Below are 72,089 nucleotides of genomic sequence, written 5' to 3'. Positions count from 1 at the left end.
ACAGTTTTTAATGCAGAACGGTGCAAATGCACATTTGGAGGTTGAGTCCAATAGGTACTGTTTCTTCTTTTTTACAATGTTAGTGCTGTTCTTGAGAGTGACAATCACTTAAGTAAAGAATACTAAAATAATAGGAGGAATATTGGCTTCAACTCAGAGGCACAGAATGAGTGTGAGCTGGAAGAGGGACTATTCCAACCAAAACAAAAGACAACAGTGTGCCTCAGGACTCAATTTCCCATTTAAAAACAACAGTTCTTCAATCATAATCTGATTTGATTGGGGATTTTCGACTAGTTAAGGAAACCATTTTAATGTTTTTACTTTGAAAAGTTTAAACTTTAATTGTTTTTAACAGTAAAATTTGTAATCATTTCAGTATTTTCATTGTTTCTTATATATTTTCCTTTAAAATGCTGTGTTCAACATAGTTTTTGAAAATCATGTTGTCTCTTTGATCACTCATTCTACTTTAATTGCTTTTGAGCAATCATGACAATGAAATGTCATTACCAGATAGTATACTCATGGAGTAGCTAATATCAACATGAATGTACCCAACACACTTGTATGTTTTGAATTGACTTATTTGAGGTGTTTAAATGTTTTGCATTCATTCTTTCTGTTACCTTGTGTTTGGGCTGGCCACAGACATCCAAGAGGGCTTTGAGTCCCCTGGAATTGCAGTTCCAGATGGTTGTCAGCCAAGATGTGGGTCCTGTGAATCAAACCCAGGTCCTCTACCAGAGCAAAAAGTGGTATACACTGCTGAGTCATCTTTCTAGACCCCAGAATGAAATATGTTTGTTATGCACATGATCATAAGCATAGGCCAAGTAGTCATTAGTAGAAATTATTAGCCAGCCTCACTGTGTTTGCTGATATCCTGGAGCCTAGGCCTCATCTGCCTGCCAGTTTGACACTTTGAAATACAGAGAACTTATAGGCTGGAAGAACATGAATAGGAGGCTGGACATGTTGGTACACTCCTCTAATCCCTGCACTCATGAAGCAGAGGCCGGCTGGTCTCTGTGAGTTCAAGGACATCCTGGTCTCAATTTATTTCGTGCGTGGGGGAAGGCAAGAAACATGGGTGCCACAGCAGAAGTGTAGAGGTCCAAGGACAATTTATAGGAGTCGGTTCTCTCCTCTCACCATTTCAGTCTCAGGGTTCAAATTGTTTCAGTTATGCTGGCAAGAGCCTTTATCAGATTAGTCCTCTCAGTGGTCCTCTGATGTATGCTTTGACTGAAAATATATTAGCATTAATATACACACACATAAACACACACACTTGCCCACACACCAATAAAAGAAAAACAAACAAATGAAAATAAAAGCACACACAAACACTCCAGTGCCAGCAGATCACTCTGCTTGCAGGCATGATGACCTGGGATCCATCCCAGAAAACACAATTGCCAGCAAACTGCTTGACTACAACCCACATGCTTAAGCAAAACCCAGGGAAAGATCATTGAACATCATCCCCAATCTTCTTCCAGCAATGAGACTCTGATCCACCTATCATATGCCAAAGCTCAAGCAGTCTCAATGAAAGTGTTCAGAGTAAAACACTTTTCTCCAAGTCTGTTTTTATTCTTGGTATAAACAGTTTAAAGGGACACAGCACAGCCTATTTTGTTTGAGAAGACAGCTTCATTTGAAAATCAAACAAATAATGGTTTTGGGCTCACACACACTTCACATACACACCAAACCTAAGAATTAATTTCCAAAACCAAGAAAGTTCATCCTCTAACTTTCCATTGCAGGAAAGTGAAACACAGCTTTTCTCCTGGTACTGAGATCTCCACTTAAAGAAGATCAAAAGTGCAATGGACCTGTCTTCTTATGACGAGGTAATAACTGATAGCTGCAAAGGAAAAGAAATATATTTACTAGTAATTCCCACTAATTTGACGTGTAACATATTTGCTTGTGAGAGGAACTATGCCTCTGTGTTCCTATGTCTGCAGTATTGCAAATAGTGTCAGAGAAGAGGAACCCAGCCTGGCCCATGCCTCTACCTCCTTCATACCCTCCCTTCTGGGAAAACACAAGCTAATCACCTTCTAAGGCACTAGTTCTCAACCTGCCTCAGGCTGTGACGATCTGATGAACTGCCTCATGTTGTGGTGACTGCACAGAAAATTATTTTCCTTGCTACTTCATAACTGTCATTTTGGGCGTGTTATGAATTATAAGGTCAATATCTATGTTTTCAGAAGGTGTTAGGTGACCTCTGTGAAAGACAGTCCTAGGATTCCCAAATGAGTCACTACCCACAGGGTGACAACCACTGTTTTCATGGGTGTGTGAGAGTAAATTAGACTATGGAGACAAAAATCAGAAAGTGAGCTACTTGCATCAGAGAGACAAGAACACAACAAATGAAGAGAATAAATATTAGAGAATCATGCAGTAGCTAATGTCAACAGAAATGTACCCAACTTACTTTATGTCTTCAATTGATTATTTTAGGTATTTAAATGTTTTGCATGCATTCTTTCTGTGTACCTTGTGTGTGGGCTGGCCACAGACATCCAAGAGGGCTTTGGATCCCCAGGATTTGCAGTTCCAGATGGTCGTCAGCCAAGATGTGGGTGTAAGTAAACTGCAAAAACTGTGGGTTTGGTGTCCCAGGTTTCAGCACTAAACTGTTAGTAAATTGATGGCTGAAACTGCAAGGAGACAGTTCAACCCTAGAGGGGGAGGTATCCCTGACACCTGGAGTTACTTAGAACAAGAGCTCTGCTCCGAAGGTGTCCTGGACACCTGAGGCTGTTTAGCACAACTGTGATGGCTGAACTGGAGACAGTTCAGCAGTAGAGGTTGAGGTATCCCAGACACCTTGAGCTACTTAGAACAAGAATACTGTGGGATGGTCTGTATGTCAAATGTGTTGCTGATTGTTCAATAAATAAATCACTGATTGGCCCGTGGCCAGGCAGGAAGTATAGGCGGGACAAGGAGGAGAATAGAGCTGGGAAGTGGAAGGCTGAGTGAGGAGACACTGCCAGCCGCCATCAGGATAAGGAAGATGTAAAGTACCGGTAAGCCACAAGCCACGTGGCAAGGTATAGATTAATAGAAATGGATTAATTTAAGCTGTAAGAACAGTTAGCAAGAAGCCTGCCACGGCCATACAGTTTGTAACTAATATAAGTCTCTGTGTTTATTTGATCGGGTTTAAGCAGCTTGGGACTGGCGGGTGAGAGAGATTTGTCCTGACTGTGGGCCAGGCAGGAATACTCTAGCAACACAAGAACTCTGTCCTGAATGTGTCCTGGACACTTGAAGGGGTTTAGCACAGCTGTGATGGCTGAACTGGAAACAGTTCAGCCCTAGAGGATGAGGTATCCTGGACACCTCGAGCTACTTAGAACAAGAGCTCTGTCCTGAAGGTGTCCTGGATACCTGAAGCTGTTTAGCACAGCTCTGATGGCTGATACTGCAAAGAAAAAGCCCACCCTTGGAAAGGAAGTATTTCTGACCTCACTGGAGAGTCAGGCCTGGAACTGCTTCAGCAAGGAAGGGTGTCCTGACTCTTAGGGAAAGTCAGGATATACCTGGTGTGATGGGGGATGGTCTCCCCGCAGGACACAGTAATCCTGCTCCTATCCTGGAGAGCTACAGTCTCAGGCTAAGTGTTAACAGCTCTCTCTTGCTCAGTCCACTATGGGACGTCCCAGCAAGGTTCTTCTGCTCAGCTCCCCCTTGCTCAGTCCACTATGGGACGTCTTAGCAAGGTTCCTCTATTCAGCTCCCCCTTGCTCAGTCCACTATAAGACATCCCAGGAAGGTTCTTCTGTTCACCAGTCAATGAAGGTCTTCACCCAATACTCTTTTGAGAAAGAGGTTTGTTTGGGAAGGAGGAGTCTAGGAGAGTAACCGCCTCCCGCAGGATGGAGAGAACAGCTCTCAACTCACCGGGAAGGGTGGTTTATATAGGATGTCTAGGGGGCAGAGTCAACTGTGATTGGTTAGTTTATTTTCTGCCCAGGGATTGGCCAGTATTGTGAGCAAGGGGCAGAGATGACCCTGATTTCAGGGCCAAACTGTGTTTCTTTCACTATCCTTTCTTTTTTGACACTACCTCTAAGGCCAGGGCACATTTCTTTCACTGACTCTGATTCTAGGGGCCAAGAGTGTTATTTTGGTACTGGTCTCAGAGTCAGGGCATATTTCCTGGGTTCTGGGTTTGGAGATAAAGTGTTCATTTCTCTGACTCAGGCCCCAAACACAGGCTGTGTTTCTTTCCCTGGTCCTGGGCCCTAGGGCCAGGATTCTGCTGTCCTGTTCTGTGATTGGTTGACTTCACAAGTCAGGTGGACAGGAGCAGAGATGGCTCTGATCTGAGATGAACTGTGTTTCTCTCACTGGCTTTATCTGACCCATCCTTCCCTAATTCTGGGCTCCGGGGTCAGGGTGGGTTTCTCTAGCCAGACCGTTTTTCCTACGATGGTTGCTCTGAATCAAACCCAGGTTCTCTGCCAGAGCAAAAAGTGGTATACCCTGCTGAATCATCTTTGTAGACCCCAGAATGAATATGTTTGTTATACACATGACCATAAGCATAGGCCAAGATATCATTAGTAGAAATTATTAGCCAGCCTCAGGCTGTTTGCTAACTTCCTGGACACTAGGCCTCATCAGGCTCCCAGTTTGACACATTGAAAAGCAAAGAACTTATAGGCAGGAAGAACATGAATAGGATTCTGGGCATGTTGGTACACTCTTCTAATCCCTGCACTCATGATGCAGAGGAAGCTGGACTCTTGAGTTCAAGGACACTATGGTCTCAATTTATTTGGTGCAAGGGGGAAGGCAAGAAAATGAATGCCACAGGAGACCTGTGGAGGTCCAAGGATAATTTATAGGAGTCGGTTCTGTCATCTCACCATTTAAGTCTGAGGGATCAAATTGGAGTTGTCAGACATGCTGGCAAGTGCATTTATCAGATTAGCCCTCTCAGTGGCCCTCTCATGTATGCTTTCACTGAAAATATATTAGCATTAATATACACACACATACACACACACACATGCTCACATACCAAAAAAAAAAAAGTAACAAACGAAAATGAAACCACACACAAACACTCCAGTGCCAGCAGATCACTCTACTTGCAGGCATGATGACCTGGGATCCATCCCAGAAAACACAATTGCCAGCAAACTGCTTGACTACAACCCATATGTGGAAGCAAAACTCAGGGAAAGATCATTGAAAATCATCCTCGTTGTACTTCCAGCAATGAAACTCAGATCCACCTATCACATGCCAGAACTCAAGAGGACTCAATGAAACTGAGTAAAACACTTTTCTGCTGGTCTGCTTTAATCTTGGTATGCATAATTTAAAGGAACACAGCGCCGCCCATTTTGTTTCAGAAGATGGCTTCATTTGAAAATCAAGCAAATAAAGGTTTGGGGGCTCACACACACTTCACATACACACCAAACAAAAGAATTCATTTCCTTAACTGAGAAAGTTCCTCCTCTACCTTTCTTTTGCAGAAGAGTGATGAAGAGATTGTCCCCGGAAGTGAGGTCTCCACTGTTAATACCATCCAGTGTGAGATTGACCTGTCTTCCCTAGATGAGGTAATAATTGATAGCTGCAAAGAAAAAGAAATATATTTACTGGTAATTCCCACTAATTTGACGTGTAACATATTTGCTTGTGAGAGGAACGATGCCTCTGTGTTCCTATGTCTGCAGTATTGCAAATAGTGTCAGAGAAGAGGAACCCAGCCTGGCCCATGCCTTCACCTTCTTCTTACCCTCCCTTCTGGGAACACACAAGCTAATCACCTTCTAAGGCACTAGTTCTCAACCTTCCTCAGGCTGTGACCATCTGATGCACTTCCTCATGTTGTGATGACTCTGCACAGAAAATTATTTTCCTTGCTACTTCATAACTGTCATTTTGGGAGTGTTATGATTATAATGTCAATATCTATGTTTTCAGAAGGTGTTAGGTGACCTCTGTGAAAGACAGTCCTAGGATTCCCAATGAGTCACTACCCACCTGTTGAGAACCACTGTTTTCATGGGTGTGTGAGAGTAAATTAGACTATGGAGACAAAAATCAGAAAGTGAGCGACTTGCATCTGAGAGACAAGAACACAACAAATGAAGAGAATAAATATTAGAGAATCATGCAGTAGCTGATGTCAACAGGAACTTACCCAACATACTTGTATGTCTTCAGTGGATTTATTTTAGGGGTCGAAATGTTTTGCATGCATTCTTTCTGTGCACTCTGTGTGTGGCCTGCCCACGGACATCCAGGAGTGCTTTGGATTCCCTGAAACTGGATGTTTGTCAGCCAAGATGTGGGTGCTCTGAGTCAAACCCAGGGCCTCTGCTAGTTCAAGGGCCTCTGTCAGAGCAAGAAGTGCTATACACTGCTGAGTTTTCTTTCCAGACCCCAAAATGAATATGTTTGTTATGCACCTGATCATAAGCATAGGCCAAGATATCATTAGTAGAAATAATGAGTCAGCCTCAGCGTGTTTCCTAAGATTTTGGACCCTAGGCCTCATCACCCTCTCAGTTTGACCCATTGAAATGCAGAGAACTTATAGGCAGGAAAAACATAAATAGGAGGCTCTGCTTGTTTGTACATTCCTCTAATGTAGCTGGAGAGTTTTCTCTCCAGGCTCCACCAAGCTCAGGCAGTCCGATACCTACTCATAAAATAAACACACAGATGCTTATATTATTTAAACTGTATGGCAGTGGCAGGCTTCTTGCTAACTGTTCTTACATCTTAAATTAACCCATTTCTATAATATATACCTCGCCACGTGGCTAGTGGCTTACTGGCATCTTCAAATGCTGCTTGTCTTGGCGGTGGCTGGCAGTGTCTACCTCACTCACCCTTCCACTTCCCAGAATTCTCCTTTCTCTTTGTCCCGTCTACTTCCTGCCTTTCCACTGGCCAACCAGTGTTTTATTTATACAGAAAGATATCCACAGCACTCTAATCCCTGTACTCATGATGCAGAGGCAAGCTGGTTTCTGTGAGTTCAAGGCTACCCTGTTCTCAATTTATTTGGTGCATGGGGGAAGGCAAGAAACCTGTGTGCCACAGCAGAAGTGTAGAGGTCCAAGGATAATTTATAGGAGTCGGATCTCTCCTCTCACCATTTCAGTCTCAGGGATCAAATTGGACTTGTCAGTCATGCTGGCAAGTGCCTTTATCAGATTAGCCCTCTCAATGGGCCTACAATGTATTAGCTACGGAAGCTAATCACCTCCCTGGCACTAGTTCTCAACCTTCCTAAGGCTGTGACCCTCTGAGTCAGTTCTTTTTTTCACCATTTCAATCTCAGGGATCAATTTCATGTTGTCAGTCATGCCGCCAAGTGCCTTTATCAGCTTAGCCTTCTTGCTAGCCCTGTCATTTATATTTTGACTGAAAATATTTTAGCATTAATATACACGCTTATACGCACATCAAAGAATGACAACAAACAAACAAAAATACCACACCGACACATAGTGCCAACAGATCACTCTGCTTGCAGGCATAATGACCTTGGATCAAACCCAAAGAACACATTTGCCAGCAAACTGTTTGACCACAATGGATATGTTGAAACAAAACCCATGTAAAGATCATTACGTAATGTACCCAATGTCATCTTTTCACCTCCTTCATACCCTCACTTCTCGGAACACACAAGCTAATCACCTTCTAAGGCACTAGTTCTCATCCTTCCCAATGCTGTGACTATCTGATGTACTTCCTCATGTTGTGGTGACCCTGCACAGAAAATTATTTTCGTTGCTACTTCATAACTGTTCATTTCCTAGTGTTATGAATCATAATGACAGTATGTGTGTATTCAAAATCTTCGGTGACCTTTCTGAAGGAGAGTCCCGTGATTTCCAAATGGGTCAGTATTCTCAGGTTTACAACCACTGCCTCAATGTGTATGTGATATTATATTAAGCCTTTATCAGCTTAGCCCTCTCACTTATACTTTGACTGAAAATATTTTAGCACTAATACACACAAGAAGAAAAACTACACACTCACTTCATCACCAGCTGCGTATTCTCCTTGCTAGCCTAAGTACCTAGGTTCCGATCCATAACTAACAGCAAGCATCTCATGTACACAATCCCAGCACACCTTTATCCATATAGGAGGCTGAGAGTAGAATAGCTGTGAAACCTATAAGCTAGCCAGAGTGGAAGACACAAATCAGCAGAAACAATAAAAGACCCTGTCTCACCTAATAAAGGAGACAACCCCTCCTGTAGGTTATACTTTGGCCTTCACATATGTACACACGCACATGCACACACACACACACACACACACATGCACACACACACTAGCATTGCACAAACAAGCATATAACTGCATGCACACAAGCCTGCACATACCCCATGGGTAAATAAATTTTAGAATCATATGAAATTATCTGCTCTGATAAATAAATGGTCTGTATACACTCATTAGTACTCCTGTTGTAAAACTAACAGTTCAGGAAAATATCTTTAGGGTCTTCTCACTCATTTTCAGTGTTTCTGTTTTTCTTGTGGCATGTGTCCTGGAAAACTATCCTTGTACCATGTGGCCTATGCATTCCCTTTTTGTAACTGGCTTAAGCATACTTAGTTAATGAGGAAGAAGCAATGAGTGAAACATGTGACATATGAAAATGTGTCTAAGTGTGACAAGTATCACATGCTTTGATGGGTTCAAGTTGTCATTCTCAATGAAACCACTGAACCGAAAATATTCACATGATTCATTTGAACAGTTTAGACACATGTGTGATGTATATTTCCTCATCTTTTTTTGGACCAATAATGCTTCTGAAGCTATTTTGTTTAATCATCTCTGTGTTATGTTGATGATGCTGGGTAAGTTTTCAAATGCGTGAGTTTTTCACATAAGTAGAACATACCTCCTCAACCCTGATACCAAAAGGTAAAAGTAGACTGCTAAATTAGGCATGTCACTGAGATGTCATGAATGACAAAGCCCTGGAGTCATTATTTGTTGTGGAATAAAAGTCAGTGAGGTTTTCCATCTGCCAAGCAGCATCAAATACATTTTCAAAACTCATACTTCCTAAATGTACCCGATTAAATCAACTGGTCTTCTTTGTATGCTATCTAAGCCAACATTGTAGAATTGTTTCACCTGTTTTTGGCATAATCCACTGGGTAACACCCCTTTAGTGCCTCCAATATATCCTTCAGTCTTTGTTCATGTCACTCATACTGTAATTAGATGGTGGTTATATTACTTTCTATTGCCATGCCCAAGGCAACTCCTAGAAGGAAGGGTTTGTTTGGAGTGGGGCTTATGATTCCAATGAGATGCATACAGTTCCATCACCACCATAGTTCAGGCAGGCAGGCATGGTGCTGGAGCAGCAGCTGAGAGCTACACCTGACTTACACAAGAAACAGAGAGCTCCCTGGAAATAGCACAAGTCTTCTGAAACCTCAAGGTGAACCAACAATGACATAACTCCTTTGACAAGGTCACACCTCCTAATCCTCCCCCAGATAGTTCCACCAACTGGTGGCCAAGCATTCAAATATATGAGCCCATGGGGGCTGTTCTCATTCAAGCCTCCAGAGAGGTGCTGGGGTGGGCCATTATAGCTATCCTCCATGTATAACAATAGTCATCATTAAGGAGTAAGAATGTGGCAGGCATCTCCCAGAATCCTTACTTACAGCTCCACAGCTCCCCTCTGCTGTGGGTAGTGACACATTTGGCTCATGCATTTCAAAATCACCCTCACTGTTCTGCTGTCCCAGGAACCTAATGGGCAATTGTGAAAGGTCGTGGGGAAACCATTAATGCAGTGCAGAAGAGAGAGGTTCTTTTTGTTCCCAAAGCTCCTCATTGTCACATCTTCTTAATCTGGCCAAAATGCAAAGTCCCAGTCATAAAGACAGGAAAGGACACATTTTGTACTTTTCTTTTTACAACTTCCCATTATACAAAGAATGACAGTGTCAGGTAATAAAGAGCAGAAGAAAAGAAGGCATAAAGCTGAGCAGGTCCCCTTTAAGATTTCTCAAAACTCTGGGCCTTTTACACAAACAGAAAGGAAGCAGAAGGTACTGAATATCAATGGCTGTTGTGATAAAATTAGACTAAGAAAAGAAACATTTGGGGGCTATGTATCAAGACCCTGACATTAACAGATAAGTCTTAAAATGAATAAAATCAGTGAAATTATTAATGAAAACTAACGTCTCAAATTTTCCTTAAAGGTTGAAAAGAAGGCAGAAGTTTTATTTCTTATACCCTGTGATCCCCATATAACTGTTCTCCACCCTTGTGTCCATTTAACATCTACATGCGATGGAGATGGAGTTGACCCTGTTGATCACAAAATGATGGGCGTTCAGCCCAGGACACTGTTCTGGATCTCACAATTACTTTAGGTATTTGCACTGGGCATGCAAGGGGGAGACCATATACTGACCCTGAGTCTGCTCTTAGTCACCACACTGGTGACACCATGGACCCTTTTCAAACACTGACCCAGTTCTCGAAGCTTGTCTTAGAGCAGAGCACAAGTGTAGTAGATTCACTACTGATCAGGAATCTTCTCTTGTTCATGTCCCATGTGACACTCCAGAACCTACACAGGATAGCAACAAAATTTTTGATTCTGTAAATACAGCTGACCACACCAGCTATACAATGAACACCTCTAATAAATCTATTCCTCCTCTGGCAGAAGACATGCTGCTGTTCCTGATATCAGCAATGTGGTTCCTGGCACTATTAGTATCAATTATGACGAGGATAAGATACCTAATCAATGGAGTATTCTGCAGACGAAATCATTCAAGAGATCCCAGGAACCAAAACATTGGACAAGGTGAGAAATGGTTTAAAATAGATGAAGATTTTTGTACTAGAAATCTAATTCTTTTTGGCACTAGTATGTATGATTAATAAATTTCAGGCTTTATATAGAACTTTTAGGCATTTCCTAGCACCAGAAAAAAATTGATTCATTTTTTTCAATAATATTGAAAATACATCACATAAAAATGACAGTTTAGTCCAACAAAAGTGCCCAAGTAAAGCTGGTAGGTTCACAGCTGTCTCCTGTTCTGGAATGAGGGAGTTACTTTCACTCCCAATGTGAACCTTGTGTTTTCTGAATGGCTAAGCAGGGAAATGTAACTGTTTATATTTATTAGTTTCTGTTTTTCTGTGTGCATACACTGTGCCTTACGAGTATAGCATCTTCTTGGAAACAAACACTCCAGAAGAAGCAACATCTGAGAATAGAACCAACAAAATGAGGCTCCACATTCTCACACTTTCTCAAACACAATGATACTAATGTCACTGCATAAGATTCTACTGATGATGCCACTGCTACTGCTGATCCTGACGATGTCACCAGTGATGTTCTTGATGATGCAACTGATAGTCCCTTCTTTTTTCTTTAGTTACTGCTGAAGCTGATTATTAATTCTCTGAAAGAAGAACACAACAAGTGATACTCTGTCAGGAAGAATTTATAAAAAGTAGACATTGTTAACTTAAATATTTTCTGAAAGAAGACACAGAATATATAGAATTCTGTATATGTATGAAATATTTTCCCATTAAAATGCATTATGCAAATATTTTAAGCTGTTTCTTGGTATTGTACAAACTGATCACCTGACCGCTCAGTGATATGTTTAAGGGGAAGGATTTTTATTATAGATACTAGAGATAGAACAGATAGAGTCATCTGGAATGTCCAAAGCAGAAGGAGATGTTGGCTGAACATAGTCAGCCAACTGGACCTGGCTAATGATAGAAGCAGAAACAGCTCAGAGAGGCAGAGAGAGAGAAAGAGACAGAGGAGGAGACAGAGAGAGGGAGAGGAACATGGAGACAGGAGGAGACAGAGACACAAAGACAGAGAGAGAGTTTTATAAAGAGACTGAGAAGCTATGGGGAAGGGATGCTTGTGAACTAGAGGGAGTTTAGGGTAGGGGAGGAGGGGAGAGGACCTAGGACACTAGCATAGACTTTGAAATGCACAACAAGTACTTGTGACACTGAAGGAGCCTGGAGGCTAGCATGTGCCTCATTATGGTAATACCCACCACAGGCAGCCATTTTCTCTACTGTCAGTCATAAGAGAAACGACACCTTTGGGTAGAGCTTCACAAGTTTTTGAGGAATGTTGACTTCTATCTACCTTCCAGAAACCCTCCTAAAGTCCAGTTGAGCCCATTTCTGGATATCTGAGCCTGCCCTTGGAGTTTTGGGAACTGGAGTTTTCTTTGGACATAACAGGCATCAATGCATTTCACTGGATTTTCCAAGTCACAAATCATCCTTGTTGAGGTTTACATATTCAAACTGCTCAAACACAAGTGAAAACACCCCCAAAGTGCCATATTGTCCTTAACATCCATAGAGTTCAAGTGTGGTTGCTTACCTGCATTTCCTTTTCTTTAGTTTGATGCTACAAGCTGCAAAAATATACAAAGTAGGATTTCAGCTGATGATGACAAAGGTAACACCTGGAAGAAGCCAAGGGCCTTCCAGAGGTCAAGCTGAGGATCAACAAGCCATGCTAATATTTGGCTTTTGATTATCAACCATTTTCTGCTATGAGTTTCTTGTGTGCTATCGTAGCTTTTCAATCATTTATTGGGCACCATTTCCCCTCTACTAAAGGAATATTTAGATAACCTCCTGCACTGACAGCTATGCACAGCCAGAACCCCAGTTTAAGCTTCCCTGTAATTATCATCACTGGCCGCATCTGGCCAGGTGACCCGTCCCGCGGGCCAGGTTATTGGGGAGACCCAAGGAGGCACCTCCTGAAAGATCAATGGGGGCGAGAGAGAAAGGAGACCAGGCGCATAAGGGAAGACAGAGTCAGTCTGAGTTGCGTCAAGGTCTCCTTTATTGACTGGGTATTGAGGCTTATAAGCAGGGCTTCAGGCAGGGAGGGGGAGCAGGGGAAGCAAAAGGAGAGAAGAATGGAAAATTCCTAAGGAAGGATGAGGTTGCTTTGGTCCCAGGCCCCTGCAGCTGGCTGATTAGCACGTACTCCAGGAAGTTGTACAGCCCGCGGTTAGGCCAGGAACCTGTTTTTGCAAGGTTTGATAAAGTAAGGAAGGTCACACAAAATTCAAGACACAGCTGTCCAGAGTCGGTCTCCAACAGCCAGGTCCATCCCCAGATGGAGGAAAGTACCTTATCAGAGATACCTCTGTACTCTCTAAGAAGAGACTTAAGCATCCAGACTACCCATTTGAGAAGGCCTGGCAGATGTGCCAATTAATCTTAACTTCCTCCTTTCCTAAATCTTACCTCTAATTCCAGATCTCCCTTTAACTATCACCAGAGGAATCACAGGTTGCCTAGCAAACAAGCACACTTTCCCCCACCCTGCAGAAAAAAATGGCAAATAGCTTGGACAGATAGGAGCCACAGGAAAAAAGAAGAGAGTTTTATTTTCTCCCATTGACCTAGCAACTTAAAGATTCTTAACATTTTCTACCAATCACGTTTAAGATTATACTTGAGTACATTAAATCCCTCTTCTTAGATGTTACCTGAATTTAGCCTTTAGTTAATTCATTTCCCCATTAGTCACTTTCCTTTTGGGTTGAAAATGATTATTAACAATTACTGCCCCTCTATGTGATTCTTATTACCCCTCCATTTGACCCTGGAAGCCTGGCTTTGCACTGCCAAAAGATTGCTGCTTGTAAGTGGGACTCCCAGGGCACAGGAGGATGAAGGAGAAGATTTGGAAGAATAAATGACTGGACTAAGAGCTTTGTGATTCTATTTGAAAAAATAATCCTGCCGTTCATAGTTCTCTCTCCTGAGCCCCTGGGATGTATAATATTAAGCCTGGTCCCTCTAATATTATACAAGAAATTTTAGGACATCCCATTCCCCACCACACATTAACTGCACAAAATCCCTCACTGAGGGGTGGGGTTTATGAGTTCCTCACTGTGTATGAAGGTGTCCTGGACACCCTTTTACAGAAATCATCTACAACCTCTGCCTCCCTCTTCCAGAGTAGTCCCTGAGCCTTGGAGGGTGTAATTCAGACATCCTGTTGAGGTCCGAGCAATTCATAGTTATGCATTCTCTAAAGTTTGGCCAGGTGTGAGTCTGTGCCCTCACCACAGCCCACTGCATAAATAAATGTCTCTGATGAGGGATGATAGTTGCCCTAATGGACAGGTACAAGCCTGAGTATTTAGAAGGCAGCTTGATGCCATGTCGTTTTAACAAAACAACAATAGAGAACCTATTGTGTCTACTCAACACATCAGCCATCAAGTCAGAGTCATAATACTGAATCAGGGCTGCATTAAGGAAAGAAATGAAAGCACTTCTACTTGGAGTCCTTCAACCAAGAGCGAGTCCAGGTTTGGATTTTCTACTTCATGCTCCCTGTCTTCCCCCATCTGTCTGGTGCATGATTCTGATGGATTTTCTTTGGGCCACAAACTCACAAAAAAACAGCGTGAAGACTTATTATTAATTATGAAATCTTGGCCTATAGCTTAATTTAACCTATTTCTATTCATCTATGTGTTGCCACATGACTCGTGGCTTTTACCTCTCCTCCTGCATGTCTTGCTTTCTCTGAATCTGGCTGGTAACCCTGCCTTTCTTCTTCCCTGAGCTCTCTTGGTCCCTGCTATACCTCCTCCCCAGCTATTAACTGTTTAGCTTTTTATTAAACCAATTACAGTGATACATCTTCACACAGGGTAAAGAAATATTCCACAACACAGCCTAGTATTGACTATGTTGTTGAATTATTAGTGGCCTGTGGGATGACTCATCCCTAAAAAGCTTGAGGGCCAGCCAGCCCAAACAAGTAAAAAAGATACTTTCTGAGAGACAGCCTGGGTCTGTCTAATGGCCTTAGCAACAGCAGCTGAGACATGATCTGGAGATGACCTGGACCAATGAGAGGCAGCCATGTCACACCAGCAGATGCATATTCATCAGACCTCCCCCCAGGGTGGGATGGAGGGTATATAAGGCTTGCCTCTTTCTGAATAAACTGAGCTTGTTGTTTCAACCTTCTCCCAGAGTCTGTGTGGATTTGACTCTGCACCTACTTGCCCCTCTCCCCCAAAGGGAATAATAGCACAGGACCCTGCCACAGTGGCCATGTTTATGTAGCTCTATATTGAAAAGGAACAAACTGAGCAAGGAAAAATACAAAATGTTTGAGTAGAAAAGGAGAATCAGAAATGCCCCGCCTGCAGGGCTACAACGGGTTCTCGACCACCCTAAGGACAGAATGATAGGGACAGGAGATACAAAGGAAATACACCAAGTCTAGATTCTGATCAAGGTGCAACTTTATTTTTCTCCAAGAGGGTTTACATAGTTCTTGCAGGGTGGGGGGAGCAAGAAGCTGTTATTTGCATAAGGTGGGGCAAGCTAACAGGATGTTTGTATAGGATGTTTACAGGGTAAAAGGGTCAAGGGCTCTGCCTCAATGTCCTGTTGCTAGGCAACCTGACTGTAAGGTGATCTAGTTCCCTGTCTTATCTGGGGTCTGTATTTTTCCACTAACTAGAGATTCTATCCCTGTCCCTGACACAGAAAGAGTAAATAGATTAAATAAAAGATGGGTGCTAAGTGGAATAAAGGGAGTGGTGATTTCAAAGTAAGACCTTACCTAGCTAAACTACAACTTGTGAATAGGAATTAAAGAAAAGTGAAAAGGAATTAAAGAAAAACACAGGGCCAGGTATGGCTGTACATACCTTTAATCCCAGTACTCAGAGGGCAAAGACAGATGGATCTCTGAGTTTGAAGCATCCTGGTCTATGGAGCAAGTTTCAAGACAGCCAAGCTTAGGCAATGAAGGAAACCATTGAAAAGAGAAAGCTGGTGACAATGTAATGGAACAAGGGGGCCATGGTCCAGCAGTAGAAAGCAGCATAACTTGATAACTTGGACCACATGGTTCTGTCAAGGGTAGAAGGAAGGAGTTTGGAATTATTCACCATGGCCAAAGAAAGCCACTGGCATATATCTGGGGTGCTCCTGCATGGAGGCCCAGAGAGGCCATTGTGTAAAGCTGTGGAAGTGAAGCCTGGATTGCCTTGGAGAACCCAAAAGGTTAGAAATGGCAGAGTCATGAGATACCTGCGAATTAAATCTGCTAACAGGGAGTGGCAACAGCCCAAGAGAAAGAAATGTGTTGCAGTCAACAAAGCTTCAAGTAGTTGGGGATCTGAAAAGCATTTTGACATCAGACTTGGAGATACAGAGTTTGGAGTTGGCCAGCTGGTGTTTAGTATTGCTTTAGTCCAGTATCTCCTCACTATACTTCCTTTTACTCTCCTTTGGAATGGTAAAATACATCCTGTGCTTTTGTATGTTCGAAGTATGTGATCTGCTTTTTCATTTTGATTTTATAGGTGGTTACAGTAAAGAGATTAACATGACTCTCAGAACAGACTTTGAACTTTGAACTTTTACACAGATTTGAGATTGTGACAGACTATGGATGGAGACTTTTGAAGCTGGACTAAATGCAGTTTTGTGTTCTGATATGGCTACAAGTCTATGGGGGCCAGAGAGTGGAATGAGGTGGTTTGAATAAAAATGGCCCCCATAAGGTCATAGAGTGTGGCTCTATTACGATGTGTGGTCTTGTTGGAGGAAGTATGTCACTGGGATTTGAGATTTCCAATGCTCAAGCCAGACCCAGTATCTCTCTATTCCTGCTTCCTGCCCATCTAAATGTAGAACTCTCAGCTCTTTCTCGAGCACTATGTCTACTTGAATGCTACCGTGCTTCCTGCCAAGTCAATTCTATCTTTGATTCCCGATGTTTCTGTGACGACCTTTGCTGTGGATATCGCTCTGTATAAATACAACACTGATGGGCCAGTAGCCAGACAAGAAGTATATGCGGGACTAACAGAGAGGAGAATTGAGGGAACAGGAAGACAGAGAGAGAGACCTGCGAGCCACCGCCAGGACAAGGAAGATGGAAGGTACCAGTAAGCCATGAGCCACGTGGTAAAGTATAGATTAATAGAAATGGACTAAATATAAGAGTAAGAGCTAGACAATGATAGGCCTGAGCTAATGACCAAGCAGTTTAAATAATATAAGCATCTGTATGTTTATTTTATAAGTGGGCTAAGGGACTGCCAGGGCTTGGCAGGGCCCAAAGAGAAAACTCCAACAACATACCTTGTTAGTGTTGGCCTTACAGACATGTCCTTCTACTACTAAACCTATACACTGTGTGTACAGTAGTAACAAGCAAGATAAGGGTTTTGATTAATTTTCATTTATAAAGACTTTTTAAAATTTATTAATTTTTTCATTGAATGTATTTTATTCATAGTCTTTCACCTCCCCAAATTCCTCCCAGATACTTTTATCCATTCAACTTCATGTTCTTTGTCATAAGTAATCAAAGGATGAAAAAAGGAAATAAAGAAAGAAACACACCAAACCAAAACAAAAAAAGCACACAAAAGCATGGCGACCACTGAGCATGAGGTCTGCCTGGAGAATGTTTGCTATGTACAATGTCACACCCTTAGAGAAAACAGAATTTTTCTCTCTCAGCAGATATCAACCATAAATACCATCTGCATTACAGATAGGATTGTTGAGTCTACTTCCCCTTCTCTCAGGTGAAATTTTGTGTGCTTTGAAGTTGTGCACTTCTTGTACCTGCTTTCGCTGTTATTATGGATTTATATCTGCATCAGTCTTGTGGCTGGAAAACACCTTTTGCTTGGAGTCATCCACCACTTTTGGCTCTTATGTTCTTCCCATATCCACTTTATCATACATCCCTGAACCTCAATGTGAGTGAGATGCTTGGTACTGTGAACAGTTGTCAGTAGGGGTGAAGCTTCTTGTTGGGCACCAGCTAGATTTCTCCATGTCCAAGGCTATTAAGTACCCATTTTCTTTACCAATAGGATCTTATTATCAGGTTATGGAGAATAACCAATAGGATTGGAAATTGCTGTGGGATGTTCTGTATGGCAAATGTGTTGCTAATTAGTCAATAAATAAAACACTGATTGGCCATTGGTTAGGCAGGAAGTGTAGGCGGGACAAGGAGGAAAATAAAGCTGGGAAGTGGAAGGCTGAGTCAGAGAGACACTGCCACCCGCCACGATGAGAAACAGCATGTGAAGATGCCGGTAAGCCATGAGCCATGTGGCAAGGTATAGATTAATGGAAATGGATTAATTTAAGCTGTAAGAACAGTTAGCAAGAAGCCTACCAGGGCCATACAGTTTGTAACCAGTATAAGTCTCTGTGTTTACTTGGTCGGGTCTGAGCAGCTGTGGGACTGGCAGGTGAGAGAGATTTATCCTGACTGTGGGCCAGGCAGGAAAACTCCAGCTACAGGAAATAGCTCATAATGTTTGAGGGCATCTTGGTAAACCCTTTGCTGCAGCCATCGGAGCCCCAGGGATGGGGCAGCTGCCTCTTTTCTCACTTCCTTGCCAAGCCACTATCTCCTGTGGCACCAGTAACCACTGGAGACATACACCCACACTGCACCAATTGGGAAGAGGTAAGCATCCATCTTCAGACTGGGCAGACCAGTTCTATAGCCCCTAGGCCCCGGGGGCACATTCCGTGGCCCTCCCTACCCTCCAGTCCCCAGCCAGTGTAGCCCCAGAGACTGTGTGTGTAGCAGATTCTTCCCCTACCCCTGCTGCCAAACCAACCAACCTCTGAGACACCATTGACCACTGGAGCCATAAACCCACCCTGCACCAATTGGGATCAGGCAAGGCCCTATTTCTGAACTAGTCAGACCAGTTCTCTAGGCCCTAGGCCCTGAAGGCACATTCCGTGCCCCTCCCCCTAGCCATTGGAGCACCAGTGACTGGGCAGCTGCCTCTCCCCACCCACCTCACCCCCCTCGCTAAGCCAACCATCCCCTGTCACACCAATGACCACCAAAGCTATATGCCTACCCTGCACCAATTGGCAACAGTACCACATGAGCCATAAGCCTAACCTGCACCAATTGGGAACAGTGACCACCAGAGCTATAAGCCCCCTCCTGGACCACTTGGGAAGAAGAACAACCACAGGAGCCAGAGGCCCCATCTGGACCAATTGGAAGAAGAGTGACCTGGAGCCCCACCTGTTCTTATTAAAGGAAGAGATGGGTAGAAGGCAGTGTAAGAACACATTAAACAACATAAAGACAACACAGTACCACCAGAACCTGGTGATGCTACAACAAATCTGAACATGCCAAAGCAGAGGACCCAGAAGAAAACAACCTTAAAAACAACTTTATGAAGATGATAGAAGACTTAAGAAAGGAAATGAAAAATTCACTTAAAGAAATGGAGGAAAAGACACAAAAATGGAGGGAAATCAAGAAATCCCTTAAAGAAGGTCAAGAAATCCAAGAAAAAACAATCAAACAGGTGAAGGAAACACTTCAAGACATGAAAATTTAAATAGAAGCAATAAAGAAAACACAAACTGAGAGAATTCAACAAAATTATAGAGGAAAATTTTCCCAACCTAAAGAAAGATATACCTATGAAGGTACAAGAAGCATACAGAACATCAAATAGACTGGAGCACCAAAAAAAAAAAAAACCTCTCGTCACATAATAATTAAAACACTAAACATACAGAATAAAGAAAGAATATTAAGAGCAGTAAAGAAAAAGGGTCAAGTAGCATATAAAGGCAGACCCATCAGAATATCACCTGACTTCTCAATGGAAACTATGAAAGCCAGGAGATCCTGGACAGACGTTCTGAAGATACTACGGAACCAAGGACGCCAGCCAGACTACTATACCCAGCAAAGCTTTCAATCATTATAGATGGAGAAAACAAGATATTTCATGAAAAAAAAAAAAAACAGATTTAAACATTACATATCCACAAATCCAGCCCTACAGAAAGTACTAGAAGGAAAACTCCAACTTAAGAAAGCTAGCTGCAACCACCAAAACATAGGCAATAGATAACCTCGCATCAACAAATGCCAAAGAAGGGAAATACACACACACACTACCACCAAAAAATAACACAATTAACAAACACTAGTCACTAATATCCATTAAAATCAATGGACTCAATTCACTTATAAAAAGACACAGGCTAACAGAATGGATACAAAAACAGGATCCATCCTTCTGCTGCATACAAGAAACATACCTCAACCTCAAAGACAGACATTGCCTCATAGTAAAAGGTTGGGAAAAAACTTTCCAATCAAATGGACCTAAGAAACAAGCTGGTGGTAGCTATCCTAATATCTAACAAAATAGACTTCAAACTAAAATCAATCAAAAGAGATGAAGACGGGCATTTCAACAGACAACATCAAAAATCCATCAAGAGGAAGTCTCAGATCTGAACATTTATGCTCCAAATACAAGGGTACCTACATTTGTAAAAGAAACATTACTAAAGCTCAAATCACACATCAATCCCCCCACACTAATAGTGGGAGACTTCAACACCCCACTCTCACCACTAGACCAATCTGCAAGACAGAAACTTAACAGAAATAAGGGAACTAACAGATGCTATGACTCAAATGAACACAACAGACATCTATAGAATATTTCCCCCAAACACAAAAGAATATACATTCTTTTCAGCATCCCATGGAACCTTATCCAAAATTGACCACATATTCTATAACAAAACAAATCTCAACAGATACAAAAAAATTGGAACAACCCCCTGTATCTTATCAGATCACCATGGCTTATAGCTAGAATTCAACAACAACACAAAATGCAGAAAGCCTATAAACTGGTGGAAACTGAACAATGCTCAACTAAATCACCCCCAGGTCAAGGAAGAAATAAAGAAAGAAATTAGAGACTTCCTAGAATTCAACAAAAATGAAAGCACAACATAACCACACTTATGGGACACTATGAAAGCAGTGCTAAGAGGAAAGTTCCTAGCACTAAGTGCCTACATAAAGAAGTTGGAGAAATCTCACACTAGCGATTTAACACATACCTGAAAGCTCTAGAATAAAAAGCAGCCAACTCACCCAGGAGGAGTAGAAGATAGGAAATAATCAAATTGAGGGCTAAAACCAATAAAATAGAAACAAAAAGAGCAATACAAAGAATCAATGAAACAAAGAGTTGGTTCTTTGAGAAAATCAACAAGCTAGATAGACCCTTATCCAAGTGAACCAAAGAGCAGAGAGAATATCCAAATTAACAAATCAGAAATGAAAAGGGGAACATAATAACAGACACTGAGGAAATTCAGAGAACCATTAAGTCATACTTCAAAATATGAAATCCACAAAATTGGAAAATGTAAAAGAAATGGACAATTTTTTGGATAGGTACCACACACCAAAATTAAATCAAGATCAGGAAAATAATTTAAATAGACCTATAGCCCCTAAGGAAATAGAAGTAGTCATCAAAAGTCTTCCAACAACAACAACAAAAAAAAGCCCAGGACCAGATGGTTTCAGAGCAGAATTCCACCAGAATTACAAAGAAGAGCTAATACCAATAATCCTGACAATGTTCCACATAATAGAAACAGAAGGAACATTGCCAAAGGCTTTTTATGAGGCTACAGTTACCCTGATACCCAAACCACATAAAGATGCAACTAGAAAAGAGAATCACATACCAATCTCCCGCATGAACATTGATGCAAAAATTCTCAATAAACTACTAGCAAACTAAATCCAAGAACACATTAAAAGAATCATCCACCATGATCAAGTAGGCTTCATCCCAGAGATGTAGGTATAGTTCAACATACAGAAATGTGTCAATGTAATCCACCATTTAAACAAACTAAAGAAAAAAAAAACACATGATCATCTCATTAGATGTTGAAAAAGCCTTTGACAAAATCCAACACACCTTCATGATAAAGATCTTGGAGAGATCAGGGATACAAGGAACATACTTAAACATAATAAAGGCAATATACAGCAAGCCAACAGACAACATCAAACTAAATGTTGACAAACTGAAAGCGATTCCACTAAAACTGGGAACAAAACAAGGATGTCCACTCTCTCCATACCTATTCAATATAGTACTCGAAGTTCTAGCTAAAGCAATAAGACAAAAAAAGGAGATCAAGAGGATACAAATCGGAAAGGAAGAAGTCAAATTTTCACTATTTGCAGATGATATGATAGTGTACATAAGTGATCCCAAAAATTCTACCAAGGAACTCCTACAGCTGATAAACACCTTCAGTAATGTGGCAGGATACAAGATTAACTCAAAAAAATCAGTAGCCCTTCTTTGAACAAATGATAAATGGGCGGAGGAAGAAATTAGAGAAACATCACCCTTTACAACAGCCACAAATAATATAAAATATCTTGGAGTAACTCTAACTAAGCAAGTGAAAGACCCGTAGGACAAAAACTTTAAGTCTTTCAAGAAAGAAACTAAAGAGGATATCAAAAAAATGGAAAAACCACCCATATTCTTGGAGAGGAAGGATCAACATGGTAAAAATGGCAATTTTATCAAAAGCAGTCTACAGATTCAATGCAATTCCCATCAAAATCACAACACAATTCTTCACTTGTATTGGTAAGAACAATACTCATCATCATATGGAAAAACAAAAAACCCAGGATAGCTAAAAGAATCCTGTATAATACAGCAACCTCTGGAGGCATCACGATTCCTGACTTCAAGCTCTACTATAGAGCTACAGTAATAAAAAACAGCTTGGTACTGGCATAAAAACTGACATGTGGACCAACAGAATCAAATTAAAGACCTTGACATTAATCTGCACATGTATGAACACCTGATTTTTGACAAGGAAGCCAAAACTGTACAATGGGGAAAAAAAGCATTTTCAACAAATGGTGCTGGCATAATTGGATGTTAACATGTGGAAGATTACAAATAGATCCATATCTGTCACCATACACAAAATTCAAGTCTAAGTAGATCAATGACCTCAACATAAATCCAGTTACTCTGAACCTGATAGAAGAGAAAGTGGGAAGTAACCTTGAACGCATTGGCACTGTTGACAACTTCCTAAATATAATACCAGTGGCACAGACACTGACAGCAACAATTAATAAATGGGACCTCTGGAAACTGAGAAGCTTCTGTAAGGCAAAGGACATAGACAAAAAGACAAAAGGCAGCCTACAGAATGGGAAAAGATCTTTACCAACCCCACATCTGACAGAGGGCTGATCTCCAAAATATATAAAAAACTCAAGAAACTAGACAGCAAAATATCAAATAATCCAATTTAAAAATGGGCTACAGAGCTAAACAGAGATTCTCAACAGAAGTATCTCAAATGGCTGAAAGACATCCTTAGTCATCATGGAAATGCAAATCAAAAGGACTCTGAGATAACATGGTATGCCTGTCAGAATGGCTATGATCAAAAACACTGATGACAGCTTATGTTGGAGAGGATGTGAAGTAAGGGGAACACTCCTCCACTGGTGGTGGGAATGCAATCTTGTACAGCCACTCTGGAAATCAATATGGCAGTATCTCAGAAAATTGAGAATCAGCCTACCTCAAGACACAGCAATACCACTCCTGGGCATATACTCAAAAGATGCTCAACCAACACCACAAGGACATTTGCTCAACTATGTTCATAGCAGCATTATTCATAACAGCCTGAATCTGGAAACACCCAAGATACCATTCAACCAAAGAATGGATAAAGAAAATGTGGTACGTTTACACAATAGAGTATTACACAGAGGTAATAATGTCATCATGAAATTTGCAGGCAAATGGATATAACTAGAAAAAATCATCCTGAGTGAGCTAACCCAGACCCAGAAAGACCAACATGGTATGTACTCACTCATAAGTGAATGTTAGAAGCAAAGCAAAGGATAACCGGGCTACCATTCACAACCCCAGAGAAGCTAGGTAAAGAGGAGGACACTAAGAGGGACACACATGGATTGCCCCAGGAAGGGAAAGGATTAAGATCTCCTGGGAAAACTGAGAGGGAGAATAGAGGGGAGGGGATGGGAAGGGATGGGAGGTGGGAACATGGGGGAAAGACAGGGAAGGAGAGCAATGAAAGAGATGTCTTGACAGAATGTACCATTAAGGGGATGGGGAGAAATCTACAGCTAGGGAAAACCCCAGGAACTCACAAGATTGTGTCCAGCTAAAACTCGTAGCAATGGTGGAGAGGGTTCTTGAACTAGCCTTCCCCTACACTCAGATTGGTGTCTACCATAATTGTCATCATAGAACCTACATCCAGTGACTGATGGCAGCAGATGCAGAGATCCATAGCCAAGCACTTGGCCAAGAATCTGGAGTTCAGTTGAAAAGAGGGAGGAAAGATTATTAGAGCAAGAGGGGCTCAGAATCATGATGGGAAAAAACACAGAAAAAGCTCACCCCAGCTAATGGGAGCTCATGGACTCTGGACTGACAGATGGGGAGCCTGCATGGGACTGAACTAGGCCCTCTGAATGTGGGTGAAAGTTGAGTGGCTTGATGTGTTTGTGGGTCCCCTGGCGACGGGACCAGAACTTATCCCGGGTACATAAACTAGCTTTTTAGACTCCATTCCCTTTGGTGCAATGCCTTACTCAGTCTTGATGCAGGAGGGAGTGGCTAGGTCTAGCCCCAACATGGTAAAACAGCCTGTGTTGACTACCTAAGGGAGGCCTTACTCTCTAGGGGAGTAGGTGGGGAAAGAGGGAGAAGAGGAAGGAGGGAGAATGGGTTGGTATGTAAAAGGAAAGAAAATCTTTTTTTAATAAAAAATTTTATATGCATATGTATCTTTATATATAGATATAGATATATAAGATCATCCACTATGATCAAGTATGCTTCATTCCAGAGATGCAGAGATGGTTTAATATACAAAAATAGATAAATAAAATCTACCATATAAACAAAGTAAAAGACAAAAAACACATGATCACCTCATTAGTTGCAGAAAAAGCCTTTGACAAAATCCAACACCCCTTCACGATAAAAGTCCTGGAGAGATTAGGGATACATGGGACATACCTCAACATAATAAAGGCAGTTTGCTGGAAGCCCACAGCCAACAACAACTTAAATGGAGAGAAACTCAAAGCAATTCCACTAAAATCAGAAACAAGAGAAGGTTCTATGTGATCTCCATACTGATTCATTAAAGTTCTTGAATTCTTAACTAGAGCAACAAGACAACCAAAGGAGAGCATTTCCAATACAAATTGGAAAGGAAGAAGTCAAAGTATCCTTTTTGGCAGATGATAGTATACCTAAGAGAACATAAAAATTCTACCAGGGAACACTAATAGCCAATAAACACTTTCAGCAAACTAAATGGATGCAAGATTAATTCACAAAAATGAGTAGCCCTCCTAAATACAAATGACAAATGGACTGAGAAAGAAATCAGGGAAATATCATTTGCAATAGCCTCAAATAGTATAAAATATCTTGGAGTAACTCAAACAAAACAAGTGAAATACTTGTGTGATAACAACTTCAAGTCTTTGAAGAAAGAAATTAAAGAAAACATCAGAAGATGGAAAGATCTGCCATGCTCATGGATCAGTAGGATTAACATAGTAGAAATGGTCATCCTCCCAAAAGAAATCTACAGATTCAACATAATACCCATAAAATTCCAATACAATTCTTCCCAGACCTTGAAAGAACAATTCTCAACTTCATGTGGAAAAACAAAATATCCAGAATACTCAAAACAATCCTGAAAAATAAATGAACTGCTGGAGGTCTCACCATACCCAACTTCAAGTTGCACTACAGACCTATAGCAATAAAATCCACATGGTATTGGTATAAAAACAGATACATTGATTGATGGAATCAAATTGAAGACCCAGACATAAATCCACAAATCTATGGACATCTGATTTTTAATAAAGAAGCCAGAAATACACACTGGGAAAATGACAGCATCTTCAACAAAAGGTGCTGGTCAAACATGGAGAAGAATGCAAATAGATTCATACTTTTCACCCTGCTCAAAACTCAAGTCCAAATGGATCAAAGACCTCAACATAAAACCAGATACACTGAACCTGATAGAAGAGAAAGAAGGGAATAGCCTGGAACTCATTGGCACAGGAGAAGACTTCCTAAACATAACACCAATAGCTCAGACATTAAGATCAACAATTAATGCAATATCATGAAACTGAAAAGCTTCTAGAAGGCCAAAGGACATTGTCATTTGGACAAAGATGCAGCCTACAGCATAGGAAAATATTTTTACCAACTCCACATCTGATAGAAAACTAATATCTAAAATAGATAAAGAATTCAAGAAACTAGATATCAACAAACCAAATAGTCCAACTAAAAAAATGGACTACAGATCTAAACAGAATTCTCCATAGAGAAAACTCAAAAGACCGAGAAACAAAAATTTGTTCAACATCCTTAGCCATCAGGGAAATCAAATCAAAACTACTTTGAGATTCCATCTTACACCGGTCACAATGGCTAAGATCAATAACACAAGTGACAGCTCATGTTTACAAGGTTGTGGATTAAGTCAAACACTTATCTATTGCTGGTGGAAGGCAAACTTGTACAACCACCATAAAAATCAATATGGTGGTTCCTCAGAGAGTTGAGAATCTATCTACCTCAAGATTCAGCTATACCACTCTTGGGCATACACCCAAAGAAGACTTCAGCCTACCACAAGGACACTTGCTTAACCATATTCATTGCTGCTCTATTCATAATAGCCAGAAACTGGAAACAACCTAAGATGTGCCACACCAGAAGAATAGATAAAAAAAAAAAAAAAAGAGGTACATTTATACAATGGAGTATTACTCAGCTGTAAAAACAATGACATCAGGAAATTTGTAGGCAAATGAATGGAACTAGAAAAAAATCATCCTGAGTGAGGTAACCCAGACCCATAAAGACAAACATGGTATGTACTCACTCATCAGTAGATATTAACTATAAAGTAAAGGATAACCATACTACAATCCACAAACCCAGAGAGGCTAGGTAATAAGGAGGGCCCAAGGTGGGGATGCATGAATCTCCCAGGGAAGGAGAATAAAATAGATTTTATAGGTGGACTGGGGGAGGGGGAATGATATTGAGAGGATCAGGTGGGGAGAGGGAGGGAAGATAAGGATGAAGGAGGGAATTCGGGGAGAGACAGCTGGAATTGAGGGGCATTTGAGAGATGATATGCAAACCAAGTGCAATGAAAGCTTCTTATATCGTATGAAAGTGATCCCAATGAGGTCTCCTTATAACAGGGGAGACAGAGTTCCAACTCACCATCTCTTGGCACCTAACATGGCTTCCAGTACTAGGACTGGGTTGCAGTTGATTTAGTCGTTGGCCAAGGGAGTCCCATGGATATTCCCAAACAATCCAGGCTGTTACTGAGACAATCAGTTGCTCTTCACAAACTGACAGAGGGAACCCATTGCTCAGGACAATACCCACACAACTCATTCAATGGAGAAGCCAAGATGGTACCTACATGGAACCTTCACCCCTATGTTCTAGTGTCTTTGGTGTGGGAATGTACTCTGCAGGCTACCAAAAGAGAAATATAATCACCAACCCAGACACAAAAACCTTTCTTCTACAATCTGTCCTGCCTGAGAGACATGCTAGGGCAATGGTGGCACAAAACTTTCGGGAGTATCCAACCACTGTCTGATTTGACTTAAGGCCCACTCCACAAGATGGAACCTGTTCCTAGCACTGCTTGGGTGACCAAGAACCAGAGACTAGATAGCACAGAGACCTAAGGTAGAACCCAATGCTACTTGTCAAAAAAAAGTATCAATAAAATGACTTGTGCTATATTCATAGACAAGTGCCTCATTCAGTCACCAGCAGAGAATCTTCCTCCTACAGCAGATGGGAACAGATGCAGAGATGCACAGACAGACAGTATGCAGAGAAAGAGTCCTTGGAACACAGAGCTCTAAATGGGATGTTTTGATCAAATCCCTTTCCACAGAGCTCAGGAAACCCAGCGAAAGAGGAGGCAGAAAAGGTGTAAGAGGCAGAGGGAATAGAGGACTCCAGGAGAACAAGGCCCTCTGACTCATCTCAGCAAGGCTCCTATGAACACACAGACACTGAAGCAGCCAGCATCGGGCTGCATGGGTCTGCACCAGGTCCTCTGAGTCTATGCTCTAACTTTCAGCTGAGTATTTTCATGGCAATCCTGAGTGTGTGAATGAGCAGGTCTCTGACTCCTGTGCCTGCTCTTGCTTCTCTTCTCCTCTTGCTGGTGCCCAGTCCAGCCTTGACATGATGGGTTTTGTTTTATACTACTCTATTTTATTTTGTCCAAAAAGGAAACACAAAAAGACCATATTATATTTGAATTCATCCTTAAATATATAAGATTAAGGTAATATTAAGATAGGATTAAAGTACGATTAAGATAATATTTAGAAAATATTGAAAAATTGCTTATGGTGTTGCTATAAACAAAATGCACTTTCATTTAACCCTTGATCTTTTTTCTGTGACTCAAGAGATAAATATGAAGCATGCTTTCCTCCCTAAAGATTAATTAAATTTATTGTATACAATTTTGAGGGGAAAGAATAGATAATCTAATCTAATCCAATCCCTTCCACAAAGGAAATTGTGAACCCCTTATGTGCCCCTTCTCCATGAGAATAAAATCACTTTTAACTTATTCTACTGTAATTGGAGCTGACATATCCCCAAAGGTCCATGTATTAAAAGTTTGATTGCTATTTTGGAACATTGGGAGGTGACATAACTTTTATGAGGTGAGAACTAATGGAGGGGAGGTCTTTGAGTCATTAGGGGTGTATCTCAGAAGAGGTAGATGGGCCCAAATCTGCTTCACCACTGTCCCAAACCAATGAATTGGACCGATCATGGAGTGAAGCCTTCAAATCTGTGAGTCAAAATAAACTATGAGTGTCACAACAATAGGAATTTAACACAGAAACTAACTCAAGAAACTGGGGCAGGATGGCAGGAGGAGGGAGGCTTCAAGAATTGAAAAACAAACAAACAAACTAATGCTTTTACCTCTTGACTTGTTATGTCCCTTTCACACAAAGCACTCTTCTGAGGATGGAGACCTTTAACACAAGGCAGGATGAAGTAGGTCTGGAGGCTGAAACTGAGCTGAATACCAGAGTCTTTGGGAAAGTTTCTAAGTGTCCAGAGTGGAGTCCTTTCATTTCCTTGGATAGTTGGTTTTATTTGTTTGTTTGTTTGGTTGGTTGGTTGGTTGGCTGGTTGGTTGGTTGGTTGGTTGATTGGTTGGTTGGTTGGTTGGTTGATTGGTTGGTTGGTTGGTTTTGTTTCATTCTGTTTTGTTTTTAGAGGCAGGATTTCTCTTTGTAGACCTGGCTGTCTTAGAACTTGCTCTGTAGACCAGGCTAGCTTTGGACCCAGATCCACCTGTCTCTACCTCCCAAGTGCTGGAATTAAAAGTATGCACCACCACACCTGGCATGGACTTAATTTTATTCAACAGAAATACCTCTTGCCTTTGCAAGGACCATTTCCAATCTCTAGCTGTAAATTCCTCAGTGATAACTACAATAGATTGCATTAGACTTGGAGCCTTGCTCCCTACATTTCTCAAGTGCTTCTACTCCAGGAACATCTTAGGTTATTAAAGAATAACGTGAGGATGTCTCAAAATACACCTACACTGATGATTACTCAGGCCTAAATAAGACAACTGTATCATGCCCCCTCTCCACATGGCTCAGAGAACATCGTGGAAGAGGGGGTAGAAAAACTTCAAAAACAAGCAGTTGTGAAGAATGGCTGTGATAGTGCTGCTGGAATAAGAAGAGTTAGTTATTTCCAGAGAAGTGGCCCTCGTTAGGATGCCAGTATGGCCCTATATGTTCTCTGGGCATGACAGGACTGATATACTCATGAATTCATAATGGCTGTGGTTGCTTGCACAGTACCTGTACAACATCGATCCAGTCAAAATTCCAGCACATATGGAAGAGAGGCTTGTGGCCTCATCCCTAGCCGAAAAGCCTAGCATCTGAAGGCTGCCAACATGGGAAGTCGATGTTTTTCAGGAAATTGGCACCTGGTAGGTTGACTATGATCCAGTGGAACTTCCCAAATCAATGCACCCAAGGATAGCATTGATTGGACAGAGTGGGCTATGAAAAGAGGACATGAAGTTGAGAAGGGGTTTTGTAGGGGTAGTTCTGGGAAGGATTGGAAGGGGAGTAGAGAGTGGTTATGTTCAAGATATATTGAATAAATATACAAAATTCTTGAAGAATGAACTGTTTATAAATCTGTAAAAAAAATAGTAGCTAGAGAGATGGCTCAAAAGCTCAGAGCACTGTCTGCTCTTCCAGAGGACTCAGGTTCACATCCTGGTACCCACATGGCAGCTCAAAACCATCTATAACTCTAGTCCCAGAGTATCTGGTACCCTTCTGGCTTCCATGGGCACTGCACATGTATGGTGCACAGGGAAAACATTCTCACACGTAAAATAAAAATAAACCTTTTTTTTACAAATTAAACTTAGGAATATAAAGCATTAAAAAAAATACCTGTACTTGGATTTCTTTCCCCTATTGGAAAAAAAATGTTCAAGTTAGGTTTCATCTAACTTAGAAAAAAAAAGTCAATTTTGTCTTTCTTGGACAAAGAGGACACAGACTTTAACTGAAATCATGTTTTTCTGTGAGTGGCTTGATAATGTCTTCCACAATGTTCTTGTTGGAATCCTGATTTCCTGGTGAAGCTGTACTGGGAAATGGAGCCTGGTGAAAGCTGTTTCAGCGATGAAGGTAGAAAGTCACAAATAGAATCAAGCCTTCCTTGTGGGCTGGTTTTCACGTTTGAGGCCCTTGTGCATGCACTCTCCCCCATCCTGGCTTCTATCATGTTATGAACCAGCACAAAACTCTCATCTAATTAGATGGAACTGCCTGGTGTGAGACCCCCACTTCCAGAACCAGTAGTTTATACAAACGCGCTTACTTTATGTATTATCTAGTCCTAATTATTGTCATAGCAATAGGAAAAAAGCTACTTCACTGTTGGTTTGTGTTTTCACAAAGCCTTTGAGGTTCACCTAGGTGCAGGAAAATAATTCTTAATTCAGTGTCCATCTTTGATTTGTAAAGAAATACAGAATCCACTGAGGGAACATGGAGTTATAAATGCGGTCTTAGGAATCAGTGGTTGGTGATCCTGTGATCCAGAAACCTATCCTGTGGGAAACTGCTTCATTGCCAACCTCGCTGTGCAGTAAAGAGGTTAATTCGGGTGACAGAGAGTGTTCAAAGCCTGTAAACCCCAAATAAAGGACTGGTCTTTGCTTACCTCTTGAGCTATGACCTCTATTCTACTTGGCTCTAACTGTTAACTTGACATAGCCTCCACTCACCTAAGGGAGTCTCAATTGAGGGATGGCCCAGATGAGATTAGCTTGCTGGAATTTGGGAGAAGGGAGTTGTGGTAATTTGAATGAGAATAGTTTCCACTAGCTCATTGATTTGAATACTTGATCACCAGGGAATGACACTATTTGAAAGGATTAAGAAGTGTGGCCTTCTGGGAAGAAGTGTGTCACTGGGGGTTGCAAGGACCCAAGCCACTCTCTCTCTCTCTTCCTGTTGTCTGCAGATCTAGATCTAGAGCTCTCAGCTCCTTCTCCAACCCCATGTCTGCCTGCATGCCACCATGCTCCCTGCTATGATGAAAATGGACCAAACCTCTGAGACAGTAAGCAAGCCCCAAGTAAATGCTTTCTTTTATAAGAGTTGCCATGATTATGGTGTCTCTTCCCAGAAATAGAACACTGACAAAGACAGATGTCTTATTAATTGATGTAGGAGGGCCCAGCCCACTGTGATCAGTACCATCTCTAGACAACAGTTGACCCTGAACTATGTAAGAAACCAGTTGAGTACATGTCTGCCTGCCAGCCAGGTAGCAAACAGAATCTTCCATGGTTCCTGCTGTGCTCCCTTGGCTGCAAACTGAACTCCTTCGTTGGAGATAATGCTGAGTGGAATAGAAGCAGGCTTGCCTTCAAGTCCCTGCCATGACTTCACCCAGTGATGGAGTATGACCAGGAATTTTACATCAAATAAATGCTTTTCCTCTCTAAGCTGCTTTTTTTTTCCTCTAAGTTGCTTTTTGCTAAAATGTTTTCACCACAGCTACAGAAATGAAACTAGAACACATCTATCTTTAGAATAATCTTCCTGATAAAAGTGTCCAGTAAAACAGAAGGCTCTTGCCATAGCCAAGAGTGTATGCTGAGCATGCAGTTAATGCCTTCTGGTATGTGGTTGGTGCCCTGGATCACAGTACACTGGACTGTCTGTTTCAGAGACTGACAAATGGTGAGTCAGTTGGTGTTCCATGCCTGTGTGACATGGGCTGGGGTTCGGGTGAGCTTCTTAATGGCTTTTAGTATTAATTGTCAACTTGGTAGCTTAGAATCACCTAGAAGTAAATCTCAATGAGAAATTGTTGAGCTAGGGTTTTCCTGTGGACATGTGAGTCATTTTCATCGAGTTATTTGAGATAAGAAGATCTACCCCAAATGTGGATCTCACAGTTCTATGGGCTGGACCTTAAACTTCTAGAAATGCAAGGAGCAAGCTGAGCACTAGTGAGCATGCATTCATTCTCTCTGCTCTTGTCTGTGGATGTGACAGCTGCTTCAACTTCCTAACACCTTGACTTCCCTGCAATGGTGGACTCTGTCCAAGAGCTAAGAGCCAAATAAACCCTTGGCCCTCAAGTTGCTTTTGTCTGGGTGTTCTGTCACAGCAGAAAAGGGAACTAAGACATCAGTGTTCCATGCATGTTGCCACACAGTGCTGTTGGAAGAAGCCACTGGTTTCCATGACTTCACTGGAAACACACATCTGGTCTAGCACAGCCCAGTCCCGAGTTGTACCTTTGTTCCTTTCAATCAGTGCCCTTCACATAATGAACCATATCTGAGAGGAGAATGGCTTTCTGGAGTTTTGTGAGTCTCATTAAGAATCATTAAGTCTGAAGGTGGTCTTTGGGACCTCAACACAAAAGCCACAGATCACTTTATCACAAGAAATAATAGGTATTTTTCTTTACCCTTGTCAGTTCCACCACTCCTGGAGAACACAAAGAATGTGAGTTGAGCCGGGCGGTGGTGACTCACGCCTTTAATCCCAACACTCGGGAGGCAGAACCAGGCAGATCTCTGTGAGTTCGAGGCCAACCTGGTCTACAGAGCGAGATCCAGGACAGGCACCAAAACTACACAGAGAAATCCTGTCTCAAAACAACAACAACAACAAAAGAATGTGAGTTGATCTTTCTTATTGAATTTGAAGATTTCCCTTCCCCTAATTCCAAATGTTTCCTACCCTTTTCTCCTCACACCATCCTTCAAGTTCTCATCTTACTCAGAAATGGAGAGAGAGAGAGAGAGACCTTTGTGATGACGGACTGTCTTTTTCAACTTGACGGGACTGAAACAAGTGCCTAGAAAATTTATACAGCACACCTCTGTGTGTCTGTGAGGGCATTTTCAGAGATAATTCCATCATGAGGGCCCTCACCTAATGAATGCATCAGTCCCTTGATGGTTCCGAGTATGACGGCTGTATTGGAAAGTGGTCAAAAGGAGGAGGCAGGGGATAGTTGAAGGAAGTAGTCACAGGTAGGGTGTGTCTTGGAGAGCTGTGTCCCGCCCTGGTAACTTTCCATTTCTCATGTGTCTGTTTACTGACCACCATGAAGTGAGCTGCTCTGTTCTACCATGCCTTCCCACTACAGAGAACTAAAGCCCTTTAGAACCATAGCCCAAATAAATCTTCCCTCCCTTAGGTTGTTCTTGTATTTGAAGCACACAAATGCAACAGTGATGAATACACCTTGGAGACCTTTCATTCCTTCTCTTTTATCTCAGCAGCCCCCAGAGAAGTCACACAGAACATGTATGTTCAGCCCACAGTCAGTTAGGCAACAAATTGTCCCCAGGACCCCCCTCCCAGTCCCTTCCCACCTCCCTGGGCAGAGCTGGAAGCTTCTCACATGACACTTTCATTACCTCCCCGACCCCTTGATGCCCCCTTTTCTTGTGCCATGAGTGACTTGTAGGGCTTCCCCAGGCTGGGAAGGGTCAGCTCAGCCTCCTGCAGCTCCAGCTCCCGTTGGGACAAATGCTCAATGACGGCCGCTCCAATTGAGTCTCCCAGTACATTGGTCATCGTACGCAGCCGGTCACTGGTGGAGGATAGATAGATTAATGAAAGGGCGTGAAAGGTTCCTTCAAGAACCCAGGGTAGACTAGCAGGGCTTCCAGGCTAATTCACAGTCACATGACCTTGAACAGGCCCTGCTCTTCCTCAGATTTCCTTCCTAACAACATAATCCCTTAAATCCTCAGATCTATTCTTTAATTTATGACTCTTGTTTCTAAATATGACTAACCTAAAAATGATTAGATATGAGAGTCTGATGTAGATGGTTAGAGATTAGGATCTGATTCAGACTGTTATACATGAGCATCTGATGCAAAGTATTAAACATGAGCATCTGAGGCAGAGTATTAAACATGAGCATCTGAGGCAGAGTATTAAACATTAGCATCTGATGCAAAGTATTAAACATGAGCATCTGATGCAGAGTATTAAACATGAGCATCTGAGGCAGAGTATTAAACATGAGCATCTGATGCAGAGTATTAAACATGAGCATCTGATGCAGAGTATTAAACATGAGCATCTGATGCAGAGTATTAAACATGAGCATCTGAGGCAGAGTATTAAACATGAGCATCTGAGGCAGAGTATTAAACATGAGCATCTGGTGTAGACTTGTTAGGCACAAGTATCTGGTGCAGACTATTAGATATGAATGTTGGATACAGACTGTTTGACATGTGTCTACGTAGGTGTGGGCAGGCTGGGGATTGTTCAAATGGAACTTTAGTCCTTCTGTACAAATGGGACTTGGTCTTGCTCACAGCACCCACATTGGAATGAAAATCAGCATTTTATGTAAATTCCATGTTATAAGAAAAGAAATGAGAGAGGGAAGAAATGGTGAAAGGAGGTAGTGATGTAGGAAGTATAAAGAGAAAGAAAGAAAGAGAGAAGAGAAAGAAAGAAGGAAAAAAGAAAGAGGGAGAGAGGGAGGGAAGGGAGGGAGGGAGGGAAAGAAGGGAGGGAGGGAGGGAGGGAGGAAAGGAAGGGAGGGAGGGAGGGAGGAAAGGAAGGGAAGGAGGGAGGGAGGGAGGGGAGGAAGGAAGGAATGAGACAGGTGGAGAAAAAGGAGGGAGAATGGAAGAGAAGGAAAGGACAGAGGGAGGAGAAGAAAGGAAAGCAAGGGAGGAGGGAAAGAGAGCAAGAGAGGAGGGGCAGGAACAGGGTAGGAGTGGCTCCTCCCTGCTGATGATGAGGAGTCACTGTCTTCAGGTGTGCGCCCTCCCACAAGCCGACTAAGCTCCATGGCACAGTCTCACAGCAAGACACACAAATGGCTCTGCTGTGCTCAGGGGATCACAAAAGGAAGACATGAATGTGGGGAGCGGAGGTGTAGGGAGGAAAGCGGACAGGGTGGGAAGGAGTTAAGAGAGAGAGGGGGAGTAACCAGAAAGCACTGCATACATGCATGACCTGTCAAAGAACAGATTGAATTAGTGAAAAAGAACAGAGGGAAGGAGGGAAAGAGAGAAGAGAGAGAGAACATGTGCATTCATAGCGTTCAGCTCATAAATCCACCAAAATTCTTTTGTCCATCATCAGAGGTGATTTGTAAGTCAAATTTCTTCACTATTTAATGCAGCAGGAAACTTGTGTTTTCTTCTCACTTCTAAAATTCTTCAGAATTAACATTTCACTAAGGAAAAAACTGTTTTAAATTTTTGAGTTAAAAAATATTTGAACACTTTTGTATGATTTCTGTATGAAATGGTCTGAAAAGGAGGGGGGGGGCTGATAGATGGAGACCTCCTTTTTAGAATTCTCCTCACTCTATGTCCCAAAGATGATAAATCTATGGGCTTGGAGTCCACAGCCATCACTAACAGACCATCCCAATGCCTCCCTAACCCCCTCAAATCCTACAACCATGTCCTTGCAGAATCCTTCAGGAAAAGTTATGAGAAGCCAAGTCACACTCACAGGAACCAATCCACAGCTATGATCAGCGTGATGTCCTCTGTGGGCAGGCCGACGGACGTGAGCACAATCACCATGGTGACCAATCCTGCCTGGGGGATGCCAGCTGCTCCTACACTGGCAGCTGTGGCTGTGATACTGCAAATGGGAGGAGCCGGGAATTCAGGAGGAAAGAGAGAACAGAAGATTGGAAGATCAGGAAGGGAAGGGCACCGTAAGTTAAATCCCCAAGCCAAAACGAAAGAAAAATACTTGGATGTGAAACTAAATTTAAAAAGTTGAAGTTACAGAAGCAAAAAGCAGAAACCGTGATGCTGGGCAGATGGGCTGGGAGATGGGGAAATGTCTGTCAAAGGGCACAAGATGTCTAGATACCAGATGACTGGCTTCCGGAAATCTAATGTATGGTGTGGAGGGTGTGGCTAATGATACTGTGTTTGTATTTCAAAGAGAATAGACCTGAAGTCTATTCTCACCCTCAGCAAAGAGAAAGAGAAGGGAGAGAGGGAGAGGAGAAGAGAAGGACAGACAGGGAGAGGAGGGGAGAGAGGAAAAGAGAAGGAAGGGAAGGAGGGAGGGAGGAGAGAGGAAGGGAGGGGAAAATAAGGAGGAGCTGAGAAAATGAGAGGAGAGAGGAGACGCAGGCACCAGAGGCGGTGTGGGGGAAGGAAGGAAACCATAGGAGACAAATATAATAATCAGCCTGAGTGTGCTGATCGTCTGCAGAGGGCACAGGTAGCAAATCATCATGAAACACAGCTTCAAATACACGCAACTTCAAATACAGCTGTCATTCAAGAAAGCTGCGGCTGGGAAAGGAGAGTTGTTTTTTAAGAAGGCAAATACAGCTCACCACGTTGAAGGCCAGGACATTCCGGCCCGTCTTGGTTTTGGAGTCTAATTCTTTCTTGATTTAAGTTGTTTGTTTTCTTAATTTCATATGTATGAGTGTTTGCCTGCATGTATGTTGTATACTGCATGTGTGCCTGGTGGCCACGGAGTCCATAAAAGAGCATTGGGACTCCAGGAACCAGGGTGATAAACATCAGTTATGTAAGTAGTGGGAACCAAACCAGGTCCTCTGTAAGAGCAGCAAGTGCTCTTAACTGCTGAGCCATCTCTCCAGCCCACTGGAGACCATTTCTTACTCAGATAATCTTTTTTAAAAATTAAAAAGCTAAGGATCTATCTCAGTGGTAGAGCACCTATCTAGCATGTATAAATCCTTGTTTTCACTTCAAGTCCCACAAATTAATATGAAATTGAAAGTAGGATCTACGGCATCACAGGTGGCCTATGTTAAAATTCCAGAATTAACTCCAATTGCCAGGAAAAATGTAATATGTATTGTAAAGGCCACTGAGTTTCCCAGCAAAGGCAGTAGTGCCCTTCAGATGCCAGCTCTCTCCTCAGTAGTTGAGGACACCCCTTTCTAGCTTCTATAGCCATACACACAGAACAAGGGGAGATGATTAGCACAGAGGACAGCTCTATCAGAATGGTGGTTGAGCAAATACTCAGGCTGGCATTAAAGAATGGGCCTTCGAGGGAGAAGACTCCATTCATGAGCTTTATATCTTGCACATGAACTCAGATCCTATCCTGCCTCATCAGGAGAATGGCAGACACATGCCTATCTTCTCATTGTGATAGAAAAGAGACAAGGACAGTGCCTGTCTAGGCTTCTCATCTGTTACTGAGATTTAAAAAAAATGTGCCCAAAAGAAACTTTGGGAGAAAGGGTTTTATTTTAGCTCACGATTCCAGGTTATAGTCCATCATTATAGAGAAGTCAAGGCAGGAACTTGAAGCAGTTAGCCACAACGCTTCCGCAGTCAAGAGTACAGAGAAAATGTGTGCATACTGATGGGTCTGGTCTCTCTCAACGTTTAAACAACTCAGGACCCAAACCAAGGGAAGAAGTACTGCCCACCTTTAGGCTGAACCTTCTCACATTAATTAAAACAATCAAGTTGATCTCCAACAAACATACCCAAAGGCCAATGAGCCCTCATTGAGATTCTCTCCTCTGGTGATTCCAGATTCTGCCAAATGGACAATTAAAACAAACCACCACATCATTAGCCTAGGAAAAGATTCCAATCGAAAAGGAAGTGTAGGGGCCTGAGAGATGGCTCAGTGGGTAAAGATGCTGTGCTGCCAAGTCTGACAGTCTGAGTTCAGTCCCCAGGACCCGCATAGCGGAAGAGGAAAACTGAATCCTGTGAATGGTCCTCAGACCTCCACACGTGCTCCGTCACACACACACACACACACACACACACACACACACACACACACACACACACGCATGCGCGCACACACACACACAAATGTAATTTTTAAACTCTTTTAAACCAAGTGGCTGAAGAGATGGTTCAGCAGCTAGGAGCATTTACAGCTCTTGCAGAGGACCCAAGCTCTATTCCTAGAACCCGTATCAGGCAGCTGCCTATAACTCCAGTTCCAGGGAACTTGAAGCCCTCTTCTCACCTTAGAAAACACCTTCACACATGAGGTGAACACAGACTCAGACAGGCACATACAAAATAGAAAAAATGTGAAGTGTAGTTTCTACTGAACATGTATCACACTCACACCGTTATAAGCCAAACTATCATTCCATTACCAGACATGGTGGCACATGCCTACAATCCCAACCAGCCAAGTGAGGGGGGGGGAGAGGGAGGGAGGGAGGGAAAGAAAGATCATAAGTCAAACCATCTTAAGTCAGGATGTGTCTATGGTAGAAATTTCCAACGAAGAAAATACTTTCCTTCACAGAGTTTACATTTTCATTCTTGTATGATATGCAGACAATTAGCAACATGGGTGAGAAAAATCACCCATGGAGACAAATGCTCTGGAGCATCCTACATCCTTCATCCAAAATAATGGAAACCAGAAATATTTCACAGGTTGCTTTTTTGTTTTTCAGATTTTTGGATATTTGCATATACATAATTTTATATCTTAGGTAGGAATGAGATGCAACTATAAACAGGAAATTTGTCAGTAGACCTTGTTCACCCAGCCTGTCCTATCCGGTTGATAACATTATCATCTCACCTGATTGTGGTGATCTGGCCCAGGTTGAGCTCATAGTTGTTGACTTGAGCAATAAAGATGGCTGCCAAGGCCTCATAGAGTGCAGTGCCATCCATGTTGACAGTGGCCCCCACAGGCAGCACGAACCTGGTGATGCGGCGGTCCACACCCAGGCCCTCCTCCAGGCATCGGAAAGTGATAGGCAGGGTTGCAGAGCTGGGGGAAGAGAACTCTGGAGGCTGAGAATAGGGAGTTGAAGGATGGGGAGGGGGAAGTAGCAGCAATGGGCCAAAGGAGGGCTTCCCTATAGCACATATAGAGCAGGTTGGAATTTGAGCAAGGAGTAGAAAGTGGGAATGACAGTTGTGCGTGGGGAAATGGGACTCCTAATGCAGAGAGAACTCAGTGGTAGATGTTCCCAGAGGAATGTCTCTTGACCCATTCACACGAAGATTTTATGACACAGTCTAGTTCAAATGGCTGACCTCCCACACCAAAGTCTAAAGATGATGGCTAACTTCAATTGTCAACAACGGAACCAGAAATTACCTAAGAAGAGAGTCTCCATGGGTTACTATGTTTGGTCATCCTATGGGAATTACCTTTGGGGGATTGTCTTAACTAATTCATATGAGAAGACCCAGCCAACTATGGGTGGTGCTATTCCCTAGGCAGGGGGTCCTGAACTATATAACAGTGGAGAAACCAAGCTGAGCATAAGCAAGCAACCAGCAAGCATGCATTTATTCTCTGTGCCTGGGTGTGATGTGACTACCTGCCTCAAGTTCCTGTTTTGATTTCCCCACAGTGATGGGCTATAACCTGGAATTGTAAGCCAAATATATTTCTTCCCCACACACTAAACTGCCCTTTATCAGGGTATTTTATCACAGCAACAGAAATGAAAGTAGAACAGTAAAAGACAGAGTGTTTGTCTGCACAAGAAACAACCTCATCTAGAGGAGCTAGGGCTCTCCCCAACCACTTCACAGAGGATACTTTCATTTGACTGGCAACTTAGTAGAAAAAGTAGGCATCTCATTTGGGGTCAGTTTGTCTGCAAGAACTGACCCCTGTGTGGTCATCTTTATGCCAAGAAACTTAAAGCTTGGACTCAAGTCTTTGGCCCTGGAACCAGACATTGCCTACTGCAAAGCACCCAATTCTACTTCAACCTTTCCCAAGCATCAGAAACAGCACTGGAGGTGGGATCAGGGGCTGACTAGCTCCATAGTGATCAGACGGGTTTAATTCTGGGTACAATAGTATCAGTCCTATTTAGCCCCAGATCAAAGATCAAGAGGTACATTCTTCAATGAGGACAATAAAAATATTTTTTCCTATCTGTTTGGATCTTGGGATATTTTGTCAAGCTGTTTTGAATTTGGATGATGAGAGATGAGGAACACTTTAGTAACCCTCTAAAAGCACAAACCGGAGAGGAAAGCTTAAGAAGCCAAGACTCTCTGAGCTTGTGTTACTCCCCCTGTACCATCTTAAACCCAGAATTGGCATCTGTCTCTCCTCCTTATAAACTAGAGAAACAAAAGAGACAAGGAGGTTATGAGAGTCATCACAAGACAAAGACTAGATCCCCGAGTATAGACCACCTGTAGAGAGTTTCAAGAGTCCCCCAATACTACTGTACAATCAGAAGAGGTGTTTGGGGAGGTGGAGAGGAGGGTACCTAAAGGAACCTATGAAAGATGAAGAATGAACTGAGGGAGAGTTCAGGGAAAGGCCATACCTGGAAGAGGTACCCATAGCTGTGATGAGGGCCTGTAGTATGCCCCCAATGAATGGGAAGGGGTTCCGATGGGTGACGAGAAAGTAGATGAGGGGCAAAACACCACCAGCATGGAGGAACAAGCCAACGATGACAGTCAGAGTATACATGCCCAGCTGACCTCCAAGGACAGCCATGTCTTCCATTTCCAGAATCTTCCCAGCAATCAGGAACAGGATGCCCACAGGTGCATACCTGGGCAAGGCACATATGTATTAGGGTGATCTTCCTCACAGGTCTGGAGTTGACATTCCCCAAACTTTGCCCATATAGTGTCCTGGAGCCAGACAGTTCTTACCATGAAACCCCAACTCCACCCCAACCTTTCCCAAGCATCAAAGCCAGCACTGGGACACAGCGGAAATGGCCCTGTGGTTAGGAGTACTAGCTGTTCAATGATGAAAATCTAGTTTCGGACACATCATCCACATTGAACAGCTCAAAAACACCTCTAACTCCAGCTCGAGGGATCTGGCACCACTTTCTGGTCTCTGTGGGTACCCACAGAAACACCTGCACACACACTTACATACACACACATATATAAAATAAAATATTTTTTAAATAGCCCTGGTGTTAGGGTTTGCTCCCAAAACATTGCCCCTAAAGGCTCATATGTTGAAGGCCAGTGTTCTGAGGTGGGGCCTGTGGAAGCTAACTCTTCATGACAGTTCCAGTCTCTGCTATGGGTTATCCATTGATAGAGTCATAGCTGAATGAGCTATTGGGAGTAAACTATAGGAAAGGCCTAGTTAAAGACAGTAGTAGGTCACTAGGGGGTGTACCCTTGAAAAACATGTCTTCTCCCCAGTCTCTCCCTCTCTTTTTTCTAGATGCAGTGAAGTTAGCAGCTGCATTGGCTATATCCATTCACCATCATGGCCCAAAAGCAATGGAGCCAGCCAACCATGCATTGTTTCCTGCAAACCTGTGAGGCAAAAATAAACCTTTCCTCCTTTAAATTGGTTTTCCTGGGCATTTTGTCATAGCAACAAAAAGCTAACTAATACAATTGGATTCTATGAATGTACCCACCTCACACTGGTCACCCACTACTCATCTGATCAGCAGAAAAGTTCCTACAACATCACAGCATTTCAGCCTTCTGGGGTCTTTATCTCATTCCCTCATTCAGGCCCCTTCCAGCTCAACTCCAGATGACTATTCCCTTCAGAATTCCATCCTTAGTGTGGCAGTTTGAATGAAAATGGTACCGCTAGGTTCATAGGGAGTAACACTATTAGGAGGTGTGGCCTCATTGGACTAGGTGTGGTCTTGTTGGAGGAAGTTTGTCATTGGGGCAGGGTTTGATGTTTCAGAAGCTCAAGTCAGGCCCAGTGTGTTTCTCTCTTCCTGCTGCCTGCAGGTCCAGATGTAGAACTCTTAGCTCCTTCTCCAGCACCATGCCTGCTTGCATGCCACCACACTTCCTACCATGATATTAATGAACTAAATCACTGAACTGTAAAACAGCCCTAATTAAATGTTTTCCTTTATAAGAGTTGCCATGCTCATGGTGTCTCTTCATAGCAATAGAAACCCTAACAAGACACTAAGACATCCCCTATCTCTGGCCTTCTAAATTTCCATAAATTGCTCTCTGTGCTAGTTTGTTTGAAGTATCAACTTGACACAACCTAAAATCACCTGAGAAAACAGTTTCAATGAGGAATTATCTAGATCAGATTGGCCTGTGGACATGTGCTTGGGAGACTGTCTTAATTGCAAACCGTTGTAGAAAGAGACAGTCGACTGTGGGCAGCACCATTTAATGGGCTTGGCCCTGGACTGTGTAAGAATAGAGGAAGCTGGCTGAAACTAAGCAAGCAAGCAAGCAGGGATTCATGTGTTGATTCTCTCTGCTCTTCTCTGTGATGTGATGTTTTAAGTTCCCGTTTTGTCTTCTCTACAATAACGGACTGTAACCTAGAAATGTGAGGCTATAAATAACCCTTTGCTCTTTATGTCAGAATTTTAGCAACCAAAATGAACCTAGAGTCCTCCTTGTCCAGTCACTCGGAGTTTCTCAGGCATTGCCTGTTCTCTCCCTTGTTGGTGATATACCTCTCCTCTTCACATCCAGTTAGGTTCTTCCTCTCCTTTCAAGTCCAGCTGCATGGCTCACTCCTCATCTTCCCAGGCAGCATCCACTGCCTATGGGTCCATCCACCACTGCTGGAGCTTTACTACAGCACCTATGGCTTTGTGTTACACACAGTGGTCTACATCTGTCTCTCCCTGGACTTTACAAACTTCTTCAAGATAAAGTATGACTTCAGTGTATCGCTGAGTCTCAATCCCTGGGAAACTGTCTGCTAGATGAATGAGCTAGTGAAGGAGTGAAAGAATTTTGAAAAAATTAATGTGAAAAGGGGACACAGGTCTGGGAAGAGGGCTCAGTGGTTAAAACACTTATCATGTAAGCATGAGGACCAGAGTTTGGACCCTCCAAAACCTATGTAATGCTTGGTAGGCATTGCAGCAAGCCTGTATTTCCAGCCTCAGAAGGTGAAGTCAGGGGATCTCTCAGAGCAATTTGGCTAGCAAGATGAGCCATTTCCTTGAGCTCCAGGTTTGACTGAGAGATCCTTTCTTAATGAATAAGAGCTATGGAAAACCAGCCCTAATTTTCTTTTATAAGAGTTGCCATGGTATAAGTGCTATGGAAAATGATTCCCAACATCCCCTTGGGCCACCACACACATACTTGCCCCCACTCTTGTAAAAATAACGTACATTCACATGCACATCACACCATACCCAAATGTAGACAGGAAACTAAAACAGGGCATGAGTAAGTATGAAAGTGAAGAGATAAATGGAATATCTGAGGGAGTAAATGAGAGAATGGCAAATGCATACATAAATCAACAGGTTTGGGGGTGAATCCAAGTGTATTGGTTTGAGTGAGTAAATAAATAAATACAGTCAATGTCTTAACTAATGGGGTTAATACTACAGCTCAGTGTCACAGTAATTGCCTAGCTTACTCAAGGCCCTAGGTTCCATCCTGAGCACCATGGAAAAAAAGATTGTTATTTAGGAAACTGAAGGTACAGCTCAGTGGTAGAGTGATTGATTATCTAGTAGACGTAAGGTCTTGGTTCAACCCTACCACTTAAAAATAATTATGGGGGCCAGAAAGATGGCTCCCCAGGTAAAGACATGTTCTGTCAAGCCTGATGGCCTGAGTTGGATCCTGAAATCCACATGGTAGGAAGAGAGAACTTACTCCCACAACTTTAATCCTCTGTCTCCACATGCATGCTGTGGTATGCATATCCATACACATATACGCAGACAGGATAGATAGATAGATAGATAGATAGATAGATAGATAGATAGATAGATACATAGATACATAGATACATAGATACATAGATACATAGATACATACATAGATACATACATAGATACATACATAGATAGATACATAGATAGACACATAGATAGATAGATAGATAGATAGATAGATAGATAGATAGATAGATAGATATAATAAAGTGATCGTTGTGAAGTAATTTAACTAATGAACATATTTATCAGTGAATAGATACAGAAGAAATGATTTAACTGATAAATAGCAAAAGACATTAAAAGAAGATAAGTGGGCCAATGCTAGAAAAAATGAGAATGAATGAGTGAATAAAAGAAATAGATGAGGAAATGAATGAATGAATAAGTCACTGAATCGAATCATTGCAGAAAAGAATGAGGAAGTGAATTAGTGAGTTGATGAGTGAATAACAAATGCAGAAATGTGGTGGTGCATGCCTGTAATCCCACTAATCAGGAGGCTGATACAACAGGCTGGCAGGTTCCAGACGATCCCGGGCTACACAGGAAGACCTGTCTCAAAACAGTGCAATGAGCTCACAGCAGCTGTAGTTGTCCGCACAAATGGACACAGGGTCAAGCCGGTCAACATTCCAGCATGGACTGAGGAGAGACTCACAAGCCCCACTCCTAGCTGAGAAACTATTTTGACAGTTAATGGCTGCTGGGGAATGAAGAGTCAAATTTCTTCATGGATGTGGCATCTTGTAGGTTGCCCAAATCAGTGGCTGTGCCCTCATCCATGTTCATACAGACAGTTCTAATTGGAATCAGTGGGAGATATATACAAACACATGCATATGAGGATATAAAGTTGGAAGGGGAACATGAGAGCCTGAGAGAAGTCGAGGGAGAATGGGTATTATCAAGACACTTTGTATACATGTATGAAATTATCTAAGAATACATTTTTATTATATAAAAATGGGGGGAAGTGGGTGACCCAGTGTGTGGGAGAATGAACATAGATGAATGAGTGAATGAATCAGGGAGTGAATGCACAAGTGAGTGAGTGATTAAATAGATTAATGGGGTTATGAACCGCTGAATAAATCACTACAGAAAGATATGAATGAACCGATGAGTTAATGATTAAATTAACTAACACACAGATGAATGACTGGCCAAATGTCTCCAACAGTCCCATCAGCCTGGTCACCGTCACGCCCAGGAACCACCACCCACCCAGGCACAAGCACCCACCCACTACTCACCAGATGATGATGCCCACCAGCCTCATAATAGCCTCATTGAGGCTGTCAAAGAAGTCCCTCAGGACACGGCCTTTGTGCTTCATGCCACCAATGACCAGCCCGAAGGCCACAGAGAAGACCACAAGGCCCAAGGCATTGATGCCACTGGCTGAACCAGGCACAGGCACAGTCTCCTCGAAGCTTATCACCTCCTGCAGGGTGCCCAAGGCCCGGGTGACATTTTCCAGGATGCTGGTTTCATTCTCCACTGAGGATGGGGGAGACATGGAGGCCCCCAGCTCTGACCCATTCTCTGTCCTTACAATAGTCCTGGTTACCACTCGGGTGCTGTACTGCGTCTTAAACTGAAATGTGGAGAAATTGAGACCAGATTCAGTATGGTGGTTAACTCCCTTGTAAATATCCCTTAAAAAAACAAAAATAAAAACCAGGAGCTAGGTGTGTGAGGCCCTGTGTTCCATACTTGGCATGCACACACACACACACACACACACACACACACACACACACAAATTACTCTTAAAGCCCAGCAAGCCCACGGTTGGATACGTAACCGAGGAAGTGAATTAAATAACTCAAAGAAATACAACATGAGCTACCCAAAAATCCAAATCTGTGGCAGACAAGATGGCTCAGTGAGTGAAGGGGCTTTCAGCCAAGGCCGATAAACTAAGTCTGATCCCAGGCCCCACATGGTAGAAGTGGAGAGCTGACTCTTCAACTTGTCCTCTGCTCCACACATGTGCTCCATGGCATGTACCCATCTATACAACAACCACGCACACAAAGTAAATAAAATGCAATAAAACAACAATCCAATAACCAAAATGCACCAAAACTGATTTATCTGTGTGCACACGTGCATCTGCTTGTTTAATTGGAATGATTTGGCCATTTCACTATATATATGTATTTCATATATATTTATGTATTTTGCGTTTATATATGAAATATATGCATTTATCATATATAATGAATCATATATGAATATATGCATGTTTCATGTGTTTTATATATCATATTTATATGACATATATGCATGTATATATTTCAAAGGCCCATAAAGACTTATAGCATATCACCCTGTTGTACAGCAGCTTCCTCTAAATTGAAAGATTCACTCCAGTAGGGAGCTGGAAGATTCATGAAATTCAGAAAGTAAACAAACTTCCCGTTTGAGAAATCTGAAGCTTACAAGATTTGTGAAGTCCCTTCCCTGTCTTTATAAAATCATTAGCTAGTGGCTAGTGGAGGAGACTCTGACCTGCCAAGCTGCTGAGAGGAGATTCCCGGACCTGGTGAGCTGCTTGCACATTGCACAGAGAACTCCTCCAGGAATACAGCTTTCAACAGTTGCCACCCACGATAGGATGGACTTTTCTGGGGATGCAACTGCTTTTGAGTCACGACTGCTCCTGTAAGTAACCCCTCACCTACACTCCAACTAAAAAGCTTGCCAAGAACTCATTGGCTCACCAAATTGGTGCAATCATGACTTTGGTCTGTCATGAGGTGACAGACCTGTGTGTTTTATCTCCCCAGAAAAAGTTTCACACACAACTCCTCAACATGTATGAATTCCATGTCCATAGACACAAGCAACCATGGATTGAAAATGCTGGAAAAAACCATTTGTGTAGTGAACACATGCAGACCTTTGTGTGTCATTAGCCTCTAAACCAGCGGTTCTCAACCTGTGGGTCATGGCCGTCAGAACACACGAACTTCGTATCGTCTCAGGAACTGAGACACCACTCAGGAGCAAAATTACAGTTATGAAGTAGCAACAAAAATAATGTTATGGTTGGGGGTCACCACAACATGAGGAACTGCATTACAGAGCCACAGCGTTAGGAAGGTTGAGAACCACTGCTCTAGACGGTTCTAATGCAGAACAGCTGTCTGCATATATTTTACGTATGTTAGCTGTCCTGCATCACCTAGAGGTGATCTAGAGGTCATCTGCAAATTCTACCCATTGATAGAAGAGACTTGAGCAGCGAAGATTTTTTTATACAATCTTTGTTAATGCCAAGGGATAGCACAATTTTTGTATCTCTATTTTAAATTTGTTAATAAAGAAATGAATAACTGTGCCAGCAAGACAGCTCACAGCAGGTCAAAGTGTTCCCTGAGCACAGGCCTGACGATCTGAGTTAGATCTTCATAACCCATGGTGGGAGGAGAGAACCAGTCCCCAAAAGTTGTCATGTGAGCTCCACATCCACACCTGACATGCATTCACACACACACACACACACACACACACACACACACACACACTGAAAATAATAATAATGATAATAAAAATAATAATAATAATAATAAAAGGAATTAGTAACTGACATTTGCCTAATATAAACAAGTCCTGGGTTTCATCCTCTTCACCAAGGAAAAGAAATAAGTAACCAAATAGTGAGGGTTTTTAAAACCAAGCACGGAAAAATGGATAGATAGTCTGCATCTTTACGTCTAGCCTTCAATAAAGGGGTTGCTATACGCCCCCTGATGGCCAAATCCAGTCCACTACTTGCTTCTGTAAATAAAGTTTTACAGGAAAGTCTAAGTTTTCTTCACATGTTGCCTGTGGCTGCTTTTCTACTATCAGCCCCAAGCTGATGCTCAGACAGATTTTAGCACATCTGTGATCAGAAGTCTCAGAACCCCGACCCCAGCGTCCTAGCCTCCATGAGTTCCATAACCTGGCAACCCTTTGCATCACCATCATAGCCATGGGCAGTACACATATTCTCCCAGAATCCTCCCCAAGGTCCCCCCACTCAGGCCCTTCTTCCACCCTTCTCCTTGGGAAGCAAGCTCCCTCCACCCTCCATCCCTCCTTGATTAAACCATGTGCTTCTCCAAACCTGTTTGAAGCAGGCCTCCACAAGGTTAGGTGGAAACATATTTCTGCACAAAAACATCAGAGAAGGGAAAGTGGTTAGAGTCTGGGAGAGAGCCAAAGGTCATTACTGCACTGACAGCCATGACAACAGCAGCAGCAGGCAATATAGAAATGCATGGTGTGGGCCGAGTGTTGAGTAAAGTACCTGCCCTACATCATCTGACATAAACGCTGCAATGACCCTAGAAGTAAACACTGTAAATATCTCTAGCTTCCACACGAGGTAACCAAAGGCCAGAGGAGCTCACCCAGACCCATGGAGCTGCTCAGAGGTGCAGATGTAACTTACCATGGATTGATTGTAGTTAGGCCCCTCCCAAAGTCATGGAATCTGATCGCCATAAAGGTGATGGTGGAGCCTTGGACTAAAGAAGTTCACAGAGTAATAGGAATTGGCCTTGTTTTTGATATGCTTGCTCTGGATAACCATCATGTGCTCTCTGCCATGTTAGGATGCAGCTAGAAGGTCCTCACTAGATGCTGGTGCAAAGTTGTTGGACAGCCTAGATCCCTGAACATGAGCTAAATAAACCTTTGTCTTTTGGTTCTTTGGTTTTTATTTCATTTTACAACTAACTCAGTTTCAAGTATACTTTTTATTTAATTTTTAATACATTTATCGGGAGGCTCAGTGCCATGGTTTACAGGTAAAGGCAGACAACCTGTAGGAGTTGGTTCTCTCATTCCACCACGTGGATCCCGTCAGGTGGTCAGGCCTGGTGACAAGTGCCTTTACCCACTAAATCATTTCACTGGCCCTAAATTTTATTACATTTATTTAGGGGTGTGTGTGTGTGTGTGTGTGTGTGTGTGTGTGTGTGTGTGTGTGTGCACGTGTGTGTGTCTGTGTCTGTGTGTGTGTCTGTGTGTGTGTATGTGCACGTGTGTGTGTGTGTGTGTCTGTGTCTGTGTGTGTGTGTCTGTGTGTGTATGTGTGCGTGTGTGTGTGTGTCTGTGTGTGTATGTGTGCATGTGCGTGTGTGTGTGTGTGTGTATGTGTGCGTGTGTGTGTGTGTCTGTGTGTGTATGTGTGCATGTGCATGTGTGTGTGTGTGTTTGTGTCTGTGTGTGTGTATGTGTGCGTGTGTGTGCGTGTGCGTGTGAGTGAGTGTGTGTGTGTGTGTGTGTGTGTGTGTGTGTGTGTGTGTGTGTGTACATATGCCACAGCATGTATATGGAGTTGGGAGGACAACTTGCAGGACTCTGTTCTCTCCTTCCACCAGGTGGGTCCAGAGGATCGAACTCAGGTGGTCAGGCATGGCAGCAAATACCTTTACCCACTAAGCCATCTCATTGGACCTCAGCTAGTGTATAATAGCAGCAGAAAACACCATAAGAGTTCCTAAACTCTTCCGGTGCCAAGTCAGTACCATGGGAACAGTATGGCTGGCTTTGACATTACTTCTGACAGGCCAAATCTTATTGGACTAAGAGAATCATTTGCTCACCAAAGAGGTTATGAACACCTAGTGAATAGCAGCAGCTCCTCTTACTCGGTCCTGGGATACTACAACAGTGTCCTCTCCAGCCTCAGAGCTCAAAGATCAGACCTAGACTTAGCTTTCTTAAGGATATGCAAGGATCCAGGGCAGAAATGGCAACCAATAGTTGCTTCTTTTTCCAAACTAGATCCACCTTTCCCTGTAGTCGCTCACAGAAAGAGAATTGTTACATGCAGTCCCAACAAAATGAGACATCTTCAGTTAAGGGATGTGCAACATCTGTTGCACTCACACGCACACGCACACACACACACACGCACACATACACACACAACATCTGTTACCAGAAGTCCCAACAAAATGAGAATGTCACCTGACCAGGTCCATGAAAGCATCAGCTGTTGGGACAGTCTCAATTCGGCCCTCACGGTGCAACCCCTCCTTGGAGCCTTTCCCAGGATGGATGATGGTGACCATTAGGATCCCAATGAAAACCGCAATGACTGTGGTCACCATGTAGTACACAGCTGCCCGCATTCCCATCCGCCCTGTTGCCTTGTTGTCCAGGGATGCCATACCTAGAAAAGAGATAATGCAGTCCGTGCAACAGCACCCACTCCTTTTTCCCTCCTTCTGTTCCACGCATTCCATACCATCAGCTCAAAATCATTGCACATCCCTTAACTGAAGATGTCCACAAAAAACATGGTTCACCTTATAATGCTGAGAGTTATCTACACAATCACTTTTATGCTATCAGGAATAAATATATTATCAGGCAAAATATAATTTGATTATAGTTTTTTAATGTGAATAAAAGGAGTTGGTAAGATTACTCAGTGTTAAGAACACATACTGCTCATATAGGGAACCCAAATTCTAGTAGCAACACAAATATTCTGTGGCTCACAACCACTTGTAACTCCAGCTCCAGGGTATCTGATGCCCACTTCTGGCCTCCATGGGCACATGCATTCATGTGTACATACCCACATAGACACATGATTAAATAATAATAACAAAATAAGTATATAAAAGTAAATAAAAGTTTTGTTTCACTTTGAAATAAAGTTGTACAGTGTACAGGGTATACCCCCACCACCTAGAGATGATCTGAAGTACACGAGAGGAGAGGCATAGGTCATCTGCAAACATTACATCATTTTACAGAAAGGGCTTCAGCATCCTCAGGTATTGGTGTCTATAGGGATCTTGAAACCAATCCCCTGGTGGTTCAACCCAGGGATGATTCAGTTTTTGATTCTCAAGCTAAAAACAAATTTTTAAATGAAAATATTGCTCAAGAAATGAGTAACTGGGCCAGCACCCTGGACCTGACTCAAAACCAGTTCGCTCACTACCATAGATATGTTGTGGGGAAGCACACACACATGAACACATACCACTCCGTTTTATTACTCCAAATAACTCCACCAATCACAGTACCTCCGCTTTACTCCAAGTCAACCTTTCAACTTCCACCCAACCCTCCCCCTATCCTGCACCATAAATATCACAATCATTGAAGTCTTCATCCCAGGGCCCACCACAACTCCCACCTCCCTCGAACCCACCCCTTTCTACATTTTGCCTGGATACTGTTCATGCTGTACCTATATGTCCCCTACCAGGCCAATGCAACCATCCAGCTGCTATGAGTTTGAGATAGGCCCTCCTCCAGAAAGGCCCCAGAGTCCAGCAGCAGTCAATGATTGACTGGTGCAGGGATTCAGATGAAGACAGAGGTGGTGGTGAGGGACACCTCCATGATGTTGCTCACACTTTAGAGCCCCTGCCTAGTGGGAGTGCACTGAGACACCAGCCTTCTTCTGAACACATGCCTTTGCTTAGCTTCATTCCCCATCCTGTCCTTCTTCCCTCACTTCCTCGTGGGTTTCTCCCTCAGTGAGTCTCTTGTGACCAGATCTACATGTCAGGCTTGGCTTCTAAGAAGCCCAACCTAAGAAACCAGCCTTGATCATTATTTCTGTCCCTAAACCCAAGGGTTGTTAAACATCACCTATGGCCTAAATCTGCTGCACTATTTGCTTTTGTAAAGTTTTATTGAAACACAACTCTGATGAGTAGTTTCAATTGTTAACTCAGCACAATCTGGTACCACTAGGAAGAGAGACTCAATGGGGAATTTTATAGATCAGGTGACCTGTGGCATGACTGGGGGCAGGGGGTCAAGATTACATTGATTGAAGGAGGAAGGCCAATCATTGTGTGTAGCACCATTCCCTAGACAAGGGATTCTGGACTGTATACGTGTAGAGTTGGAACTTGATACAAACAAGCATGTGTCCATTTATTTTCTCTCTGCTCTTGGTTGTGGGTGGGTTATGATGAACCGCTTCAAGTTTCTATGTTGACTTCCCTGAATGGTGGACTCTAACCTGAAACTGTCAGCTAAAATAAACCCTTTCTCCCCTAAGTTGCTTTTTATCAAGTATTTATTGCAACAACATAAATGAAACCAGGGCAACAGCCATGCCCACTTGCTGACATATTGCCTATAGATGCTCTTCTACTCCAGCATCAGAACTGCACCATTGCAACGAAGATCCGATGGCCCTGAAACGAAAACATGTACTCTCTAGAAGAAAAGGTGCTACATAACCCATCACAGTTCCTTCCCTTCCTCCAGCCTCCATCCTGGCACCTCCATCCCACTCACCTCCTACATGTTCACCCACATTCCATCTATCATCTACCCCATATCCCAGCTGCCTCTCCTGACCCTCCACAGCCTTTCTTTCCCCTCTGGATACCCCAGAGCTCTGGCAGAATGGGATTTTACCTTCAACAACAAGTACAAGGAAATTATTGGGCCACATGGATCCTGTGACAGCAAGACAGAAGCAAGACCTGGGCACAGCTTGAGTTGATGTGTTGGGAAAGGGCCCCCATGGGTGGGGAAACCCTGGCTCTGTTCTCAAGTGTGGACTCAGAAGGGGTCCTGGAGATGCACAGTGGCTTGGGGTCTCACCTGTGACAAGGCTGGAGACAATGAGCGGGAGCACCAGCATCTGCAGCATCCTCATGAGCAGCTCACCAGGAAAAGAGAAGTACTTGATCTGGCGGTAGGAAAGCTGGTACGGGCGCAAGGCGAATGCCAGGCTGACCCCTAGAGCCAGAAAGGAAGGGTTCATGGAATGAACTATGAATCTCAGCCCCAAGCACCGTCCATCCATCTCTAAAAGATTATAGTAGGGTGAGCAGTGACTATTCTAGGAATGCATTTGTGTACATGGGTATTACGTGGATTTGTGTGTGCATGGGTACATTTGTGCAAGGGTATGTGTGTATGTGCTTGTGTATATACAGATGTGGGTATTTGTGAGTGAATGGGCATGTGTAAAAAGATGTATACATGGGTATGTATGTGCATGTGTGTATGTGTGTAAGTATGTGTACATTTGTGTGAGCATGGGTATATATATGTGGGTGCATGATGAGCATTTGTGTGAATGAATGTGTGCATGTAGTTGTGTGCACATGGATATATATGTGCACTGTATGCATTTGTGTGTGGATAGGTGTGTGTGTACATTCATATGCACATAGGCTCATATACAAAGATATGCACATGCATTTCTTGGGTGTGTCTATAAGTGTGACTCTTTTGTCTGTGTTACCACTTTCTTTTTATTTTTTTAAGATTATGCACACAGTGTTCTCCTGTGGGCCAGAAGAAGGTACCAGACCTCATTACAGATGGCTGTGAGCCATTATGGGGGAATTGAACTCAGGACCTCTGGAAGAAAAGCCACTGCTCTTAACCATTGAGTCATCTCTCCAGCTCTATGTTATCACTTTCAAATATGGAAGTGCATATGCAATTGGACTTCTAAGCATGTAGATGTAAATGCATAGATGAGTGTGTGAAAGTATTCACAGCTGGCCATGGTATCCTTAGAATCCACACTGTCAAATTAATCAAGTACACATGGAAATTTTTAGGGGAAAAATTATCTGTTGAAAGCAGAAGGGGGGCTGTTTGGGAAGAGAAAAGGGACCAGCAGGGGGTGACTAGCTAAGGGGGGGTGAAGGAAAAAGAATATGATTAAAGCATATTGTATATAGATATGAAGATGTCATGAGGAACTCATTAATTTACACAACCTACACATAATTATTTAAGTTGTGTCTGTTGAACATGTAGAGATTTTTTTCTCTTATCAATATTTCCTAGACAATACAGTATAACAACTGTTTACCTAGCAGTTACATTGCTTTGGGTGTTACAGGTAACCTAGAGAGCAAGATAGCCACAGATCCTATACAAACACTACCCCATTTTATTTAAGGGACTTGAGCAGCCATAGATAACAAATGCTTGTGGATACCCAAACCAATAGACAATCAAGTTCCTTAAATAAAATGGGGTAGTGTTTGCCAGAATCAATCTCCCAAGGGTATGATGGATAGCTGCATATTTTTATGAACATTAGCACAGTTTATGTGACCGCACCTCTAAATTAAGATATGTAAGATATATTCATATGTAAGATATATTTATCCTTCTCTGTGTGTAGTCATAAAGTGCATGTCTGTTCAGTGTACTTGTGTATGCCCATACCCACTGTGTTTGCGTGTGTATGTGCCCTCTCTACCTGAGTCCTCTGATGGGCTAGGGGATTGTGAGATAAGTGCACCAGAGAGGGTGAGTAGTTAATGGAAGTCCCGCCTCCCAGAAGCAGAGCTCACCAATGATCACAGCGCTGACTGTGAGCAAGATGAAGGCATTTCTGCGCAGAAAGCGCCACACGTGCTCTCGGGTCATGGTCTGCAGACGCAGGCGCGTGCGCAGTGCTCTCTGCTGCAGACTGTCCTGCAGGCCCTGCAGACAGCCCACGCCACCCAGGCGCTGACCGCTCTCCCTCAGGAACAGACTGTTGCCGTGGCTGCTCATCGCGTTTCTGCCGAGGAAAGAGGAGACCAGGTCTGGTGAGGGAGGAGTCCGGGAAAGGAGTGGGTAAGTGGAGGGGCGGGCACTTGCAGCTCAGAAGTCAGGGGAGGGGCGATGCCCATGTGCTTGTTTGCAGGGATGACTGAGACCCTGCCCTGGATCGGATTCAGTTTTTATCCCAGCAACAAAAGGTTAAGGTCTTCGGACCCAAACACCAGAGAGGGTGGTTAGAGACAGTGTAGAAAACACACACACACACACACACACACACACACACACACACACACACACGTTTTCTGCCTCCAGCCTCCTTCACTGAGATCATCCCAAGCAACTGGGAGCTGCTGCTGCAGCTCTCAAACTAAAGTGCCAGGCCTTTGCTGAAGTTCCATTGCATAAGAGCTCTTGAAAGGGCACCTTTAGGCTAGTCGCCCTAACCACAGTAGTTGGGTGTCCAGCCCGAAGACGCCCATAGTCGACTTTTCACAAGGACATAATCAGCCGGTGCCTGGGAAACAGTGGCACCCAACTAATGTGGCTGCTCCGTGTGTGTGTGACCAGGACAACAATGTTGTGAGGGAGGGGTCGCTGGGAAAGAAATGATGACAATTCTAGTCCCAGCTTGAGGTTCATGACCCTCTTTTGGAGTGAAACCTCAGACTTTGTGTCCCTTCTTTACATGTGTCCGTATTTATTTATCCTTATTGACTTACTTTTTTTTTTTTTTTTTTTTTTTTTTTTTTTTTTTTTGGTTTTTCAAGACAGGGTTTCTCTGTGTAGCTTTGCGTCTTTCCTGGATCTCGCTCTACAGACCAGGCAGGCCTCAAACTCACAAAGATCCGCCTGACTCTGCCTCCCGAGTGCTGGGATTAAAGGCGTGCGCCACCACCGCCCGACTTGACTTACTTTTTTAAAGATAACCAAAATGGGATGATGTGTTTTCCATGAATTAAATAAAATGCACGTAAATATAAAACCTGCCAGTCTGTTTAGCAGCCGAACACTTGGAAGTTACAAAACAGCTTAGAAACTGTGGCTTTTGACACAGCCTTTGACAGCCCTGTAATATCAGCTACTCTAGAGGATGTGGGGGAAGGCAGTTTACAAGTTCAAGGCCAGCACCTGCAACTTAGTAGGACCCTGTCTCAAAATAAAAAGTTAAAGAGAGAGCTACTGGGCAAGGGGTGGGAGATGGCTCAGTGATTGAGGGTGCATATTGCTTCTGTAGAGGACCAGGGTTCCATTCCCAGCACCCACATCAGGCAGCCCAGAACTGCTATGCCCCCTTCTGGCCTCATTGGTACCTGCACTCACATGTACAAACACACACACACACACACACACACACACACACACACACACACACACACACACAATCAAAACTGAAAATAAAATTCCCTTTTAAAGAGGGCCAGACTATATAGCTCAGTGGTAGAGTACTTGCCTGCCATGTTCAAGACCCCAAGTTCAGTCCTCAGTACTGATCCCCTCAGCTTCCCAAGGAGCTGGGATTGCAGGCATGCACCACCAGTGCAGCATTGTTTTGATGCCACTACCCACGTGGCTGTCTTCTAAGATGGCTGCCCTCTGTATCTGTCTCAGTTCTCCACCTGCTTCCAAAAGACAGGTCGCCTGACTAGGCTTTCCATGCCCTGTATCCTGCAACTGCTTCTCATTGCAAAGCCCCATTCAGGATTTTGCTCCAAATGAACTGGTCCTCTGAAGCCACAGTGTTGCTTCTCACCTTGCTCTGAACATTCACAGGCACAGGACTGCACAGAAGATGAGCAGTCTCTCCCTATCCTCGTGACATCATGTTACTAGTTACCAAATGATAACTCAAAATCACCTATGAATCCCAAGAGCATTCAACGGAGTCCAAACCAGTCAGGGGCCTGAACACTTGTCTCTTTCCTGCAGTCCAGGCAGCTGGCTCTGCAGATCCACAAATCAACCTCCTCAGATAAAGCCAACACTGGATGTGAAGTGTTCACTGAGTCAAGCCTAGAGCTGCACTCCCATCATCTCGGCATTTAGGAGGCTGAGACAGCAGAAGCAGGAGTTCAAGGCCAGCCTGAGTTGGGTATAAAGACCCCCATATCAGAAAGTCAATCAATCAGCTCACATCTAGCTTCAAGAGCTCTTGACAGTTGATGGGTTCTGGAGGAAGAAAGGGCAGTTTTCTTCAGTGGTGTGGCCCATGATAGGTTGCCTGTGCTCCAGTGGTTGGTGCCTATACTCATGGGCATCGGGGCAGCACTAAATGGACTCAGTGGATTCTTTAGAGGAAGGGAAGATAAGGAGGAGGAGGAGGCAGCAACCTGCAGTTAGGAGGAGTCAGGAGGAGTGAAGAAGAGTTGAAGAGGAAAAAGAAGAGAGGTAGACATGATCTAAATATACATGTGCTCATGTATGAAACCACCAAGGAATACTTTTTAAAACTCAACGGTAAGGCTGGAGAGACGGTTCGGAGGTTAACAATGCTTGCTGTTCTTTTTTTTTTTTTTAGGTTTTTCGAGACAGGGTTTCTCTGTGCAGCTTTGCGCCTTTCCTGGATCTCGCTCATCTAGACCAGGCCAGCCTCGAACTCACAAAGATCCGCCTGCCTCTGCCTCCCAAGTGCTGGGATTAAAGGCGTGCGCCACCACTGCCCGGCGCTTGCTGTTCTTTGAAAGGACGGCAGGTCGGGTGGCTCAGAGCCAGAGGGTCCAACTCTTTCTTCTGTCTCTGAAGTCACCTGAACTCAAGTGCACATAGCTACACGTGAATACACATAATTAAAAAGATAAAAATAATTTCTACTTTGTGTGTGTGAGTGTTTGACTCCATGTATATATGTGCACCGTGTGTGCGGTGACCACGGAGTCCAGAAAAGGGCCTTGGATCCCCCGGAACAAGAGCTACGGGGAGTTGTGAGCTGCCCTGTGGGTGCTGGGAGCAGAATCTGGGTTCTCTGTGAGAGCAACAGGCACTCTTAAATGTTGCGCCATCTCTCCAGCCTCAAAAGAATTTTTTTTAAATCAATGATAGTTATCAATGAGTTTAGCATGTGCAAAGGCTTGGATTTAATTCTCAGCACCAAAAATCGATCAATCAATTGATAAAAAGTTGTTCAATTTGCACCTCTACTGGGCATGAACAGACTTTTCCTCTTATTCCCTAAACAATACAGCATAGCAACTATGCACAGTATTGAAGTTGTGCTAGGTGGAGTTATTCTTATATTTATTACTGCATGTGTGTGGTCAGAGGACAACTTTTGGGAGTCCATTCTCTCCTCCACCATGTAAGTCTCAGAGATTGAACACAGGACTTCAAGTTTGGTGAGGAGCACCTTTACCCACTGTGCTAGGCGTTAAACGTAATGTAGAGATGAGTTAAATATGAAAGAAGACAGGAATGCATTCTGTGCAAATATGATGCCATTTTATGTAAAAGATTTTTGAAATACAAGGGGTTTGTAGTCTACCTAGGATGGAGGGTGTGTCTGGAACAAATTCTCTGAGACCTAAAAACAACTAGATAGTGTGGGAGTTGACATGATAGTCTGTGAGTCAAATCTGGCCTGGTATCTCTGTTGTTGGCATTTTTTTAATCATGGTATTGGCACACAGCTGCGTTCATTCACTGTGTAGTTCTGCAGGTGCTCTCAATCTTCAGTGGCAAAGGTGAGTTGCTGGAATAGAGTTCACAAAACAAACTATTTGCAGAAGTGGGGGTGGGGAGGACAAGGTGGTTTGATGGGTAAAGAGGATTGCTGCCAAGCTGGATGGCCTGAGTTCAGTCCTGGCCCCACACGGTGAAAGGAGAGAACTAACTCCCACAGATTGTCCTTTGACTGCTTTGTGCACACACACACACACACACACACACACACACACACACACACACACACTGAATAAATGTGATTTTTTTTAAAGGCTGACTGTAGGCTAGTAAAAGCACACATGAGTGATGGAGTAATAGGGCATGGCTCAGGAGTACATGAGGCCCTGAGTCCCATCCCAGAACTAGAGGGAGAGAAGGGCCAGCAGGGAGTAATTAACAATTAAAAACAATTCAATAAATAAGCAGAAATCCAAAAGGTACAGGGTTGAACTCAAATGCAAGGCTGTCTTCCACACCTTCACCATGCCTGCCTAGATCAAGGTAAACGTATACAGCTGTGATTTGTCACTATGTTAATACTTCCCTTTTGTCTCAGTGGACATGTGATCATTGCTCCCACTCACAGGGCACAGCGAAGCCTCTCAGAACAAGAAGGCAAACCAAGATGCCAGATCAAGTTCCTTAGCACTTTCATCCCCATTAGCCCGGAACATTCCAGCTCCTGTCTTCTAATCCTTTATAAAAGAATAAACTGTTGAACAGTCTCATCACCCCGCTCTTCCCTGTCTCCCCTCTCATAATCGCTATTCTACTCTCTGTTTGTTCAAGGTCAGGATCTGTAGCTTGCACATGAATGAGGTCACACAGGATTTGACTCTGTGTGTCTAGCTTATAAAATTAGCATTAATCATTTGGGGGAATGCTATAATGAAAACGAACCCTTTGTATGCTTATTAAAATGCAATAAATGTTTTAAAGCAACCTTTTATAATACTTGACTTGAAAGTATCCTCCACCTGGGAAGAGCCCCGGGAGCTGTCAGGCATGTCGCATACAGGGAGCCAGTTGTTCAGGTTTTTTCTGGTTCTAGGCCTTCTCTCAGCCCCTGTCTCCTAAGCTACCTAGTCTGAAAATGGCCTTTCCAGGATCTCCAACCTCTGCAAGGTAAAGGGTTAACAGATGGGTCTCACCCCTTGTCCCCTCAACTCTCAAGTGTAATGAGCCATGCCAGCCACCCCTTGGGGATAAGGGGAAGACAGGAAGGTCCTTCTGAGCCCTAAAGCTCAAAAAAGGGTCAGACTTTCAAGACTAAGAGGCCTTTGAAAGTGAAGGGCTTGTCTCACTAAACAGATGATATCCAAAGCTAAGGGCCACCGCCAACATGGCCAGAAAGCAATGGGGGAGAAGACCTCGAATGATCTAAAGGGACCATGGTGTGTCATAATAAGCCCCGAGGGAGAAGAAATGTACAATTACATTAACATCTTATACATTGGCTGTCGATGTGCAATGGCACCAACTCCACAAAACAGTCATTGTCCTGGGATAGAAGGTTCATCCAAAAACAGACTTGTGTGAGCCTGGCGTGGTGATGCAGGGCTATCATCCCAGCACTTGAGAAACAGCAGCAGAATGGCAAGTTTCAGGCCAGCCTGGGCTACACAGGGAGCTCTTGTCTTCTAATGGGGTGCGGGGAGGGATTGAGGGAAAGAAGTGGAGAGTTGTTGGTACTTCTTAACCAAATCAGAATGTGATACGATGTGACCTTGCTGGGTTAACTTCATCCTTCAGGAAAGGAATGTGCAGAAAAGATTTTTTGTTTGTTTGTATTTTTTGTTTTCTTTTTTTTGTTGATGTAGTCTAAGGCTGTAGAGATGTGTGTGTGTGTGTGTGTGTGTGTGTGTGTGTGTGTGTGTGTGTGTAAAGATGAGCTTATTTTTATCTTATGTATGTGAGTGTTTGCCCTGCATCTAACTCACCTGGTGCCTGTGGAGGCCAGAAGAGGGTGTTAGAGCCTCTGGAACTGGTAATCAAACCAGGATCCTCAGCAAGAGCAGAAAGTGTTCTTTACCACTGAGCCATCTCTCCAGCCCTCAAGCTGTGAATTTAAATGGCCTCCTGTTTTTTCTTTCTTCCCTCTGTTCTCAGACCTATAACTAAGCCATCTCTAAGGTCTTCTCTTACACAAACAATGGTGGGCTAAATTGTGGATAGATGCTGTGCTAAGTGGAGGAGTGAGTGACAGGAGGAAAGGCAGGATAGGAAATGAGTTCATCTCACACACACACTTGAATACAGCCTCACATCTTGTGTGCAGTTGACACCTACATAATCCTTTATGGACACACAGTCCCACATAGACTCTTCAGACAAACAGCCACACACAACCTTCAGAAATGCAAATTCATATTGGCACACCAGACACACCATTCCTCCACAATTTCACACAAACATCTGCTACATTTATGCACACCAGCAGACACATAACCACTCACACACCCTCAGAAATGCAACCCCATGCAGCCAGCATCAGTCATACAACATCTGCAGAGATACACACACACACACACACACACACACACACACACACACACACACACACACCAGCCACTGCCATGCACATCATGAAACTCAAAGCCACACTCTTTTGAGTCTCCTGCACAAATACCCCATGCAAATGAAACTACATGGACAGTGACATCCGCACAATTCTTAGGTACACAAGCACACACTTGAGAGCACAAAACTCTCAACATTCAAGCACTTAGCTACACACACCTCTTTAGAAAAGCAATCTCACCCAAAACTCAATCACACACATACAACCATGCACGCAGCATCTCCATACCCAGTTCCCCTGGAATGGTGGTCAGTCTTAATCACAGCAGACATCGCTGGGGCTAGGTTATGAACCTCTGGTAGGGAAGAGGGAGTCCAGCCCAAGATATAGGAGAGGCGTCAGATTCAATGTTGGAAACAGGACTATGTGAGAGCTAGGGTTACTGAATAAGGAGTGTGGGAGATGGGAAGGAGACCCAGGGACCTATCGACAGGAAACTCAGCAGGGTGACTAAGGGCAGAGGCAGGCTCAGCACCTGTAAAGGGACGGGGAAGAGCTAAGGAATGGTAGCGAGGAAGTGGGGACCTGTGCACAGGGGACCCCCACCTGCCTCAGACCCAGAGTCAGCCCCGCGCAAGGGCAAACGTCCCACTCACCAGCCTTGGGTCAGCCGGGCCGCCTTGCCCGCGCCTCCGCCTGCGCGCTGCGCCCAGATGCAGAAGCCAGAACCTTTGGAAGCGCCCGGCCGGGTCCGCCAGGACCCGCCAGGGACCCGCGCTGAATCTGCGTTGGGGACCGGACTACCAGGACACCGGTGCGGAGCCGGGACGCGCTGTGCAACCCGAGGGATGCGGGCTGGTCTTGCGCTCACGTGGGCGCAGGGGGCGAGGGGGCCGGGGCGGGGGGCGGTACCCCCTCAGGGATGTCCCCCTGCTGCAGCGGCACAGGAGCTGGGGGACGCGGGGCGGGCGGGGTGACCGGCCTCTCGCACACAGCCTCCGCCCCTGCGCCGAGCCGCGCCTCCGAGCCCGCCCCCTGCCCCTCCCGAGTCCTCCGAGGCCAGTAAGTCCCCTTGGGAGGCACAGGGTACCCGACGTTGTTAGCGCTGCGCCGCCGGAGCCCACATCCTCAGCGTGGATCTGAGGCAGGGGGAGGGAAGACCGCCAGCGTCGGGTGACCACCCGCCACCACTCACTGGCCAGCTTCTCCCTCGGGTGCACCTCTCTGGCTTTGGCCACTTCTGCTGTGTCCCTTTGGGCTAGCCCCTCTCCCTCTCTGAGCCTGACCTGAGAGAAAATTACAGCTGAGCAAAGCTAAGCGCGCAAGAGCGTGGGAACGCTCTCTGCAACGTGAACCGCTGTGCAAACCGGAACCTTCCGTAATTGCTGTTACTGTTGTAATTAATAGTATCCCTTGCTATCAGGACAGTACACGGGACAATGTGGAGCTGTATTTTTCCTCTCAGATGGCACTGACTGGTTGCTTCCAGCCCATTAGTTCTTCTGAGAACTGGGGCTCCTTATAGAGATCTGCACAGAGCCCAGCGGGGGAATAAAAGTCAGTGCGGTGGACCCTGGCAAGATGGCCTACAGCTCGCAGTGCTAGGCTGGTGAGTTGAGTTCCATCCTTGGAATTTACAGAAAGGTGAAAGAGAGAACTGACACCAGAAGCTGTCCTCTGACCTCCACACGTGTGCTGTGACAAGCTCACCGACACACACATGCACACACACATACTTATTATTATTATTATTATTAAAAGCTAATAGGTGCACGTTATTGTTACTTTGGGGCAATTATTGGTGGCAACCTTGTGAATCAGACAGACTCCTTTAGCTACATCTCATTTGCATAGCCCTACGAAGTATACCTTACCACCCCAGTTTGTGGACAAAGTAACAGGTAGGTACTCAGAAAGCAGCACAGCCAAAGCGCTGTCCCCCAACTCCAGTCTTTGTGCACACAGCCCTGGCCCTAATCCTTGAATACAACTGCTAAACAAGGTGGTTCTCAATCTTAGATGTACCCTTCAAACACCAGGAAAAAATTTTAAATTTCTGATGCCAAATCAAACCTTCACTGGGATTCCATCTTTCCCGAGTCAGTGTGGCTGTCACCAATAAAACCAGAAAGAAATTCTGGTGAGGACAGGGAGTAAGGGAACTTTTACACTCTGATTGTGAGAGTGTAAAATGGTGTAGCTACTGTGAGCATTCCTATAGAGGCTCCTCAAAAAACTGAAAATAGAAGCGTCATGTGACCCAATTAGACCCTGCTGGAGAATAGACATAAAGGATTTTAACCCAGAGATCCACACATCATGTGTGTGGCAACGCTACTCACCATAGCCACTGTGTGAGAGCTGTCAAGCATCCATCAACCCCTGAACAGATAAAAACATTTCAGTACAAGTACACAGTGGAATTTTACTCATCTGTAAAGAACAAAATTGTCAAATTTGCAGGGAAATAGGTAGAACTTCAAATTACCATTTTTAAATATATTTTTATTTGTTCTTTAAGAATTTCATACTTGCATACAATGTATTTTGATCATACCCTCCTTCCAACTCTTCCCAGACATTCACCACCACAACCCTGTACTGACTTGACTCTTATTTTTGACCCATTGAGACCCACTAGTGCTATTTCTGTGTGGATGTGCGTGTGGCCATCCCCTAGAGCATGGTCACCCTACCAGGGGCCACACTCCTCAAGAAAACTGACTTTACCTCCCCAAGCAGCCGTCAACTGTCATGAGCTCCTCAGCTATGGATTGGGGCTTGTGAGCTCCTCCTGGCTCTATGCAAGCATTCTCATTAGCTAGATCTTGTGCAGGTAACCTGAGTAGCTGTCCATGAGTTCAACAGTCCTGCCATGTCTAGAAGACATTGCCTGCCAACCAGTGGCTCACAAAACTTCTGACTCCTGTTTAAACTTCAGACCAACTGAACCACAGCCCTTGAATGAGACCCAGCCATTGGTTTATTTAAATAATCGTGCAAGTGATGCGTTGTAGATGTAACCAACCGTCTTATTAAATAAGAAACACAGAGCCAATACAGAGATGAAAGCCCAGAGGTCAGAGCAATAGCTAAGAGCTAAAAACCTTACCCTTCACTTTCGCTGTTGTCCTACCTCTCTGAAAGAGACCTACTTCCTGTGTCTGTCGTTTTTATAGAGTTTCTGTTCTGCTTTCTCATTAGTTGTAAACCCAACCACATGACCTCCTAGTCACTGCCTGTCTGTACAGACCTCCAGGTCTTCTATGGTTGGTATTGAGATTAAAGGCGTGTGTCTCCAATGCTGGCTGTATCCTTGAACGCACAGAGAGCTACCTAGCTCTGCCTACCAAGTACTGGGATTAAAGGCGTGCACCACCACTGCCCAGCTTTCTCTATGGCTTGCTAATAGCTCTGACCCCCCCCCGGGCAATTTCATTTATTAACATACAAATAAAATCACATTTCAGTACAAATAAAATATCACCATATTTCCCCTTTTGTATTTTAATAAAAAGAAAAAAGGAAAAAGGTTATAACTAACATAAGAAAAACTATATACAAAAGTACAATAACTATATACCATATATATACAAGTAATAAATACCTAAAAATGTTTAGTCCATTTGTATTTGACAAATTCAGAGAAAATAATTCCATTATCTATGCTATTTTGGTAAGTCCAAAATGTACCTAATTCACTTTCTATCCTAACTAATCTTCAACTATAACTAACTAATCTTCAACTCTAACTAACTAATCTTCAACTCCCTCAGAGACCCAAGAAGGAAATAATATTACCTAATAAAAAATAAAAACAGGAAATGCATGCAAGCAGCCTCCAAAAAAAATGTGAGTTGACAGAAACAGCCAGCTGCCTGGACAGTCACCTGAGGTTTCTCTGCAGTGTTGGGGCATCATCTTCAGCCTATAGGCTTAGCATATCTGACAGACTCATTTGTGAAGTAGGATGTACACAAGTTCATGTTGAGTGAGAGCAGTCCATGTACCAGAAATACCTGAATTCCACTAGCGTCCTGTCATGATTCAGGATTTTAAATTCTGGAAATTGTTGATGGTTTTTGAATTCAGATGTCCATTCTTCTTGGCTGTGTATATGTGGCTTCATCTCAGCATCCCGTTCTTCTCCATATCCCTCTATTAAATGCCAGTCTACTATTGAGAGGTGTGAGTTTAGTGACTCTTCAAGAATAACTGTTTCAGCTGCTGTTCCACTGCACATCAGAAGCCATCGGCCCACTGCCTGTTAAGCTGCCTTCGAAGAAAAGGGCACTGTACCTTTTCTGGATTGGGAAGGCCACTTCAGGGATGGTGCTATATTGTCCTGGCCTCAGAAGATGCTTTTTGATCAAGCCATAACCACACTTGTTTGGCAAGAATCAGTAGTCCTTTGTTTCGTGTCCTGTCTGTCCTGTTTGTCAGCAGTTGATTCGAGGATACTTTGTTGTCCAGTGGCTAACTTTTGCCACAATGAAAGTTAACTCCATATGCAGTTTTTTCAATGCCCATATTTTCTCTGAAGTAGATTGGTACTGCCAGGAGCCGACATGTCTCATAGTCATAACAAAAAGAGAAATTTTCTAAGTTATTAAAACATTTTAAATGCCATATTCTGTAGATCTCTAAAGGGTTTGAAGATGACCTGTCTATCTAAAATATATCTGCTCAATCTTGAAAACATACTAATATGACTACAAGTTCTATTATATTGTTTAACTTCTAACTTTCATTTCTTTATATCCTAATAGTTGGTAATAATAAGATTCAAGGATCAGAAAATTGCATTACATTGTTAAATGAATGGTATAAGTATAATTAGAAATATACAGATAGCATTTTCTAACAATATCAATTTCAATATATATAATTTGTATACAATATAAAAAATCCAATCCAATGAAAGTATTTAAAACTAGTAATTGTCTTTTTCTTTTCTTTTTTTTAAAAAACAAGAACCTTAAATCTAATCTCCTTTGCTTAGCCCTTTTTTAAACCCTTGACAACAACTTGTAACCAACCCCCCTAATCAATGAAAATTATCCCAGACCCAAAACACATTAAAAGACCAAAAAAAAAAATTAACTCAACCCACACCACCTCTTTGGGAATGTGGGCGTCGTATTCTTAAAATTGCTTCCTGCTGGGTATGGGCAAAGGTATCTTTATCCTGAAAAGAAAAATTTTAGGTTAATTGTCAAATTCTAGGAAAGGTAACTATATCCTTGGTTATCCAGTCTGTGTATAATGCCAAAGTTCAGGGTTTATCTCAAGTCCTTATTCAAGTAGTCTTTGAGACTGGATCATCTCAGCTAGCCCTCTCAAAATTGCTCTGAGCAGTTTGTAGTTCAAAGCTGATCTGTAGATGATGTTTGTCAGCTCAGTGATGTTATTATTGTCCACGAGGAATTGTTGTTGTTGTGGGGCCCCATCTTCTTCCTGGAGACTTCAGTTGATGTTAGGCCTGGCCGTGATTTCCTGCAGAAAACTGATAAGAGACTCGGACACAAAGACATATATAAGCAGCTAATTAAGCCTTTTTTCTAGAATTAGTTAGTACTCTATATGACAATTCATATCTTAACAAAGTTTAAAATGCATATATATATATGAATCTTGTAAATTTTGATATAAAATTTATACTTTAAGAAAAGTTTAAAGAACCAGAATAGAATCAAAGAGTTGAGATTAGTAATAGAATAGTCCCTTAATTAATTTGGCTTTTCTCCTGTCCCATAGCAGAAGATGGCTCTTTTCTTCTGGCATGATACAGGGAGTTTGCATTTTCCTTTTAAAAACATGCTTGAGTTTAAAGAAGGAGAGAGCCATTCTCCAACTCCAAAGTCAGCTTTAAATTTTAATTGAACTGGGACTACAAGAAGAACAATAGTGTTAAATGTCTTTAGAGAAGAGCAGAAACAAACATGTAGGAAGACTTATAAAATTTTATAGATGATATACCAATAGGCCATTTTACTCTGTTTCCTGGGATGGATGATTTGTCCTTTTCCTTCAGTTGTCTCATTTGTCCAGTGTTCTTCGAATTCTTTAACCTTCATTCTCCTAAAAGACAAAAACAAAAACCTTTCCCCAAGACTAATTTTGGGGATGTTCCCTTTTGGTAAGTTATTATCTGATTAAATGAAAAAGTATGTGTTAATGGTATAAGTTAGTTTAAAGTGATGGTTATGCTGGTTGATGAACTATCACCTCCTCTAATTAAGAGGTCTCTCTTGTTCAAATCGAACCTTTATCAATTTTGATGGTATCCACAGCTTATCTACTCCTGTAGAAACAAAAACAAAACCTTGTCCCAAATGTAACACACATCCTGGTTTCCATTCTGAGGTCAGCACATCCTTAAAGTATATAGGCTGATTTAATTCTGTAGTTTTTTCTATTATCCAATGTCTCTCTGCAGCTGTTCCTTTCTCATTGGTATTGAGAAAATTCAAAGTTAATAGAGCATTATGCAGTCTATTTCTGGGGGGGTTTATTACCCCTTTCTGTTTATTTAGCATATCCTTTAGAGTTCTGTTTGATCTTTCTATAACTGCTTGGCCTATAGGATTATGTGATATGCCTTTAATATGCTTTATATTGTAATAAGCAAAAAAACTGTTTCATTTTAACAGAGAAATATGATGGAGCATTATCAGTTTTGATTTGTGCAGGTATACCCATGATGGCCATAACTTCTAGCAAATGAGTGATTACAGAATCAGCTTTTTCAGAACTCAAAGCAGTTGCCCATTGAAATCCTGAATAAGTATCGATGGTATGGTGTAGATATTTCAATTTTCCAAATTCTGCAAAGTGAAACACGTCCATCTGCCAGATTTCATTCCTCTGAGGACCCTTTGGGTTACATCCTGCTGGTAATGGCGTTTGATTGTAGAAGGAACAAGTAGGACATTTCTTTACTATTTATTTGGCTTGTTGTCAGGTTATGGAAAAATCCTTTTTTAAACCTTTACTATTGACATGATTTTTTTTTTTATGAAATTCTGAGGCCTCCAGCACATTTCCTATCAATAATATATCAATCTCATCATTGCCTTGTGCTAAAGGGCCTGGCAGACCAGTATGGGATCGGATGTGAGTTATATATAAAGCATGACTCCTTTTCCTGATTGTATCTTGTAATTGAATAAATAGTGAAGTTAATTCTGAAGCAACAGGGATAAATTCTGCAGTCTCAATATGTAATACTACTCTTTCAGCATACTGAGAATCAGTTACTATGTTGAGAGGTTCTGAAAAATCCATTAATACCAACAGAATAGCTTACAATTCTGATTTTTGAACTGAATTATAAGGACTTTGAACCACTTTACTTAAATTTTCTGATTTGTAACCTGCCTTTCCTTGTTTGTTGGCATCTGTATAAAATGTACGAACTCCAGATATGGGTTTTTCCCATACAGTTTGAGGCAAGATCCAATCAGCTCTCTTTATAAGATCAATTATATCGCTTTTGGGATATTTGCTGTTAATTTCTCCAAAACAAATTACTGCAAACTCTTTGCCAAGGTTCACTTTCTGTCCATAATTTTTCAATGTCCTCTTTAGTTAAAGGTATGACAATTTCTGCTGGGTCTATTGCTGCTAATTGATGAAGTCTCAATTTTCCTTTCCAAATCAAGTCAGAGATTTTTTCCACATAAGTTTTTAATTTTTTATTTGGTTTATTAGGTAAAAATATCCATTCCAATATAATATCTTCCCTCTGCATTAATATTCCTGTAGGAGAATGCCTAGAAGGTAAAATAACCAAAATGCAATCCAGCTTTGGATCAATACGATCCACGTGCCCTTCATGTACTTTCTTTTCTACCAAGGCCAATTCTTTCTCAGCTTCAGGTGATAATTCTCTTGGACTATTTAAGTCCTTGTCACCTTCTAAGATTTTGAACAAATTATTCAGTTCATCATTTTTTACCCCAACAATAGTTCTTAGATGAGAAATATCTCCAAATAATCTTTGAAAGTCATTAAGAGTCTGTAGTCTATCTCTCCTAATTTGTACCTTTTGTGGTCTAATTTTTGTAGCTCTATTTTATATCCTAAATAATTAATAGAATCTCCTCTTTGTATCTTTTCAGGAGCAATTTGTAATCCCCAGCAAGGCAAAATTTTCTTTACTTCTTCAAACATTCTTTCTAAAGTATCTACCTTTGAGTCAGCTAGTAAAATATCATCCATATAATGATAAATTATAGATTTAGGAAATTTTTTACGTATCACTTCCAATGGCTGTTGTACAAAATATTGGCACAGAGTTGGGCTATTCAACATTCCCTGTGGGAGGACCCTCCATTGAAGTCTTTTAACCGGTTGAGAATTATTTTAAGTAGGCACCATGAAGGCAAATCTTTCTCTGTCTTTCTTGTAAGGGTATTGAAATGAAACAGTCTTTTAAATCAATAACTATGAGAGGCCATCCTTTTGGTAACAGAGTAGGCAAAGGAATTCCACATTGTAGAGAGCCCATTGGCTGAATTACTTTGTTCATTGCTCTAAGGTCTGTTACCATTCTCCATTTACTAGATTTCTTTTTAATAACAAATACAGGAGAATTCCAAGGACTGGTTGATTCTTCAATATGCTGAGCATTTAACTGTTCTTCTACCAGCTCTTCTAAAGCCTGGAGTTTCTCTGTTGTTAAAGGCCATTGCTGAACCCATACAGGCTTGTCTGTTAACCATTTTAAAGGTAGAGCTGTTGGTGTCTTTGGCAGATCATCAGTTGTTGTGCCCTGTTCTTGTATAATAATATCTTCTAATATTTCTCTCAGAAACATGTGCTAGTTTATGATTTGTTTCTGAGATTGGAGGGATGTTAATCTGAGTATTCCATTGTTGTAACAGGTCTCGTCCCCACAGGTTCATAGTTATGTTAGCCACATATGGTTTTAATTTTCCTCTCTGTCCTTCTGGACCTATACATTCGAGCCATCTTGCACTCTGTTTCACTTGAGATAATGTTCCAATTCCTAACAGTTGAATGTTTACCTCCTGAAGAGGCCAAGTTGGATGCCAAAATTCTGGTGCAATTATGGTAATGTCCGCACCTGTGTCTACCAGACCAGACAACAAAACACCATTTATTTTTATTGTTAATTTTGGTCTTTGTTCATTTATAGAAGTTTGCCAAAAAATTTTCTTTATGTTTTTTCCTGAATTTCCTATTCTCTCTGTTTCATCATCCCAACCAGCATAATTTATTCCAATAGGCATTTGGTTATTTAATTGCTCTGAGTAGGGGTTTCCTCTACAACTGCAGGAAAGGTTTGAACTGGATTTGCTGTGGGGCCTGCCTGAGGCCCCTCTGGGAGTTTCCCGAAGACTGAGGCAAAGGATTATCTTGCCTGTCCCTTGTTGATTTACATTACCTTGCCTGTCCCTTGTTGATCTACATTCATTGGTCCAGTGTTTTCCCTTACCACACCTTCTGCATACTCCAGAAGGAAGGGGCATTCTGTTGCCATTGTTCCTTGAGGAAACATTGTTTCTAGGAACGACCTGTTTACAGTCCCTTTTCAAATGTCCTTGCCTTCCACATCCAAAACATCTAACATTCCTCAAACCTCTTGAAATTGCTTCTCCTATCCACGTATTATCATGGTCACGAGCCTCAACATTAACCGTGTCTCTAATCCAATCTTCCAAGGGTGCAGATCTTGCCTTTAACGGCCTGATTATTGTTTTGCATGCTGCATTCGCATTCTCAAAGGCCAAAGATTCAATTATTATCTGACTAGCCTCTGAATTCAGGACCATTCTCTGTACTGCTGAAGTCAATCTTTGCAAGAAATCTGTGAAAGATTCTTTTGGGCCCTGTATAACCTTTGTAAATGACTCAGTTTTTTTTCCTGGTTCCTCAACTCTGTCCCATGCATTCAAGGCTGCCATTCGACATAGAATTAGGATTTGGACATCATATAAACATTGTGTTTGTACTGAAGCATATTGGCCTTCTCCAATAAGCTGATCCTGGAAGACTTGTGTTCCTTTATCCCTCCACTGTTTTTCTATATTTTTAGCCTCCTCCTTGAACCATATTTTCCACTGAAGCTGTTGTCTGGGTTCCAGAACAGCCTTTGCCAGCTCCCACCAGTCCTGTGGTATAATCCTATTATACGTTGACCAGGAGTGTAACATTTACTTTACATATGGGGAATGCATGCCATAAGATACTATTGCCTCCTTAAATCTTCATAAGTCTAACATTTCAACTGGAATCCAAATATTTTGTACATTCTCTTCACTAGGTAGCTGCTATATGGCTACTGGATTTTAAATTAAGGGTGATTGTGTGAAAACAGGCTTTCTTTCTGTAACCTTATTATCCAATCTTGAAACAACTTCACTGTTAATTTCTTCTGTCTTAATCTGAATTTCTCTATAATTCATTTTAACAGGTTTAACAGGTTTTTCTAAAATTTTTTATCCTGGCACTTAAATTGTGCTATCCTTTTAAATAGTAAAATGAGGATAAGAAAAGTAATAAAGTGCATAATTGACTATCTTTTTAAATAGTAAAATGAGGATACGAAAAGTAATAAAGTGCATAATTCGATCAACATTAATCTTCTCATATAGTTGTTCCATTGTCTGACCGCCTAAAATTTCAAACAAAGCCCAATTTTCTTCCAATGTACACATAAAACCCATTTTTTTAATGTGGAAAAAAATTCTTTTAAATAGTTTCCTTTAAAATATCTGATATCTTATTTGACTTACCAAGTCTGTGTTGAACAGTAGAAATCCAAGGGAATTTCAAAACAGCCACCTAGTGTCCAAGATGTGAATTTTGAGAGAGAGAGAGAGAGAGAGAGAGAGAGAGAGAGAGAGAGAGAGAGAGAGAGAGAGGGAGAAAGTGTAGCCACAAGTTCTGGCTAAAGCTTAAATCCAGCCACATGTTCCCGCATGAGCCGAGTCAAGCCTGGGCTCCGGCTTCCTTAAGCTCCGACCATGTGTGTTGGCTTTACAGACAGGGCCCTGTTCGGCAGGGCAGGCCTGAGTTGTTTGTGGCACCGGCTTTGAGCAAGTAGCTCCAGCTGCGGGTAACCGCTTGGGGTCAGTCTGGCCTGAGACCTAAGCCAACCTGGGCCG

The 72,089-nt window shown here is 42.7% G+C and overlaps 1 protein-coding gene and 1 long non-coding RNA gene across 2 annotated transcripts; one reads left to right on the top strand and one right to left on the bottom strand.

Annotated features, from left to right (window-relative positions):
* Positions 1–33,895: 33,895 nt before the first annotated feature.
* Slc1a6 (solute carrier family 1 member 6) lies at positions 33,896–62,269 on the bottom strand. Its single transcript, XM_052746777.1, has 10 exons — positions 61,611–62,269; positions 54,584–54,795; positions 52,863–53,000; positions 50,244–50,448; positions 48,391–48,433; positions 45,524–45,867; positions 40,935–41,168; positions 39,209–39,403; positions 36,143–36,277; positions 33,896–34,241 (listed from the first exon to the last, which is right to left on the bottom strand). Exons 2-10 carry the CDS (start codon positions 54,786–54,788, stop codon positions 34,046–34,048), a joined length of 1,695 nt encoding a protein of 564 aa, XP_052602737.1. The 5' UTR covers positions 54,789–54,795; positions 61,611–62,269; the 3' UTR covers positions 33,896–34,045.
* On the top strand, positions 54,755–57,580 carry LOC128115744 (uncharacterized). Its single transcript, XR_008220283.1, has 2 exons — positions 54,755–54,851; positions 57,295–57,580. It is a non-coding gene; the product is annotated as an uncharacterized LOC128115744 (long non-coding RNA).
* Positions 62,270–72,089: the final 9,820 nt, after the last annotated feature.

The sequence above is a fragment of the Peromyscus californicus genome, unplaced genomic scaffold (genome assembly GCF_007827085.1).
Source record: "Peromyscus californicus insignis strain IS unplaced genomic scaffold, ASM782708v3 Scaffold_1__1_contigs__length_55948999, whole genome shotgun sequence".
Classification (NCBI taxonomy): Eukaryota; Metazoa; Chordata; class Mammalia; order Rodentia; family Cricetidae; genus Peromyscus; species Peromyscus californicus.
Note: the sequence above shows the minus strand (reverse complement) of the source record. Positions and strands in the feature narration are given on the sequence as shown.

Excerpts from the sequence above, each read along its gene's own strand:
- Slc1a6 (XM_052746777.1), bottom strand. The coding sequence starts at position 54,788 with ATGAGCAGCCACGGCAACAGTCTGTTCCTGAGGGAGAGCGGTCAGCGC. Across the intron at positions 48,434-50,243 it reads GCTTTCATGGACCTGGTCAG|AAATATGTTTCCACCTAACC; the intron begins GTGACATTCTCA and ends GTTTTTGTGCAG. Across the intron at positions 41,169-45,523 it reads CTGGTGGGCATCATCATCTG|GTATGCACCTGTGGGCATCC; the intron begins GTGAGTAGTGGG and ends TGCCTTGCCCAG.